The sequence below is a fragment of the Nicotiana tabacum genome, chromosome 8, assembly GCF_000715075.1.
Source record: "Nicotiana tabacum cultivar K326 chromosome 8, ASM71507v2, whole genome shotgun sequence".
NCBI classification, from domain to species: domain Eukaryota; kingdom Viridiplantae; phylum Streptophyta; class Magnoliopsida; order Solanales; family Solanaceae; genus Nicotiana; species Nicotiana tabacum.
In genome coordinates, this window is record NC_134087.1 from 187901187 (window position 1) to 187968908 (window position 67722).

The window sequence follows — 67722 nt, forward strand, 5'->3', positions numbered from 1 at the left end:
GTGGGATTTCGCGACCGCGGTAGAGGGCTTCGCGGACCGCGGTGGGTAAGGCCAAATTTTCGCGGCCGCGCCCAATATTTCGCGGACCGCGGTGAGGTTCGCGGCCGCACCCAGTATTTCGCAGCCTGCGTAATGGGGATCAGAGAGGACCATATAAACGGGACTTTTCATTCATTTTTCAATCTTTCAAAACCCTAATCCTTAAGAAGCGATTTTTCAAATACTTTTTCTTCCCCAAATCATAAGTAAGTGATTTTAAACTCAATTCTTTCACTCTTTAGATTTTTTTACAAGATTTCAATCTAGAATCTAGGGTTTTTATGGTGGAATTGGGAATTGTTGGATAGAACTTAGGAATTTTGAAATTTGGGGATTTAGACCTCAAATTGAGGTCGGATTCCAAAACCTATTGTATATCCGGGCTCGGGGGTGAATGGTAATCGGATTTTTGTCCGAACTTCGGGTTTGGACCAAGCAAGCCTAGGTGTTGACTTTTTCAAAAATGACCTAAATTGAATTCCTTGCTATCGTGGGTAGTTACTAAGGCTTAAATGGAATCGTTTGGTTGGTAATTTTCTAGATTCTATTGGTTCGGAAGCTTGTGTGAAAGGAAAAGCTGTGATTGAGCTTTGAGATCGGTTGTAGAATCGAGGTAAGTGTTGTGGCTAACTTTAGCTTGAGGGAGTAAGTATTGTTTCCTTATTTGCTACATGTTTAGTTGTTGAGTACGACGTATAGGTGAGGTGACGAGTATCTATACGCTCTTGTCGGGTCATAGCATGTGAGTGAGTCTTATACTTGTGACTGTTGTGTTTCTTTATACGTATTGTTCATGCTTAAACAGGTTATTCTTCATGTTACGCAAGTTTTATTATGTTTTCCTGGTATTGAATATTTGTTGAGTATTGACTCAAGTTGAGATTTATATTGTGAAGTTAAATGTTGAAACGAGGCTGTTTAATGATGATTCCCTTGTTGGGTTGCTATTGTTTCTATTGATTGGGTGAGGAAGAGATTAAAGCACGAAGGGTGATGTCATGCAACGTTTTGTGAGTGAGTAATAAAGCACGAAGGGTGATGCCTGCCGTATTCCGATATTGATAATGCCCGAAGGGTGATGCCGTGCCAAGTTATGAGAGAGTTAATCCACGAAGGGTGATGTCGTGCCGTTTATGTTATTTTTTATGGTAAGGACGAGAGTAAAAGCACAAAGGGTGATGCTGTGTACATGTTGCTATGTTATTATTTCCGTTGGTTCAAAGCATGATACTTACTGTGTTTCTGTACTGTACTATTTTCAGAATTTGTCATTCCCCTCAATATGTTTTCCCCCTTCCTGTTCTTATATGTTAAATTTCCGTTATTATTATTTTCTCGTATATAATTTAACTGCCCATGTTTATGTTATTTGTCGTGTCCTAGTCTCGTCACTATTTTACCGAGGATAGGCTTGGCACTTACCAGTACATGGGGTCGGCACTTACCAGTATATGGGGTCGGGTGTACTGATACTACAGTTTGTACTTTCCATGCAGATTTCGATGTCGGACCTTGTGATTAGAGTTGGGTTGCTGCTTTCAGTCCATCAGGAGACCCAAAGTAGATTTGTCTGCGTTCGCAGACCCTGGAGTCCCCTTCCCTCTATCTTAGTTTTCCTATTTTCTTTCATTTCGAAAGCAGATGTATTTATTTTAAACCTGTATTTGTAGCAAATTATTAGAAGTTCGTGAATTGTGACACTAGATCTTTTGGGTAGTCGTGTATTAGTGTTTTAAACTGCTATGAAATTTCCGCACTTCATATTTGATTAGTTTAAATTATTATTAATTATTGTTTTGGTTAATGATTAATGTGTTAGAACCGTATCTGTTGGCTTGCCTAGCATTTTAAGAATTAGGCACCATCACGATCCCGACGGTGGAAAATCCGGATCGTGACAAGTATATACCATAAATAATTATTTTGCTATAAAATATGAAAGGTAGTTGTAGAAAATAATATTCTAAAATAATATTGATTTATAATAAATAGGGTGTATATCTTTGCTATATGAGGTAAAATTTTCTTGGAATAAATGCCAGAAATTATTTAAGGCCCCAAAAATATAAAGTACTACTATATCATTATATAACATATGTAATTATATTTATACAATTATTGTTGATTTTTTTAAAAAAATTAGTAGAAGTAAGGATTGAATAAGTTAATAGGATAAAACGTTTCTCTCACTAAATTAAATAATATATTAACGTTCTCATCAATTCTATATTATTTTCTTTCTATAGTCTTTTTTCATAATTTTTCACTAGTTTACTTTCTAATTTCAACTCAAATTCTCTAAATTAGATAAAAATAATTTATCACATTTGATTGATGCACACATTAGAAAGCAAGTTCTTTTGTTTCTCATCTTTTTAAATAAGAAATCACTGAGACAAGTGTTGTAAGGTTCAAAACACGGTGAATAAGGCTCAATTCCCTTTTACCATTTTCACCTAATGTTATAATTTTATATAGGGGAGAGTTCAATACCATATGATGTACGCCTAACGCCACACATTATACGTTGCTCTCTCACCACTAGATCAAAGCCATCTAGACTTTTTTCTCTCTCAATATTATGTGAATTTTATGAAAGAAATTTCAGGGTTTCTTAATATATTTTAGTTTTAAGTCACCAGTTCTATTGAGCCGCCCTGATTAATAATCAACAATTATTTATAGATCACTCCTGCATGAACGTGTTGTTCAACTAATTTCATTCACATTGGTAACTAAATAACACATTCACTGATTTTTGTCTTATCTTAATTGAGACTCTATAAATTTTGATTGAGAATTTCAGAGGTGGACAGGTGGCTCAAGTAGGAGACTAGTAAAGCTTTGATTTTCAATAATGGATTTTATGATTTTATTTCAAGTTAGACAATATTAAAGTTTGTAAAAAAATGTAGAAAAACCCTTGGACAAAAGACAGAAAGAAAGATTGTCTACTCTTTAATACTAAAAATATATTAAAACTTTGAATTAAATTACTTAAATTTTCATATTAGTAAATATTTTTTTACAACAATATCAAAGGTAGCATATTGAAAATACATGTCTAACATCTTATTTATTTAAGTTACCTCTTACTAATATAAATAATAATATTAATATGTGAAGTTAAAGGCTTTATTATTTAAGAATGTTATACTTTAAATAAAAGGTATGAAAAAAATAGTAAAACTAACTTTTTTCTGCATGTGTTTATATATACTAGGTGAAAATTCATACCGTGTGTTGTATTTTGAAACCTTTACATGTACTATATTAGGTTTCAATATGAGAATACAACTGCTACTATCATCTACATGGAAACACTAGCTCTCTTCCATGGGGTAAAGCTTGCCTTGAAATTTTTTTTACTGCTATTAACTATCGAAACTGAATGCCAAGAACTGATCAACCTTCTCTAAACTCTAGAATCTTGAATTCTTTTTTATTAACTAACCAATTATGCAAAATTGGTTTAATTAGTCTAGAGATATAAAAACAAAGGTTTTGAGAACTTCCTTAGCAAAAGAGATATAACCTTCAATCGGCATGTTCCTGCAAATAAACATACGAATTTGTAAAATTAGGTACGTTAATTTGTAAAATATACAAGTAGCAACAGTGCATAATCACCTAAGATTGAGATTTGTTTGTCTGAGGTGTGAAAGTGTAGTGAAGGGTTTTGTGATTGATGATTGGTGTGAAAGGATTCAGTGATCGGTGCCCATAATAAAAAATATTGAGCCTGAATGTGGAGTTCGGAAGATTAAAATTTGATTGGTGCAGCTATGGGCCGACAAATATCAAAGGCACTTCGTAATTTTCATATTATACATATTCGTACTTATATAATTTAGGTTTTCCTTTCATATTTAGCCTGCGCCAGGTTTAATCTTTACTTTTTCTAGCAGAAAAAGTGTATAAAATTTATCTAATTTTTTTGTATAACATACAGAATGTCTATGTGACGACCCGGCCAGTCGTCTCATGAGTTACCACTCTGTTTCCCCATTTATGCTTCTTATTGCTTTGTTTATCGATTCTATGTGTGATCGGGTTGGTTGGCTCGGGTTCGGAAAAGTTTTGGTAAGGTTTGAGATATTTAGTCTCTTTTGAGGAAGCTCAAGTTGGAAAAAGTCAACTAGATATTGACTATAGGTTAGAGGGCTCGGATGTGAGTTCCGATGGTTCGAATAGCTTCGAGGGGTGATTTGGGTCTTAAAAGCGTGATCAGAATGTGTTGTCCGGAGTAGATTTAGGCTTGAATTGGCGAAATTGGAATTTTGGCGTTTTTCCGGTTGGTAGGTGAAATTTTGATATAGGGGTCGGAATGGAATTTCGGGAGTTGCAGTAGGACCGTTGTATCATTTGGGATGTGTGTGCGAAATTCCAGGTCATTCGAACGTGGTTGGTAGACTTTTTGATCAAAAGCAAAATTCGGAAGATTTTGGAACCTTAGGCTTGAATTCGATGTGTTTTGGTTGATTCGATGCTGTTTGAGGTGTTTTGAGGATTGGTACAAGTTTGCATAGTGGTATGTGACTTGTTTGTGCTTTTGGTTGAGGTCCCGGGGCCTCGAGCTGATTTTGGGTGGTTGACGGAAAGAATGGAAATTGAAAATGGTAGCTGGAGTTGTAGTCTGTTGTCATAACCGCACCTGCGGCTAATGCTGCACTGTGGGCCGGTCCCAAACCGGACCGTACTTGGCCCGCGGTCTTAACGGGCCTCACGGGCCTGGTGGGCCGGTCCTGGTGGTCTCTTAAAGCCCGAGGCGGGCTCGTCTTGTTTGGTAAGCCCATGAGCCCGGGACCGTTTAGCCCGGGACCGGCTGGCGGGCCTGGTCCGGGCCTAACGGCTATAATTTAAAAAAAAAAAAATTTAAAAACAGCCCAACGGCCATATTTAAATAGTAGCCATTTGGGGTTTTTTTTTACCGTTTGGTAGTTTAGAAAATGGTCATTTGGCCCCCAAACTTTATTTTAACCTCAAACTTTATATAATTACACTTTTCCCCATTTCTCAACTATAAATACTCCCTCATTCTTTCATTTTTATTCACCAATTCATCAATATCTTTCAATCTCTCTCAATCTCTCTACTACAATTACTTAATCTATTGTTGAAATTTCGTGAAAAATTGTGAAGTTGTTGAATTGAAGTTTTCAAGTGTTCAACGATTTTCAATTTTCAAGAAGTTGTTCGGCAATCCGGTAAACTCGTTTCAACTCTTACATTTTAAGAATATATTTTTGTGTGGTTTAGATTGCATAATAATTAATATGGCATTTTCTTTGAAAAAATATTTGGTAAAGGAAAAGATAAAACCGGTGAAAGTAGTGGCCAACCAACTACCCTTCCCCCGGCTCCCCGACCTAGAAAAGATAAGCAAGTTGAAAGTAGTCGCCAACCTAGACGTCCTCCTCCTTCTTTAATTCTTGATAGTGATCACCCTTTTTTTCAATTTACCGATAGTGAATTTTACCATAATGTTGCACCAGGTGAAAGATTAGATGATGAAATTATGAATGCTCTTTATCCTAATGAAACCATCTTAGAAAATAATGAGGAAAATGAGGATGATGATGAAACCCAAGCACCGGATTTAGATGATACACCTACTAGTCCTCTTAATAACCCAACTGATGCACCGGTCGACCCACCTGTAGAAACTCCTACTTTTAATAGAGAACCTGCTAAACGCCTAGAAACATCATTAGTTTGAAATTTTTTTACTCAAGTAAGAGAACAAAATAAGGCTAAGTGTAAAACTTGTGGAAAATTAATGTGGCATAAAGATACTGGAGACCGTAGCGGCACGAGTAGTTTGACTAGGCACATAAAAACACACCCTAGAGATAAGGCTAGATTTTTTCAAATGAAAGCGCAGCTAGAGGGGACAAGTGTAGATTCTGCGGTTAACCCTAGTACAGGTTCAAATCTAGTTCAACCAGGAATTAACACTGTCACCGGAGGTATTTTATATTACGATCCAAATAGAGATCGTGAAGAATTAGCAAAGATGATTACTGTTATGTGCTTACCTTATACTTTTGCTTCTAATCCTAATTGGGTTCATTATATTAGAAGAGTTTTTAATCCTACTTATAAAGGTTGGCCTCGCGCAACAGTTAAGAGTGATATTTATAAATTCAAACATGAATATGAACAATATTTGCGGTATTTATTTACTCATATACCTAATCGGATTTCTATTACTACTGATATTGGTAGAAGTGGTAATGATTGTGATTATCTAACTGTTACAAGTCATTGGATAAATGAGGAATGGATAATGCAAAAACGCATAATTGCATCTAGAATAATTAATTCGCGTCACACAGGTAAGTTTATAGCTAACACTGTTGCAGATATTTGTAGATATTTTTGCTTTAGCGATAAAATAATGGCAATTTCTATGGATAATGCTTCTAGTAACACTAGTGCTATAGGCATGCTTACAACAACACTAAATCCTGCATTTACTAATATTTTTCATGTTAGATGTATTTGTCATATTTATCATTTAATTGTCGGTGATGGTATGCGAATTTTAAACATAGAAATTGAAAAGGTTAGAATGGCTCTTAATTGGCTTTTTTATTCAAACCGTAGAAGTAGACTTAGAGAGTATTTTAAAAAATGTGATGAATATGGCCTTAGAGAAAGAAAGGTTCCTAAACCTTGCCCGACTAAATGGAATTGTATGTACGAAAGTTTAGTAGTTGCATATGAATATAGAAACCCAATTAATGCAACGTTTAATTCTCGGGTAGGTGGTGAGGATGATGATGAAATGCTTACTACTCAAGATTGGACGAATGTTAAAATTCTTTTAGATTTTTTAGAACATTTTCAAATTGCTACAAATGCATTTTCTGGGCAATATTATCCTTCTATTTCAAACTGTTTAGTTTATATTGCAGCACTATCTGATTTGTTTGTTGAATTTGGTGAGGGTGGGGACATTTATGAACTTGCTATAAATGAAATGAAACAAAAGTTTAAAAAATATTTTTTTCCTATCCCTCCTATTTATGGTCTTGCTGCAATGCTAAATCCTACAATGAAATTGGGAGGTCCTCATTTTTGGTATTCAAATATTTATAAGGCTTTAGATCTTTCAAATAAGGAAATTGCTACACTTGCAGATGCAAAAGCTTCAATTAAAATTAATGCTCAAACAGTTTATAATGATTATCAACTTGTCTTAGAGCATGCTAGGCCAACTATTTCAACCCCTACTTCGTCTAGCTCACAATCGTCTAAAAGAGTTGCGGGCTTAAAAGCTCTTAAATCTTGGACGGAGTTCAGGGGTTCTCAAGGTGATAATTATGATGAAACTTCACATCTAAATGAGCTTCAAGTTTATTTGTCTCAGGGACTTGAAAAGGAGAATCCAGACGGCTCTTTTGATCTTTTGGAATGGTGGAAGGAAAGGGAAAAACATTTTCCGGTTCTTGCAAGGATGGCTCGGGATATTTTATCAATTCAAGCTTCAATTGTTGCATCAGAGAGCGCTTTCAGTCAAGCAAGACTGCAAATAGGTGATCATAGAGCGTCTATGAGGGATAGCTTGGAAAAATCAGTACTGTTTAGAGATTGGATCCGCTCGGAAAGAAGAAACTTTGGAATTGCAGAAGCACAACCGGCGATAGATGAAGCTTATGAAGAAATGATAGCGGAACTTGCGGAGGATTCGGCTTTGCCCGGAAGTGGTGATGAACAAGCTTCTTTTCCACCACCACCAATGCAACCTCCTCCGAACCTTGAAGGATTTATGAGATTTGTTAGAGATAATACATAGACTAATATGTAACTTGTATTTTGGCACATCTTCCTTAGTTTTTTTCCTTCTAATGGTGGTATTAGTACCTTGTTGTGCTCATTCCATTGGGGGAAGGATGACTAAGAAAGATATGCCATTTTTGGTAATAAAATTTATTGCTTCTACCCTTGAATATCTTTTCGCAATATTTCTTTGTCTTTACTTAGAATTATTTATAAGCTACAATATATACATAAGATACAATATATATACTACAAGAAAATATATAAGAGAATATATATACATAAGATACAATATATATACTACAAGACAATATATTATGCGAATATATATACATAAGATACAATATATATACTACAAGAAAATATATAAGAGAATATATATACATAAGATACAATATATATACTACAAGAAAATATATAAGAGAATATATATACATAAGATACAATATATACTACAAGAAAATATATAAGAGAATATATATACATAAGATACAATATATATACTACAAGAAAATATATAAGAGAATATATATACATAAGATACAATATATATACTACAAGAAAATATATAAGAGAATATATATACATAAGATACAATATATATACTACAAGAAAATATATAAGAGAATATATATACATAAGATACAATATATATACTACAAGACAATATATTATGCGAATATATATACATAAGATACAATATATATACTACAAGACAATATATTATGCGAATATATATACATAAGATACAATATATATACTACAAGACAATATATTATGCGAATATATATACATAAGATACAATATATATACTACAAGAAAATATATAAGAGAATATATATACATAAGATACAATATATATACTACAAGAAAATATATAAGAGAATATATATACATAAGATACAATATATATACTACAAGACAATATATTATGCATGACAATTTAGTGTTTTACTATTGTTTTGTTATTTTTCTTTTTCGTCAAGCACTTTAATAATTAGATCTACATATATACTACATATATATTTTTAATATAGCCATGATACTACAAGAAATTGCCTTAAAAAAACCGCTAGGCCCGCGAAGCCCACGAGCCCGGCCCGTTAAGCCCATGACCATGTGGGCTTAGGCCCGTCACAGGCCGGTTCCACCCATTGAGCCCACGAAGCCCGGGACCGCCAGAGCCCAGGCCCATGAAGCCCGGCCCGTTTGGCCCACGAAGGCCCAGGCCCAGCCCAGAATACAGCACTACCTGCGGCTAGAGGACCGCAGGTGCGGGCTCGCAGAAGCGTAGAGACAGCCGCAGATGCGGCCAAGGAGAAGGTCATCAGGAACTGCAGAAGCGGTGAAGTGGGCACACCTGCAATAGTGCAGGTGCGAGGTTTTTAACCGCAGATACGGAAATGGTCATTTAAGTGAAGACCGCAGGTGAGGAGTCTCGTACCACAGAAGCGGACCGCAGAGGCGGTAGCTGGACCGCAGGTGCAAAAAGCCTAGGCCAGAAGGTATAAATTATTTCCTTCGCGAATTTTTGGGTTATTCCACCATTTCTAAGTCGGTTTTGGAGCTTTTTGGGAGATTTTGTAGAGGGAATCAAGGGATAACGTCTGGAGGCAAGATTGTTGAACCTAAAACTCGTCTCTATGGAATTTTTTCACGGATTAGGGCTGTAATTATGGAAATCAAGGGTTAAAAATTGGGAAACTAGGGCTTGGTATTGGAGACCTTGACTTGAGGATTTGAGAGGCCATTTGTGGTCAGATTTTGAGACTTTTGATATGTATGAACTCGTGGGGAGATAAGGAATCTGTTGATGTAAATTTTATCGAATTCCGAAACGTGGGCCCGAGGGTCGGATTTTGGTTAATTTCGGGATTTATGTTGTAAATTGATTATTTTCGCATGGGTTTCATTCCCTTAGCATATTTTGACGTTGTGATTATGATTTTGGATAGATTTGATGCGAGTTGAGGCCGATTCGAGGGGCAAAGGCCTCGCGGCTAGAGTTTGGACCGGATTGAGGTGAGTAATGATTTTAAATGTTATCCTGAGGGTATGAAACCCCGGATTACACATCGTTTTGCTATATTGAGGTGACGCGCACGCTAGATGACGAGCGTGGGGTCGTGCACCATTGGGGTTTGTGACTTACTCCGTCCCGAATGACTGTTTTACTGCGTATTTGGTTGAAAATTATTTGCTATCATCATGTTTTGGGCGGAATGCCATATTTGGGCCTCGTGCCAGCTATTTGGACCATTAGGGGATTTTTACTGATATTTCCTCACTGTTTTGATTTTATACTTGTACTCAATCATGCTATATTCTACCGAGGGGTGGATTTTTATGTGTTTATCTATTCTTGCTGCTTTTCTTTTAATTGTTTAACTGTTAAAAAGGTGTTTTAAAGAAGCTTATTCTAAACTAAGGTGTCTTTATATGTTTTCACTGTTTCATTGCTTTTACTAATTTTATACTACTTCTTTATAGCATGCTGATATGCTTTTACGTGATTTCTTATTTTTCATCCCTCATTTATTGTTATTACTCACTGAGTTGGAGTACTCACTTTACTCCCTTCACCCTGTGTGCAAATTCAGGCGCTTCAGATCCCGCTAGCGAGTGTTGATTCTTCCAGCTCAGGCGAATTCAGAGATTTCACTAGGTAGCTGCTCGACGTCCGCAGCCCAGTGCTTCTCCCTCTATCTTATTTTCTCTTTTTTTAGTTCTGTAATAGACTATGTAAACCCTTCATGTTTTTAATGGTGACACCGCGACGTCGGGTTATGTCTATTTCGCAAATTGTCTTATTCACCTTTACTTTGGGATTATTATTATGTTAAAGACTTAATTTGTATTATTTTAACTGCTTAAATGAATTGGGTGTGTGTCATCTGGCCTTGTTTTCACGATAGGCGCCATCACGACCGGGTCCGGGTTTAGGGTTGTGACAGTCTATACATACAAAAATATATATATAGACATTCCAGCTCGAGACTGGTTAGCTGATAAAACCGTCTTAGGTTCGACTTTTCAATTGAGCGGAGGCGAACTAATCAACTTTCTTTAGACTCTATAATCTTGAGTTCTTTTTTTTTACCTGATCAATTTCGAAAAATCGATTTAATTAATCTAGAAATATCAAAAGAAAAAAGATGGGTGTTTATTCTATCAGGAAAAAGGGGAAAGTGCATTTGCTTGAAATAATTTTCATTATAAAATTAACGTTATGTCTCCAATAACAAAAGGTCGCTTACTTTTTGGATACAATCACATATAGCACATGAATCTTATTGAGATAAAAGATAAATTATCTTAGCTTTTATATAGTTTCCATAACTTTAAATATCATTTTAAATGGTGTGCTAGCAACTACAACCACTTGAAACCTTCTTATCTACCACTTTGAAAATATAAAGTGTTTCAAAATCTGTACTATTTAAAAATTCACCAAAGTTTAGCTAGTCTTGAAAATGCTCTCAGGCACATTCTCCATGGATGCTCTCTTTCCTACTTCCTGGGATTGTAGAACTACTCTTTCCGGTGTACCTTCTCATCGAAATCCTCCTTTTCTTTCTTAAAACCTAGTGTTCACTTACTGTGATCACTGATTAAAAGTCATTTTGTTCTTTTTTTTTTAGTTAAAGTCATTTGCTCATCCATACTAACGTGAAAATCCTGCAATGAGGGAGAACAACATCATCTATTTTGCAGTGGGCTTCAAGTCATATGAAATTGTGAGATGCTCATCAAATGATGAAGAATGGTACGAATGGATAGAAAAAGGAAGGAACCTAATTAGAATGACTACATTCAGAGAGAAGATGATGGTGTGGTTGTGCAAAAATTTAAAGGAAGCATCGAAGATGAAGGGAAACTATGTGAAAAGATGGAAAACCAAGGATCATTACTCAGAAATATTCTGTGCGAAGAACTACAACAAATATGGTCGTTATATAACCATCATTAGGGTCCAAGGCAGGGGGAGATCAGTTATTATTGTTCCAGAGGTGGCATTCAATTCAAGATGGTTAGATATTGCAGCAAAAATTGAAAGGTTCATAAATAGCAGGGTAAGGAGGATTGTCATTAATGCTCCCAAAATAATTTAGGAAGGTCTTCTTTACTCAAACACAGGCAGAAATCATAAATGGGCAAGCAGAGAAATGAATAAAGCAGCGGTCCAACAAGAAGGAGACATCATGCGCATCTCTGGTGATTTAACACACAACAATTTGCTAGGCAGGTGCTTGGTGGGGTTCATCCCAAAAGAAAGTTTCAAAATTGCAACTTTATCGGAAATTCGTAGATAGGCATCTAATTCTTGAAAGCAAGCACATGGAACCAATATTTATGAGATGGATCATAATCAGTTTCTTTTCGAATTCTCTTCGAAATTAATCGCTAACCATGTATTGAGAGGCGACTGGTACTGGAAGAAACACAAAGTTAAGCTTCAATGGTAGAATCCGATGGTGGGGTCAGTTCCAAGATATAAGACGATGAACCATTCATGGATTAAGCTAGTAGGGCTTCCGTTACATATATAGTCCCAAAAAGTATTCAAAGAAGTTGGGGAATTTTGTGGTGGCTGGATTCAAACTGAGGAGGAGATGGAACTTAAAAATCACTTGAAATGGGCAAGAATAAAGGTTAGAGGAGATGGATCTGTTGTCCCAAAAGCAATGAAGATAGAATTTGAAGGGGTAGTCTTTGAGATCCAGATCTGTGTGAAGCTCCAGTGAGAACATACATCGGTGCAAATGGAGAAGACAACCATTTGAACCAACGGGTAATAGAGGACAAGCAGATATCAAGGGAGGGGCTCAATGTTATAAAGTTCTGATGGGATACGTGAGGAGTTCGAAACCAGTACAGCCTATCCCTAATAAGTCATGTGATCAGTCACGTGACTCTTTAGTCATATCTAACAAGGCCTCTCAGCAATATAACTTAAAGGAATTGGGCCTAGATTTTTTTGCGCAATTTATATCTAAAGAAAAGGCTTTTAAATTGCCCAATACAAAGCCTATGCCAGATCCTTTTAATGAAGAGGTAGCAGCTATACATTTTGAAAGTTCTGTGGGAAATCAAATAACCACTTACGCAGTGGAGCCCAGGGACAGTAGAAACAACGAAAATCCAGAATAAAAGGAAGAAAAGAGGGACAATGATGGAGATAAGGAAAATCAACAAGAATCTATTCTTGGGGATAATGCTATGTCGATTATTGCTGAGCACGAAGGGAAGGGAGATGATTCAGAGGACTACAACAACATGCACATGCAATCAAAAAAACATGATATATTTGTGGACTGAGCAATTGAAGAAGCAGTGCCTCTAAACCATCAAAGCTTAGAAGTAGAAGAAGATCTGGAATTTGAGGCATCGATTTGGGTGCATCAGAATATCATCAGATTGGGCAAAGAATTTGGGGTGGATTTTAACGGGTGCGAGAGAGAGGAACCAGAGCTTTTCATGAAAATTGACAATAGAAGGCAAGCAAACAAAGGGAGAGAAGTTACACAGGTGGTTCAGACTCCAAAGAAAAAAGGATTCAAAGAGCTTAAAGGTCTGGATATTAGAAGTAATTTCAAGAGTAATAGAACTAGAAGCAGGAGGGGATGCATTATCAGTCATGGCCAATGTTAGTGACCATTATATCATGGAATGTTAGGGGACTTAATAGAGTTAGAAAAAGGAGATTGATTAAAAGTTTGATACTTAGTTGGAAGGCAGAGATTTTTTGTTTCTAAGAATATAAAATATAAGGGGATATCAGGGAGATAGTAAAATAATTATGGGGTAATAGATGGGTGAAATTTGCACCAACTAGAAGCTAATGGGACTAGAGGTTGTATTGTAGTAATGTGGGATGGTAGAATATGAAAGGGGGATGGATGGTGCGTGGGAGCACATATAATTACCTATAAATTTTTAGGTAAGACTCAGGAATACACATGGTATCTTTCAGCCGTGTATGCTCCTAATGACACAAGAAAGAGGGAGGAAGTTTAGTGGGAACTGGTAGGTGCAAGAGGTCTTTTTAGTGGACCTTGGGTGGTATGTGGGGACTTCAATACTGTAAGGTTCCCATCAGAGAAGAAGAATTGCTCCAGAATCAAGAGCTATGACTGAGTTTTCAAATTTTATTGAAGACATTGAACTGGTAGACATCCAGCTATCAGGAAAGTACACATGGAGAAAAGGTGACAGGCATGTAATAGTAGCTAGACTGAATAGATTCTTGATTTCTGCTGACTGGAATGAAGACTTTAGAAACATAAAACAATTATTGCTTCATAGAGTTACTTCAGACCATTCCCCACTGATGATTCAATGTGGTACTTGGGATCCAGTCAAATCATACTTTAAGTTTGAGAACTGGTGGCTACAGATTGAAGGATTCAAAGATAGAATACAAGAATGGTGGAACTCTTTCACTTGTGAAGGAAGGCCTGATTTCATTCTAGCTTTTAAACTTAAAGCCTTGAAAGCAAAGCTTAAATAATGGAGCAAAACTCTCCAAGGCAACTTAGCATTACAGAAAGCAAGTATCCTCAGCCAACTTGCAGAGCTGGAAGAGTTACACGACCAAAGGAGCCTGACAGAGAAGGAAATATTCATAAAAACTTCATTGTCCATAGAGTTTGAGGAGATTGCAAACCATGAAGAAGTAGCATGGAGACAAAGATCCAGGGCCCTTTGGTTAAAAGAAACAGGAACACCAAGTTCTTCTATAGAACAGCTAATGCTCACAGGAGATATAACAATATTGATCAGTTGATAGTATAAAGGGAATCTTTGCAGAATCCTGAAGATATCAAGGGGGAAGGTATCAGATTTTACCAAAAGCTCTACACGAAAGAAGAGGAGTGGAGGCCACTAGGTACCATCAGAAATAACCAGATGATTACACCAAAAGATAACTTAATGCTACAAAGTCCATTTGGAGAACAAGAGATATGGGATAGTGTAAAGGCATGTGCTGGAGACAAAGCACCTGGCCCAGATGGATTCTCAATGGCCTTCTTCACTAACTGTTGGGATGTGGTTAAAAGGGAAGTGGTAGCTGTTGTTCAGAACTTTTATGACCAAGGAATATTTGAAAAGAGCCTTAATGCTACTTTTGTGGCTTTGATTCCTAAGAAGGTGGGGGCCAAAGAGCTGAGAGACTTCAGGCCTATCGGTTTGATAGGCAGTATATACAAGATTATTTTCAAGTTATTGACTAAGAGGCTCAAGAAGGTGGTCAACAAACTGGTGGATTCTCAACATATGGCATTCACAAGAGGCGGACAAATCATGGATGATATCCTAATAGCTAATGAATGTGTTAATACAAGGAAAACAAGCAAGGAACCTGGGATACTATGCAAGCTGGATATAGAGAAAGCATATGATCATCTGAACTGAAATTTTCTCCTTCAAACCCTCAGGAAAATGGGCTTTGGTGGAAGATGGATTAATTGGATAAAATTCTGCATCTCTACTATGAGCTTTTCAGTACTCATTAATGGAGCACCAACTGGGTTTTTTCGTTCTCAGAGGGGTCTGAGACAAGGGGATCCCCTTTCTTATTCATTATTGTCATGGAAGGATTGAATGATATGCTGAAAAGAGCTCAGACAAACAATTGTATCAGGGGCTTCAAGGTAAATTGTAGGGCTGATAGCAACATGATGATTTCCCACTTGCAGTATGTTGATAACACATTGGTGTTTTGTGAAGCTGATAGAGAACAACTGAAAGTACTAAGGGTGATCTTCATTCTTTTTGAAGCCACCTCTGGGCTATACATAAATTGGTACAAAAGCTTCATTTATCCAGTCAATGAGGTAATAGAGCCACAAAGTCTTGCTGATATTCTTGGTGGGAATGTAGGTGACTTGCCTACTGTATATTTGGGAATGTCATTGGGAGCCAAGAGCAAATCAAAAGGAATTTGAAATGGAGTGCTGGTGAAGTGTGAAAAGAAGCTAGCAAACTGGAAGAATCAATATCTATCTATGGGGGTAGACTAACCTTGATTAACTCTGTATTTGATGTCATGCCTACTTATATGATGTCTCCATTTCCAATTCCAGTCAATGTAGTGAAGAGAATTGATGCATTAAGAAGAAATTTCTTATGGGAAGGAAACAGTGAGAAGAAGAAGTTCCATCTGGTTAAATGGAACTATCTAACTACTAGCAAGAAGACATGGGGATTGGGAATCAAAAACCTGAGAGTTCAGAATCAGAGTTTGATGATGAAGTGGCTATGAAAATTTGCGGGCATATGAGCAATCATTGTGGAGAGAGGTAGTTAGGGAGAAGTATGGAATGGAAGGAAAATGGACCACCAAACCAGTGAGAAGTCTATATGGTGTCTGTTTGTGGAAGTCAATTAGGAATTTGTGGCCAAAAGTGATTAACAAATTCAAGTTCAAAGTAGGAAATGGTATGAAGATTTCCTTGTGGGGTGACAATTGGTTAGGCCAAGGACCTTTGAAGCTACTCTTTCCTGACATATATACGTTGAATCAACAACAACAAGCAACATTAGATGAGGCATGGACTAATCAAGGTTGGAATCTTACCTTCAGAAGACTTCTAAATGATCGGGAGATTGACAGAGTAATTGAGTTTTGCAATACTTTGGAGCTATTCAGTGGAATCAAATCTAATCAATATCTCATCATATGGTAAGGGAATAGGCACGGGAAGTTTTCTGTTAAGTTTGCTTATAAGAAATTCCTTACAAGGTTGCTTGCTTTACATGGTTACTAGCAAAAGAAGCGGTTCTAACACAAGATAATCTAATTAAAAGAGGATTTCACTTGTGCTCTAGATGTTGCTTATGTAGAGAGGAGGCAGAGACAATTAGTCATCTCTTTTTGCATTGCAAATTCACTATACAGATATGGAGAATTTTTATCAGCTTAAGGAGAATTTAATAGGCAATGCCTGGAAGAATTGTTGATGTTCTAGCTGCTGGAATAAAGAGGGCAACCTTTCTAGTTATAAAGAAAGATGGAGAATTGTCTCAGCCTGCATATGGTGGACAATCTGGGAAGAGAGAAACCAGAGATGTTTTGAATACAAGTCGAGTAACATCCAGAAGACAAAGATGAAATTTTAGCTCTTTTCTGTTTTTGGTGTAAAAGAAAGTTTTTGGAGGATCATGAATCCATTTTTGATGTTCTAGATTCCTTGTGAGAAGACCAAGGATTATAAGTATTTTTATTTTCTTTTTAGGCACTCCTTTTGTAATTATGGGTGATTTCACAAATTTAGTGAAGGCTATATATTAATATAAACATATGTTACCTTCTCCAAAAAAAATCGTACTATTTTGAGTTGAATAATATAATATGAAAACACTTTTTGTAGTTCCACTCTATTTCAAATAATTAGTGAAGTTAGAGATATTTTATTATCTAACTAAAATTATTAGAATTTAGCCAACTTTTAAATTGAACTGATAAATTAATTATTTTGCAGTGTAAAGAGAAAATTTGGATAAAATACTCTAACCAAAAATACAGAATCACTCCAACAATCGAAGCTAGACCTCGATACTTTTATATGTAAAACTTCATCATACTATACTAGAATTCGCAAATTTCTCTACAGGTGAAAATTAAAAATTTTGTGTTGTACTTCAAAATTTTTACATGTACTATATTGGATTTCAATATGGGAATATAACATGCTACTAACATCTACATGGAAACACTAGCTCTCTTCTATGGGGTAAAGTTTGCCTTGGAAAACAAAACTTAGTGCCATTAACTATCGAAACTGACTTTCAAGAACTAATCAGTTTATTATCTAACGATAATTGTCTCTACGAAAATTTGATTGATGATTGCAAGTCCCTATTATATGATGCGGGTAATCCAACCCTAAAGCACGTGTATAGAGAAGCTAATGGAGTGGCGGACTAATTAGCAAAAAATACATGTAGCTTGGACGTTTTTGAAAATCTTTTGTTGTACCCGACTCCCCCTCCCCTATCTTTCATGCTTTTGTTAGAGATAGTATGGGCATTATGTTACCTAGACTAGTCTCATTATGCAATGAACCTTAAAGTAGTTTTTATTTCGAATAAAAGTCTTTTATTACCAAATATAAATGCTAAATATCCTTGGATATTTTGCTGATGTCACAGTGAATGATGATTTACCATTAACATCTTAATATCAAGTTTGAGTAAGCATTAGAAAAAAATTATCAACTTTTGAGTATTTGTCCTTTGAGTTTTTATGCAATAGTGGGGTTGGGAGTTTACTTAGATGGTATCAGAGCCATTCTTGTGTCAACCTTGTTGATGGTGGGTCAGAGTTCAACTGACTTTAGGCAAATCCCGGTTAGGCGGGGCAAACCTCAGTAAGCGAATCTCATGCAGTGGGGCAAATCTTACCGAGGGCCCTAAGTCTATAAGAAGGGGTGTATGTAACATCCCAGACTTTAAACAGAGTTTCACGTCGGCAAAACACAAGAGGGATACTGGGTATATAAGTTAACATATTTTAGACACTAGTGACGTGTTTTAAACCCGTGAGGGCTTAGGCCCATAGCAGACAATATCACTAGCGGGCTGGGCTGTTACATGCAGCCTATACAGCTCTAGTCTATGCAATATGGAGAGTCAGGAATGAAGCGGTATGGAATGATCGGGTAACAAGAACTCAAGTAATTTGCAAGCAAATAAAAGAGAAATGTAGATACAAAACCCTTAGTTTAGAAAATAGAAGCAAAAGACAGATGGAACGGATTCAAAACTTGTACAGAAAGATAGATTTAGACACAAAGAAATAGATAGATGAACTGATTACTATTCATTACTAATCAGTTACAGTTAGTATAGGACTTTTGTAATTGGGGCTGTTTTAGTAGGTGATTAATAAGATTTCTTTCTTTTAACCAAAAAATAAAATAAAAATGCAACTCCTTAGTTATTTGGTCAAGCAATCTGTTGCTTATGTTTTCGGTCAATTACTGGTTTGAAGCCTTTTACTTTTGTCCTTTTTCTTTTTCCAAAATTTGCCATAGATGACACTGAAACGACTGGAGAAAAAAAAAGGAAAAGTAGAAGCCACTGTCGCAAGTATGCAAAAACAAATGCAGAGCCCTGGTTGATCACAAATGCGGTGTTGCAGTTTTTACCTGCCTCAGTTAGTTGAACCACTTAAAAAGTTGAAAGCCAACTCTCTTGCAACGAAAGACGAGAATTCAGAGGATAATCAGAGTAATTAGGCAAAAGAACGTATTATTAATTAAAAAGAAATGCTAAAAGTGCGCCAGAATCAGTGGCCTTTTGTACAGACCCCATGCCATGCACATTTATCCTTCAAAGCCTTGTTATTTCCGCTGCTCTTTTCCTTAAGCTGCTTCCATGTGTTTGTGTGTGTGTGTGAGACAGAGAGAGAGAGAGAGAGAGAGAGAGAGGCAGTTTGAAAACCTCTTTGGGATGACCAGCAACATGCAATATGTGACATTCTCTGTTGGCATATAGGAAGAGCTGAGAGAGAGATTGAGGCCATTCTTGTTCTCCATTCCTATACATTTCTTGAGAGAGAGAGAGAGAGAGAGAGTGTGTGTGTGTGAGAGAGAGAGAGAGATGGCAAAGGGGGGAAGCATGAAGGGGCACATGCAGAGTCAGAACAATGGGAGTAGAGGAAGAACATATGCAGTGCTGGTGCTTCTGGCATTTGGGGCTGCTATTTTTGGAGTTATGATTCTCCACAAGCTCAGGGAGAGGCGTATCTTCAACCTCCTTGTCAAGGATAAAGAAAGTGAACTCAACGACCTTAAATTCCTATTGCAGGTACTTCTCTCACTCTGTTGTTAGTGTGTGTGTGTTGTGTTGTGGGGGGGTTGTGTGTGTGTGTAGACAATAACAATTGTCCTGAACCAACATCAAGTTCCATGTAACAATGCTACATCACTCTATTGTTTTCTTTTTGCAAATAAAATGAAACTAATACAGGAAATCCGAACAAGGACATCTTATTCTTTCTGTTAATAGAGGAAAAACACACAAACAAGGACATCTTTTAATAAATGCAGTCCTCTAATTTTATGCAACTATTATAGTTAAGCATGATACCAGCTGAAACGTATGATGTGTATAGCAAAGATGAACCTTAGGAAACAAAACAATATGAACTATCAAGACACAAATTGCAAGATCTGTATCTTCTACCACATTTTTGTGTATTTGCAAGTTCATTATGTTACACAAGCTAATGTTAGTTGTCACCTGTGGGACAGAAAGAAAGAGAACATACACAAGAAGCTAAAAGGAAAACAGAGGAAATGAGATCCAAAATACACTCACTTCGTACTCAGAAAAGGGATCTCGACAGCAGGATCTTGGAGATGAAATCAACAATCTCTTCCCTTAAAGATGAACAAAGAATAATTGAAGCGGCTCTCAAGGAAAAGCAGGATGAAATCAAGATGCTTAGAGAAAAACATATGGAAACAAACCCAGATAATTCCCATGTTAAGCTTCTTTCTGAATCATTGCGACAGAAGGAAGCTGAAGTTGAGGATTTAAAACACCGTCTTGAATTACCTGTAAAGGTCTGGTCAGTGAGTGCAGATGATCCATCAAATCCACCTATAAACTTCACCACCAAGGCTACTGAAAGAAAAGAAGCAAGTGAAGGAGAAACAGAAGAATCACATCAATCCTTTAGGAGAGATGACCAGAAGAATTCAACAGAAAATATACAGAGAACTGCTGATGAATCTGCCCTCAGTCGAAATGAAGGTACAAGGCAAGGTGAAGACAGAGGACAAGCACAAGATGGAGAGACATCTGCTGACAGGAAGAGCAATATTGGAGAACAGGAGTCTCAGGAGTTGAGAACTGATCAAGAAGATGTTCCAGGCAACAGAAGCACCAGTTTTCAGAATTTGGATGGCCAAAGAGAGGCTGCTGACAGTTCCAAAGCTGGGGAAAACTTCCTAGAAGAGAAAAGGTACAATAGCAGAAATGCAACTGTGGAATCTATCAATCATAGTGGTCTAGTGCAAAAGCAAATCAATGAAGTTGGTGTAGTAGATGCCCCAGACTGGAAAGAACATGGAAGAGCACTGGAAGATGATCAAGGAAATTTTGCGGATTCTCAAGGTAATAACCAGCAGTCTGGACGGAAGGACAATCCCAAGAGTAGAGATAGATCAAGAGTGAACCAGGAGAACATAAGAAAGACAAAAGGGAAGAGCCGACGAATAATTGCAGAGAGCAAGGTCACTGAAAGTGGAGGGCTTCCTGAAAAGAGAAGCATTGTAAGCATGAGAAACAGAAAGTTCTTTGAAGAAATGCATGGAAGTGAAACAAATGAGAGAATGGGAGGCAGTAAACAGGAGAAACAGGAACATCAGCAAGATCAAAATATGGACCTAAACAGGAATAACGGATCTGCTCCAGAAAATCAAAGGATTGACATGACCGATAAAAATCAGCAATTTAAAGATTTGGAGGAAACTTTTGGAAACCAAATCAGGTCAGAACAAGAACAGAGACCAGAAATGGGCAGACAGCAAATGCAAGATGATAGCTCAAACCTCGATGAAGCTCCACCACGTAACGCATTACTTAACCCTGAGAAATCTGCAGGTGCCAAAGAAAGTAGCCAAGGCAGGAAAGCTAACACAAATGAGAAAATTGAGAAAGGGCAAGAAAGAGAAGTCAAAGACGCAGAATCTGAGATAGCCCAGAGCTCTCAGGAAGTGCATGCGAAGATAGCTGTTTCTGAGGTCAACAGAGTTCCAAAAGAGGTCAGAAATAGAAAACCAGATGAAACTGCACAATCACAAGGCGCAACAGGCATCAATAGAAAACGTCAAGACCAAAAACAGGCTGTCAATCTTCACAATTCTCCAGAACATGCAAATATTGCTGAAAGAGACGTCAAAGCAGATGACCTTCAGTTTGAGAATAATCAAGAAACAGAAGGACAGCTAGACCAGTCTAAAGGAATTTCACAAGAGACCAGAGATCAAAAACCCAATAGAAATGCACAATCAGAAGAGAAAAACACCACTGTCCTTAAAGATACAGAGCAAAGGCTGGCCAGCAGCCTTCACAGTTCTTCCGCACATGCGAGAAATGCTGTAAGGGCTGTAAAAGATGGCAACCTTGACCCGGAGAATGATAAGGAAACAGAAGATGCAGACCATTCTGCCAATTTGGAAGAGGGGGAAGAAGACAAGGACCAAACAGCTGAGCCTGAATTTTAGGTATATAGTTGCCTGACAGAATGCCAAATGCTTTGTTTCATTTCAATGTTAGATCATCATGTTTTTAGTTTAGTATATTGTAAAGAAGATACTTGCGTCTTCTTAATTTCTCCAGCAGTTGAGTATGCTTATGAATGTTCAATCACTGTGATTTAGTTAAATTACTCTATTGTTTGACATTTTCACTAACCAACTACCAGTGAGAATAATTTGCATACTCCACTAGAAATACGTTAAGATTAGTGAATCTCCAAAGCTTTTAAGTAGATAGGATCTTCCAATTAATGCGTACACAATTTCCAGACTAACATGATTAAGATGACAATGAAGAAAGAAAAGCAAATGGAGAAAAACCAGTTCCACTTATCATAGCATAAGAAAGAAAGAAAGAAAGAACTGTACTACAGTGCTGATGCGACCAACTTTAGCCCACCATTTAGTAGCTCAGAAGCTATCTGGTGCTTTGTATAAAAAGAAGAAAGTTCATACAATGAGAGTTGAAGTTATCAGTGTCATGTCCAATAAATTGGATTATTAGAGAGAACTTCTCAATTTAGGACATGAAATATCCCAACCATAGCATGATACGACGTAAATTCCCACCTTATTGTGATGCTTGCACCAAATTCTGCACAAATAAAAAATAAAATAGGATATCATTCCTCTTTAACAGAGAAAAACTCACCCTTGTTTGCAGGGCAGGTAAAGGACACCCAAAAAGAAGCGATTATCATATCAGAAAATAATTCCTAATCTGCTATTATTTCAACTGACACAACTTCACTACACCAAATTTTAAAATTCGCATAGAATCTAATTCTATCTGGCATCGCACAGCTGGAAATTCTTGTTCTATTCAGGTATCAAAAATTGAGTTTTAATTAATTGCAGTGTTGTCAAAGGCTCATTTAAGGCGCGATTAAGCCCTGAAGCTCAAAAAAGCTCAGGGAGGGCACTCCGCCTCGCTTAAGTTGCGGTTTAGCATAGTCAAAGCACTAAGGCTGCCTGATTCCGCATGGGTTCTATCTTGATTGGAGCGGTCTTAATAACAAATAGAATTGGCATATAAATGTATTAGTTGTTAAAGAAAACATTATGAATGAATTTGTTACTTTTTTTTCTTGAATAACATATACTCCCTCCGTTCCAGTTTATGTGAACCTATTTCTTTTTTGGTCCATTCCAAAAATAATGACCCCTTTCTAAAAAAAAAATTCTGATAAGGTAAAGGTTTCCCCTTTCTAAATTTGGAAACAATCTAGCGTAAACTTCCAATTCTACCTTTAATGAAAAGCTTTTATAACCACACAAATAGTCTGGACCCTTTCTGACATGTTTAGGAGCACAAATTCCAAAAGTCTTCATTTTTTCTTAAACTCCGTGCCCAGTCAAATAGGTTCACATAAATTGGAACTGAGGGAGTATAATTACTTTAAATGCGCTTTGCAACTAAAGCCCCAATAGACCTGGAGCGTTTTTAGAGCTTTTCGCCTTTGACAACACTAATTATTTGCTTGCTTATATGAACTATCATCAATATGAGAATTCACTTAAATGTAAACCTTGCAGGACTTTTTTCTTCTTTCGAGATTAGGGTACACACTAAGTAAATATATTAGTATTTGTTTCTGAAGAAAGGTTTTATCAACAGTATACTCGAACCTCTTTCTTTCTTCTAATTGAAGAAATCCCTACCTAACCAAGTTTGTTCGAATTTCCATTTCTCACATTTCTTATGACCGTAAAGAATCTGTAGCAATGTTATTAAACAAGAAAAGCTTCTTCAAAAAGTACTAGGGAAATGTGTTGGATATTTTCAACAAAGAAAATGCATTTGGATTATTTAACCTATTTCTTGAGCAAATGAAACAGCAATAAGTATCATCTATTATTCAGAATAGGTGAACCCATAGAACTGCATATGGAAAGGAGGCATGTTTGTAACTTTAAAATACCAAATGGCCACATGACTCCAATATGATATAACTAACTGCTTGAATAAAAAAACTTTGGCGCTTGACACCTCTATAAATCCCCCAAAACGCCACCTCCAGTCTTTCTTCACTTCTCCCTCCTTGCACTTAAAATAGACAAAATTTACCAAACACAATGGAAGCTTAAGAATTGTTCTTGTTCTCACTATGTCTAGCCCTTCTAATCATATATCTAAGGTGATACACTCTCTATCTTCCCTCACTGATACGGGAACTTACATTTTCAATCATTCAACTGTGCCTCAATTTCAAATTAGTTAGGCCTGACTATATGAAACATTTGCATCCAATTGACTTTATTCGAGTCACTCAATATTCAAATTTCATCAAATTTAAACCATTTTTAGCAGGCCATCAAGCTTTTGTGATCCTCCTAATTTATCCGAATTTGAAACCGGCAACGCTTTGCGAAGCTCAAGCAAAGTTAGGTAAAACCTATTCTTTGATGCATGAAAATTGTGTGCCAAGAAAATTGCATGAAAACTGATAGACTACACTTGTTAGCAATGACCAATCATATGCCCTATTACATAATTAATTATACACTTGGCCAGGAAAAGTTTAGCCGAAAACTATTTGAGCATGATGTTGTAATAGTGTTATTTCTCTTTGCACCAGCGACCATCAGGAAGAGGGCAGTTATGGAGCGAAATACAAATTAAGTGCCCTTTTTGCAAGTTTCACGTTCACTATTTTTAATAAAGAACGCCACAAAGCATCTCTTTAGGAACTTATAGAGACACGGACTGCTGGTACATGGTTTTTAACAAAGAAGACATTGAAGTTTCCTGATTCAAGCTTGGTTCCCAAACAGCAATTCAATGCTTTTTCGTTAGATGTTCCAGATAGCCTTTTAATGTTTTAAACAGGCTATTGAATTTACTCGACACTCTCTTCTCAGTCTCATCCTAGGTTCATTGATATTCTAACTAGATTGAGCAATCTATTGAAAAACATTACTTATAGCAGATATGATTGACTCTGTTTCCTCAATCAATTTATCTCAATTTATATGATTGAGCAATCTATGTGCACTTTCAACAGAACAGACAAGTACCTCTTCTTTGTTCTTCTTGCCTCCAGTGAAGAGTTTGTACCCACCATAGAAAAGCAAGCCCCAACCGGACAAAGACACAATCACAAACTGCAAAGACCAAGAGAAATATTATTGCAAGTTTTTGCATTTACATTCCAAAAAACATCAACAGATAACCTTTGCATTTACATTCCAAAAAACATCAAAAGATAACCTTTCCATTTACTTTCCAAAAAGCATCAAAAGGCAACCTTACTAAGGTTAAGAATGTGAATTTCCAAATACAGATTTAATAGGAATAAGGTTGATCCTATTTTAGGACTCTAGTTTAGCCAAATAGGATCAAATTGGGTCCAAAAATGGGCTAAACCTATATTAGTTTTACACCAAAAAGAATTGAAACAAAAGTAGTCGGGGTTTAGTTTGGTCAAGGAAAACAAGCACCAGCTCTCCTAACACATTTCTCTATTTTGTTTCTTTTCAATTTTTTCAAATTACTCTTTAGTTATTTGGAAAAAGCACACTTTCTCGTATCATATATGAGATATGTCATACAAACTTTATATAAATAAGCGTAATTTACTAGGTTTTTCAAAGTAAGATCGAACAAGATCATGATCACTAACAGTGATAAATTGGATATGTACAGTTGCACTAAAAATTCCATTTTGCATTTATTTATTTCGATAAAACTATACTTATGTCAAAAAACAAAGCCTCAACATTGCTTAAACTCAATACTGAGCTATATGTACTTCTATTATCCTGTTTTCTCTTTATGACTACTGTAAGTGAGATTAAGGGTTCTAGAAAACTTTTCTAGTAGTTACTGATTCTGTTCCCATGGACTCTTTTAGTACCTATTCATCCTTGATATGGATGTGTCTAGGCACATTCAAGTTGCTCCGCTGATATTATCTTCTTCTTCTTTTCTTTTCTTTTTTAATTAAAAGTGATATGTCTTTCCTACCTTGACTATCCATCAAGTACTCGCTATCCCCACCGACATAGCTACCAGGTAACACCTACTCTGTTGGTAGTGCCTTAACAAAGTCTTTGATACAAAGACATTTTGAATGCATAGTGTACAGATTGTTCAAATCTAAATTACCTATTTACATATACTATCATACCTAGTCTTTCCACAGTTAAAAAACCAGCTTCATTGTCTTCAATACTCCGTCCTGGTTCATGTAACACCTTGTTATTTTAGAAATCCCACAATAAGTTATACTCTTCAAATTGAATTTAAGTTATATACACTGAGTAATGCATTCTTTACATTATCAGTATAATTTAATTTGTTATTCCAACTTACCATTTATATTACATTACCAATCAGCGTTATTAAATAGCCTTTTAAACATGATTGTGTAAAAAAAATTGTAAATATTTTTTGAATCGTCAGTAATTGAACTCTTTCAAGTTACAAGTTTGATTTTGCATGATTATTACAAGAAGAACTGAATATATAATTTTGTATAGCATTTTTTCCGAGAATATGTGGCATCATACAATAATATTTTTTTGGAAATTTTGAATCCTATGATATTCCGAGTCGCAATTGCCAAACTAGCACAAGCATTAATTCGGTAAATCTCCAAAAACAAATTACTCCTTTTGAACAAACAATCAAGAAAATGGTAAAAACTACACCCGCATACAGTGTTTACACCAAATCAATAAAATGCCACACATGTGTCTTTCATACACACATTTACGAATTAATCATTGTTTAGTGATATGTATTATTACTTTAATGTTTGTTGGCTGAGGTTAAATTGCTTGATTTGGTGTAAACAGAGCGTGCGTATAAGTTTATACCAACGAAAATTAATCTATTACATTTATAAAAAAAAATATGGAAAAAGAAAAAAACAATTAAACTATCACAAAACAAAGTTTCATCCATAACGTGGATTTTATAGTAAGAGAACTAACATGTTCTTCCTTCCATTGGGCAGGATTCATCGGCTCTGACCAGCAATTGACCTTAGGAGGCCCGTGATGATCTGTTAGAATTTTTCACATTTCAATACCATCAATGAATCAAAAAAATAGAGCTACAAGAATAAATCAAATGATTGTATATTCCTGGATCAACAATTAATGGAAATGAATCGGTCCAGAGATGTTACGCATCTGATTAAATCGATCAAAAAAATTGAGAAACAGAGAATAAGAGAACATTATTACCAGCTGCGCCGGCAAGGCCACGGCGCTGAACGAGAGAAGAAGTGGTTGAGGAGGGGAAGCGAGTGAAGGCCGCCGCTCGACGAGCCGCCGTTGTCAACGAAGTAGCCATGGCTTTGTTTGTTCTGGGATCGAAGAGAGAAAGAAAATAAAATTAGCTCGGGATGTAGGCTTCAACTGGACAAGGGCTTAGAGTGGGAATTAAGGTCTATGAAACGACGTAGCTTACAGTTTTGTTGCTTTTTTTTGTTCCATTTTCCTCCCTGCTACATTTTATATACGGGACAAAGGCCAAATATAACACTGTACCATTACGATGGTTTGAATTTAAATATGCCTTGTCATTATATTATTGGTTCAAATATAATTTTTTTTGATTAAGTTTATCTAAAGTCGATATGCAATCCTATGTGACACTAATGTTTGATGAATGGATGTCACGTTGGCTTGCTACCTTAGCGCTCCTAACCTATGTTACCGCTCCCTTTTATTTTTTTTCCATCACTAAAATTTACTTCCAGTCCATCACTATTACCAGTACCATAAAAAATATAGTATTTCAAATTTTAATCTTTTATATATGGATTAGGGCCGCTGAGGTGGCATGCCACGTAAGATTGGATGTCTACCTTGAACAAACTTAACAGAAAATTTGAACCAATAATATTACGGCAAGAATATATTTAAACCCAAAATATAACAAAATATATATTTAAACCTTTTCTCACAGTAGATAGATAGATTTGGCCCTTTGCCATTTTATATACACATGGTTAACTGGGCATTAGATGTAAAAGAAAAGATTGAGTTTTGAGGCGTACTAAAATTAGTTTACCGTTTGTGGTCTTAAACATGATAATTTTTTATTATAATATATATTATTAAAAGTTAAAAAAATTAACAAGAAATGTTTCATCTTCTGAACCAGTCTAAAAAAAAGTTATTGACGTTCAATTTTTTTGGTTAAAAGTAGCATACAATTTATATATCTATACCTATACTATATTAAAAGCACGAAATCCCTTAGCGAAATGTCGTTCACCTCTTTTACCCTTTTAAAATAGTCTTCACAATAGACAAAATTGTAATTTAGTTTTTATTTTCCTAATACTTAGACTTTGAAATCAATTAAAAATCTTTATTATTCTTAACTACTTATTGCCTTAATTATATTTGAACTACTATCCTTTTGTGTATGAACTACGTATTATATAACACTTTTTCGTTTCCTTATAGTTTCTTACGGCAATTTCCATATAAATATGTTTTAGGTATTCATTCTTCTGACAGGGAACTTATTCTTATAAGGGGAAACTTCTATAAATTGTAACTATTAAAAGTAAGAGGCATGTACTTAATAAAAAATAATAATTATTGAATGTAATTTTGAAATATTATTCAAAAATTAATTAAGAGAAAAATTATGATCGAGTTAAAAAATTATCTATATTTTCTATGTTATTTTGACAGCACAACGCCCCAATACAAAAACAAAACAAAAAAAATCTTTAAATTAACTAAGTAGATAAAGAATCTAATTCAATTCTTTTTCAAAATCTTCATAAGTAAAATTATTTTTTAAGTTGATAAAACTTCTAAGTTACATAAATTTATTTTCACAAGAAGAGCACTAGCAGTAAAAGAAATTAGAAATAGCAAAATTAGCTATATTATGGTATTATTTGTTACTTGCTTGACTAATTAATTTGAAAGACACTTTTGAACAGTACTTTTAAGTATTATTCTCAAAAGTAATTTTCATAAAAATGCTTTTAAAAAAAAACTATTTTCTGCTTCTCAAAAACTATTTTTTCCTTTCTAAAAACTTGGCCGAATATTTTAACTTTAGAAAAAAACACTTTTAATAATAAAAAACTTGGCCAGACAAGGATATAGACTGCAAGCAAAAAAAATACCATAGTCAATATTAATGTTTCTAATTTATGTAACACAGATATAAAACACCACCAAATATCATAAAGTAAAGCATGTTTCGTAAAATTTGTATCGAGAAGCTACAAGTCTGAAATTATAAACCATTGCAGAGAAGCCATGGGAGTTGGGACCCTAAATTTTATTAAAATTCCACCTGGGCAGAAGTTGTAAACTTGTCTTTGAATGGGTATGTCTTCTCTTCTTCCTATCGGCCAAAATGTGTGTGTTTTCTTATTTTAAGCGGGTATGTTCTTATTTCTAGTTTGGAGTTTCTGCACACATTTTATTCTGGTTTTATTACATTATCTATGGGTTTGGTCAGCATTATTCGGTCTTCATTCACTCCTTTTTTTTTTTTTACCTTGGATGTCTGATTTGTGGATTTCTTTTGCTATAAATTTTGAAATAAGGCGCAAAATATGCTCTTTGGAACAGTTATTGTTGACCTACTGTGGGCATATTGTTTAACCAAAAAATGAAATTTTAGTCAAAGCTAGAATTTAGAAGAACATGGGTAACTGATAATCAAAAGAGTGTATAAAAGGAAGTAATTTAGGTAGCAAGAGAGTAATCAAGAGAAAAACAAGTAAACCAAAGTTTATATGAATAGTATTTTTTTTGTCCTTACAATTGATTAGATATCTCCCTTTTATAGATATCTTGGAGATATACGTTTTGCCCAAATCATAATGAGGCTATTATGAGTAATTAAAGACATTGAATGCTACGTTACATAATCATTACATTTAATATAAATTCTCTAACGTATTCCACATTTAATGTCTATTAAATGCCGTATCTGCACTCTTTTCTATTGTCAGATTCATTCCTTTTGATTCTTAGACATAAATGACTTAGATAGGTGCGGGCGATGGGTTATTTGTATACCTTCTCGTGCCTCTTCCTCTGCCATTTGCTCGTATCTGTTGCAACTCGTGCCTCTTGGCTAGTTTTAATTCTTTGATCATTTGACCAGTCTACGTGTTTCGACACGTCACCTTTATATTTAAATACAATTTTTTCCAATACATATAGTACCTCCACTTTTCATTTATTCATCAGTTGAATATTTGGGAAGTGGATTTCATTAAAAGAGAATTTTTGTCACCATTAATGCTTTGACAAAATTGACGCTTCAATTGTCGCTTCCATTTAATGCTCCGTACACGTGTCATTTTTCCATTGGTTCTGCAATTTTGCAGCCTTTTCAAGGCTTTTTACGGCTCCACTATTCACGAAGTGCCAGTTATCATTATTATGGTCCTTCCATCACTGCACTTTTACCTTTGGCGGTGGCTTATTAATATAAATATAACTTCTTTCCTTGTCTTTTACCACATAAAGCTTATTGAACACTTAATTCCTCAAATCTCAGTTCACTTCTTCCTCACATTATTCTTCTTCGCCATGTCTTCACCAAATCCTAACCCTAGGAGAGTTCACATTGTTGATACCTTCCCTAATGCCCCATTATACATAGAAAGGGAGGTAGGCTTCGTAGCTTAGGGTCTACTCGTGGTGGTGGTTCGTCTATACATTCTCCTAGTTCTGGTCCTTCTTATAGAACCAGAGGTTCCCTTTCTCACAAATCTTCTTCTAGGGATAAAGAACCTTCTAAACAATTACGTAAGCCTTTAGTAGAGGAGATAGTCCCTACAAAACTATCTTTTTACCATGATAGGGAATCTTTTAGAAACCAGGTTTCCGCTTTAGATCGTGTTGACGCTTGCCCCACTCAAATTACAGAAGTTTTGACTCATGTAGTTCGCAAAGACTGCCATTGGAGTAATGATTTTTCCATTATTATCCCTAATCCAAATCAGAGTTACTTCTTACTTGACTGAGTTCTCTTTTGTTTATACATACCCTTTCACTTTAGGGTTCAAACCAGCTATTGACCCAGTCATTCTTGAATTTTGCCGTTTTTTTAATGTCTGTTTGGGTCAAATTGGCCCAATCATATGGAGGGTTGTTGCCTGTTTGAGGCATTTAACTAATATGGCTGACGTTTCCTTTACTTTCCCTCACCTGATTCATCTTTACTTCCCTAGACTTTTCTGTAATAGTGTTTTTACCCTAGTGGCCAGGAGTAAGAGGGTTTTAGTGAGCCTTGAAGATGATAAGGACCGTGGCTGGTACGCCCGAGTTGCTACCCCCATTGTTGGTTTAGTGGGTGAGAATAACGTTCCCTTCCCTGAGAAGTGAAATTTTGCACGTAAGTTTTTTATCCATCTCGTGCCTTTTTCCTTCAAGTTTATCAACTTCTCTAATTTTGCTTTTTTTAGCAACCATGGGAGTGGTGGAGGATATTCCCAATTTTCGTGGTTGGGTAGATAAATTGCTGAAGACCGTACCAATAGATGGTAGGTCTTGGAAAACACTTTCTAACCATTACGGTTGGAAAGTAAAGACTCATGGTAAGAGTTTTTATTTCATCTTTCACGCATATATATATATATTTCTTTATTTAAGAGTTTATATTTTGTTCTTTCATGCCTATATTTTCCTTTATTGTTCTAACTTCCATCATTCTTTTTATCAGGATTTGCTATTCGAGGAGTTACTGCTGAAGCAGTTGCGGCCTCTCGTGTCTCTTCAATAACCCGTATCTCTTTAGAACGAGCCCGAGAAATAGTCTTGGGTTCTTCTTCTGGTTCTTCTTCTGCGAAAAGGAAAACTGTTGAAGAAGAAGACTCTGAAGAAGAGGAAGATGGGGGTTCCCTGGTGACGAGGCCACGAGCTAGGAGACGCATCGTCTCTGATGACGAAGCTGAAGTTTCCCCTCGTCTTTCTGTTTCTCTTACCGAACCTGTTGAAACCCCAGTAATAATTCCTGACGATGACGTCACTCCTCATGATACTCATGAGTCTATTGATCAACTTTTCTTCAGCGGTTTTGGTAGTGGAAGCTTAGGGCTTGTTTTAGATGAAATACCCTTATCTTCTTTTTTAACTCTCGTGCTTGTGATTCCTTCCTTACCAACCCGAGCTATTTCTATTCCTTCTTCTACTGTTTTCACTTCCTCTACCATTGTTCTTTCGACAATTCCCCCTCCTATCGTTCACCATACGGAAATAGGCACTTCAAGTAGAAGTGCCGCTATGAGGAGGGTAACCATTGAAGTTCCTGCTGATAGCAGCCTTTTGAGGAAGTCACGTCAAGCATATGTATGGCTGGAACCTTTAATTGGTCCAATTGAAAAATCAAAGCTGGAGAGACATAGTTCCTTAACTCTAATGAATGATATCATGCATGCCACTTTGAAGGTATTTTCCTTCTCTCCCTTCTTTACTTTGTAAAAAAAAAAATTTATCTTTGGGATTCTTATATTCTTATTTCCCTTCCTTTTTTTAGGCCAATCTTATCGGCATAGAAATGATGAACAGGATCCCTCTCTTGGAGAAGGTAGCACGTGATTCTCAGTTGGAGGCGATCAATTGGAAGGAACAATTTGAGAGTGCACAAATTGATATGGAAGATTTACAAGAAAGCAAAAGTACCTTAGAGCAGCAGGTGCAGGCTTTAACTTCAGAGTTAGCGGTTGTAAAAGCTTCCTCAAGCCAAGCAGAAAAAGACAAAGAACGTCTCGAATCTTCCTTCTCAGAGCAATTATCTAAGGCCAGCGACGAGACTCTATAGAGTTGAAGGCTCTTTTGAGTCAAAAAGAAGTTTACCCTGGGGAGCTCGTGCAAAGCTTAACTCAAGCACAAGAAGACCTTCGAGTCTCGGCTGATAAGGTTCGTGCTTTAGAGAGCTCTCATGCCTCTCTTCAAGCTTCTTACAACTCCGCCTTGGTTGAAAATGAAGAGCTAAAGAATGAGATTGCTGATTGGGAAAAGGATTATGAGACCCTTGAAGAAAAATCTGTTGTTGAGGTAAGTTGGGCATTTTTGAATTCACGTCGTGATACCCTAATTGAAGCTGGCCAAGAAAAATTCAACCTGGAGTCGGAGTTAGCTAAGATCAATGAAACTATTGAAAAAGCTCAGCAAACTCAGGATTTCCCTTCTCCCGTGGTTGAAGCTCCCGTGAATGTTGAAGCTGATACGGGTATCCCAACTCTTTCAAGCCCAATCGAGCATGTTGCTGCAAGCCAAGTTGAAACTGCATCTGTTGATGCACCTGCCCAAATTGAGCCCGCTGTTATTGATGTTCCTACTTCAGTTTCACAAACTTCTCAGTGACCAGTTTTAATCATTTGAATGATTTTGTTTTTGTTTTTATTTTGAAAAATTGTAATCAAACCCTTTGCTTCATTTGAGGGTTCATTTTGGAAACGCAAGTCCCCAAGTCTTTTATGGGGCAATCTGTATAAACAATTTTATAGTTTTATGACTAAGTTCGAACTTAGTCTTAGATTTTTTATATATTAAGAAGTTTTTCATGTTATTATCTTAAACTTTTGTTTGTTTTATTCTTGACTTTATTTTTAAAGACTTACAGAATAATTTGCATTTTTATTTTTCGAAAATGCTTCTGTTAACCTCATGACTAATTAATTTAAACATGAGTTTTATAAAACAGGGCCCTTTTATATTTTGACACTTAATGAAGAAGACGTCTCAACTTTATAAAGGTGTTGTCATACGATAAAAGAAATAGGAACACACATGTTTCTTTGAAATAACTTTGACAAGTTTTGAATAATACTTTACATGTATTTGAATTACATCTATAACTTTCTCGTAACTGTTTTTCTTGTAACAGATTTTTTTCAAAAGAAGAATAATAGACACGGGGTTTTTCATTATAACCCGTTTTAGTACATAGCCTTTACCCTAACTATAGTGAGGTTTTTCTTTGGCCTTAGCTCGTAGCTCCATCTCGTGACTTTTACTCTACACTTGACTCTTTTAGGCTTGATTTTTCCTTAATCTTATTTGCCTTCTTTATACACATATCTGTGTATATTATGTAGTCCCCCAAGTGTTTGAGTGTTGAAGTATGAAGCCTCGAGCACTTGATAGTTTATTTCATTTGGTCCTATTCCTAAAAAGGAAAAACATACGGGACTCGGAGATGCGATTATAGATGAAGATTGTTTAACTCGTTTAAATTTCTATCAGAATAACTATAACCCTAGGTCAGGAATTTTAGGTTATTCCGTGTGCCTTACAGGTCGTGACTCATCATTTAGTACAGGTTAGCTTTTTTTTTCTATCATCTAAAATCGTTAGTAAAATTTTAACAATTAAAAAATTAAATTTAAAATGGTGATACCTGACCGTGGGTATTCCTTAGAAATAGTATCTCTTCAAATGAACAGCAGTCCAATGTGAAGGTGGTATCTTGCCATCCATTGTCTCCAGCTCATATGCTCCCTTTCCTGTAATATCACGAACTCTATAGGGTCATTCCCATGTTGGACTTAATTTACCCGCGTTAGCTGCCTTTGTAGATTGAAAAACCTTTTTAATCACGAAGTCCCCCACTTTGAAGAATCTGAGGCGTGCTTTTCGGTTGTAATATCGTTCTATGACTTGCTTTTGTGCTGCCATTCTTATTAATGCAGCTTCTCTTCTCCCCTCGAGTAAATCTAGATTGATCCGCATCTCCTCGTCATTAGATTCTTGTGTCACCTGTGTGAACCGTGTACTTGGTTCCCCTATCTCAACTGGAATTAAAGCCTCAGCTCCATAAACCAATGAAAACGGAGTTTCTCCTGTACTTGTTTTTGCAGTTGTGCGATATGCCCACAAAACTCCAGGTAACACTTCAGGCCAGTTACCTTTTGATTCCTCTAATCGTTTCTTTAAATTATTGATAATAACCTTGTTTGTTGATTCTGCTTGCCCATTACCCACCGGATGATAAGGTGTTGACGTAATCCTTTTAATTTGCCAACTTTGAAAGAATTCTGTGATTTGAGCTCCAATAAATTGAGGGCCATTATCACACACGATCTCCTTTGGTACACCGAATCGGCATATGATATTACGCCAAATAAAATCTTTGACTTTCTTTTCTCGCACCTGTTTAAATGTTCTTGCGGCCACCCATTTAGTAAAATAATCAGTGAGTATGGGCAGAAACTTTACATGTCCTTTTGCTTGTGGTAATGGACCCACGATATCTATTCCCCATTTCATAAATGGCCATGGCGCAATGACCGGGTGTAATAACTCCGCAAGTCTATGCATATTGTTACCGTACCTTTGACATTTATCACATTTGGCCACGAAACTTTCTACTTCTTCTTCCATTTTAAGCCAGTAATAACCTGCCCTAATTAAGGTTCTTACCAATGACCTTCCTCCTGCATGATTCCCGCAATGTCCCTCGTGTATTTCTTTCATTATATACTCCGTTTGCGAAGGTCCGAGGCATCTTGCTAAGGGACCACCGAACATTTTACGATATAAATTGCCTTGCTTTAAGCAGTACCGAGCAGCCTTCTTTCGCAGCGCATGAGCTTTCTTCTTATCATCAGGGACGATACCATACTACAAAAAAACAACAATCTCATTCCTCCAATCCCAAGTTAAATTATTAGAATTTACCTCATTCTTATCAGGATCGAGAACTGAATGAAATAAATGTATAACTGAGGCGTTTGCATCGCTTGCCACATCAGCTGCAGATGCGAGATTAGCTAGGGCGTCTGCTTCAAAATTTTCATCCCTTGGTATTTGTATAACTTTCCAGGTTTGAAATTGCATTATCAATTCCCGTACCTTTTCTAAGTATTGTTGCATCCTTGCTTCCCTAGCTGTATAAGTCCCCAGCATTTGATTAACCACGAGTTGCGAATCACTCTTAATTATAATCTGATTTATGCCAAGATCTCGTGCCAATTCTAGACCTGCAATCATAGCCTCATACTCCGCTTCATTGTTAGTTATGGAGTGACATTTAATAGCTTGTCGAATGGTCTCACCCATAGGTGGTACCAAGGCAATCCCTAAACCTGCACATTTACATTAGATGAGCCATCAGTGAATAAAGTCCAAGTTTCTGGGTTGGCTCCATTGAATACCTGCAATTCTTTTTCTGCTTCTAATTGCATCCCTTGGCTAAAATCAGCCACGAAATCAGCTAACACTTATGATTTTATAGCAGTTCTAGGTTGGTATGTGATTTCTATTCACTTAACTCTATTGCCCACTTAGCTAACCTACCTAATAACTCATGCTTATGTAATATATTACATAAAGGGTAGGCAGTTACTACAGCGATATGATGATATTGAAAGTAAGGTCTTAACTTTTTAGATGCCATGATTAATGCAAGTGCAAGTTTTTCTAACTGAGGATACCGTGTCTCTGCATCTAACAAAGATTTACTAACATAGTAGATAGGGGATTATTTACCTTGTTCTTCTCGGACCAAAATAGCGCTTACCGCAACTTCCGAAACAGCAAGGTAAATGAGTAGTCTTTCCCCAGCCTTTGATTTTGCCAGCAAAGGTGGATTTGATAAGTACATTTTCAAATTCCTGAGTGCCTGTTGACATTCCTCATTCCATTCAAAATGATCTTGCTTCTTAAGGGCTGAGAAGAATTTAAAACACTTCTCTGATGATTTAGAAATGAATCTTCCCAAGGCTGCAATTCTCCCTGTTAATCTTTGAACTTCTTTTTTGTTTGAAAGTATATCAGGGATTTCCTCAATAGCCTTAATCTGTGCAGGATTTATTTCAATACCACGGTTAGAAACAAGAAAACCCAAAAACTTGCCTGATGCAACGCCAAATGCACATTTTTCGGGATTTAACTTCATATTAAATTTGCGCAAAATTGAAAATGTGTCAGATAAGTGTGATATGTGATCTTTTGAATAATGAGTTTTAACAAGCATATCATCTATATATACCTCCATAGTCTTTCCTAAATGCTCTTGAAACAATTTGGTAACTAACCTCTGATACGTTGCACCTGCATTCTTTAGACCAAAGGGCATTACTTTATAACAGTAAGTCCCCTGTCTGTTATGAATGAAGTTTTTTCTTCATCTCCTAGATCCATTTTAATCTGATTATAACCTGAATATGCATCTAAAAAACTTAATAGTTCGTGACCTACAGTTGCATCAATCAATTGATCTATGTGTGGTAATGGAAAAGAATCTTTAGGGCAGGCTTTATTAAGATCTGTGTAATATACACAAACCCGCCACTTACCGTTCTTCTTTGGAACTACAACAGTGTTAGCTAACCAGTTAGGATACTTTACCTCACGAATGGAACCATTTTTTAGCAATTTTTGGACTTCTTCTTGAATCACCTGATTCTGAAAGTTCCTTGCTTTCTTTTCTTTTGCTTGACAGGAGGGTATGATGGATCTTCATTTAGTTTATAAGTCATCACCTCCGGTGGTATTCCTATCATATCAGAATGGGACCAAGCAAAGCAGTCCACGTTAGTTTTCAAAAATTCAATTAACTTACCGATCATACCTTGGCTAAGATTGGCTCAAACATAGACTTTTTTATCAGGCCATTGAGCAAATAACACGACAGGCTCTAATTCCTCTATTGTTGTTTTGATATTTTCATTCTCTTCTGGTTCTTGAATGGTATCAGGCCTTGAATCTACATCTGTTTGCCCTTGTTCAGTTGAGGTTTGTGTTGTGGTGACCTCAACTGCCTTCTGTGATTGCTATTTACCTTCATTTCTCGTGCTTGTATCTGCAACAGAGTTGATAGCCCTGGCTGTATGTTGATCTCCACGAATTTGACAGATTCCCCATGGCGATGGAAATTTAATAACTTGATGCAAGGTTGAAGGAACAACATCCATTTCGTGGATCCATGGTCTCCCAAGAATCATGTTGTAAGCCATCTCCATATCTACCACCTGGAACTTTGTATCTTTAACGACTCCTTCAGCGAATGTGGTGAGTGTTACCTCTCCTTTCGTGAGGACACTAGAAATATCAAATCCAGATAGAGTATGCGCCTTTGGTATCACTTTATCTTCTGTTTGCATCTCACGTAATACTCTTAGTAAAATAATGTTCACGAAACTACCTGGATCAATCAAAACTCATTTCACATTAGTATCATGTGCAATTAAAGATATTACCAGTGCGTCGTTATGAGAGGTTAATACGCCATCTACATCTGCGTCATTGAATGTAATGTTGTCTTCCTCTAAAACATGCCGCACCCGTTTCCCTTGGGTAATTGTTACTTAAGAAATTTTGTTAGCTGCAGTATATGATATACCATTGACGTTTTCACCCCCACTTATAACGTTGACAGTTCTTTTGGGAGAAGGTGGTTTTGGAGGCTCCTGTCTGTTCTTCATGTAAGCTTGCTTGCCTTTCTCACTGAACAACTCAGTAAGATATACTTGTTTTAATAAATGATCAACTTCACTTTGTAAAAATCTGCAATCTGCTATTTTATGTCCGTGGTCATTATGAAACTCGCACCAATGGTCAGGGTTGCGCCTGTTTGGATTCGATCTTATTTCCTTTGGCCATCGAACCTTATATCTCATGCTTCTCAAAACAGCTACGAGCTCGGAGGTGCTGACGTTGAAGTTGTAACCACCGAATCTCACTTTTAAATATCTATCATCATCTCGTGACTCATAGTTGTTTCGCTCGTTCCTGAATCTTGATGAAGAACCCGATTCTCTGTTTCTTGATCTGTGATCGTACCTTTGATTATCCTGCTTTGACCGTGAGTCCTTTCCCGCAGGTCCCATGTAAGGCTCGTACTTATTTTTACCGGATCTTTTTTCGGTCTCCGCACGTCTCGAACTTACCTTTTCTTCTTTTTGAAATCGTGGAATAGTATCTTCCTCAATCCTCAACTTCATGCTATACCTCTTATAAACATCATTCCATGTTGTAGCCGGGAATTCTCAAAGGCTTTCCTTGAGTCTCCTCGTAGCTTCCGAACGTTTTTCATTCAAATTGTTTGTGAAAGCTATAGCTGCCCAATTGTCAGGTACACGTGGCAATGTCATTCTTTCACGTTAAAATCTGTCCACGAATTCTCTAAGCAGTTCTGAGTCCCCTTGATTAATTTTGAAAATATCCTCCATTCTTTTCTCTACTTTTTTAGATCCCGAGTGTGCTTTGATGAAAGAATCTGCAAGCTCAGCAAAAGAATTTATAAAATTTTCGGGTAAAAGAGAATACCATGTTAGCGCTCCTTTGGTGAGAGTTTCACCAATTTTTTTGACTAATACTGATTCAATATCTTGCTTAGTCAAATCGTTGCCTTTTACGCCCGTTGTGAATGCAGTCACGTGATCTCGTGAGTCTGTTGTTCCATCATATTTTGGAATATCAGGCATTTTGAACTTTTTGGAATTGGGAGTGGAGCAGCACTTGGCTTCCAGGGTTGTTGCGAATATCTATCCATATCTACCCCTTTGATTATGGGCGGCACCCCGGGTATCTGCTCTATGCGCTCACTTTGCTCCTTGAGCTGTTTCTACAAGGTTAGTACTAAATTTTGTAAATTTGAATTTAACTAAATTACCTGGTTCTCCATCTTGCGATTCACTGAGGGTTCCACCGCTGCCTGAATTAACAAGCCCGGAACGAGGGTTCTCCAGAGTGTTGTTATTTGGAGTAGGTGTGGGTGGTGCAGCAGGTAACTGGCTAACCAAGGCCTGAATGGCTTTATTGACCTGTGCGGTAATAAGTTTTTGCAAAGCCTCATCCATAGCTTCAACATTTTCGAATTGAGCCTGTCCATCTGTATGAGATATCTCAGGAGTGCCTTCACGAGATCGCCGAGGAGAGCCTTGTGGAAAAATAATCAGTGCGTTATTATCCTGAGGGTCTCTCTGAAGTTGTTGGTTTATTTGGGTTTCTTGGTTTCCTTGAATGTTATCATTGTTTTTCGATATAGTTGAAGCAACAAGGAAAGTTAAGCGAAAAGAAAATAGATTATCAGATTCCCGGTAACGGAACCAATTTGTTTAACCAAAAAATAAAATTTTAGTCAAAGCTAGAATTTAGAAGAACACGGGTTACTGATAATCAAAAGAGTGTATAAAAGGAAGTAATTTAGGTAGCAAGAGAGTAATCAAGAGAAAAACAAGTAAACCAAAGTTTATATCAATAGTATTTTTTTTGTCCTTACAATTGATCAGATATCTCTCTTTTATAGATATCTTGGAGATATACGTTTTGCCCAAATCATAATGAGGCTATTATGAGTAATTAAAGACATTGAATGCTACGTTACATAATCATTACATTCAATACAAATTCTCTAACATATTCCACATTTAATGCCTATTAAATGCCGTAGCTGCACTCTTTTCTATTGTCAGATTCATTCCTTTTGATTCTCGGACATAAATGACTTAGATAGGTATGGGTGTTGGGTTATTTGTATACCTTCTCGTGCCTCTTCCTCTGCCATTTGCTCGTATCTGTTACAACTCGTGCCTCTTGGCTAGTTGTAATTCTTTGATCATTTGACTAGTCTACGTGTTTCGACACGTCATCTTTATATTTAAATACAATTTTTCCCAATACACATATATATATAAATATATATTTTATTATGTGTGTGAGATTACTTCACAACATGGGATAATACTAAGTATGTTGTTGTTGTGCGTGGGATAAACTTCCTTGCTTACTGTAAAGCTTAAATCATATATCTGTCTCTTTGGCTTTTTTCCAAGAGACTGAAGAGTTATGCTTGAAGTATTATATCTGTCACCAGTGTCAGTAGCCACATACCGGGAATGATGGTCAGTTGAACACCCCGGCCTTATTCGAAAATTATACTGTGTAAATAAAAAATTGTATTACGTATATATGTCAAAAGTTTTTCTTGTACACATATATTAAACATTGAACACCCTTAGCGACATTTCTAGTTTCGCCACTGTCTGTAGCTAATGCTTCTTCAAATGCCCCAACAAAATTCAATCTTGATGCTTCCAAGTTCACTCCCTATTACGCAAAAAATCAGAAAAGGACACTAACAAAAGACCCTTATAGCAGATAGAATCATTCTCACTTTTGGTTCCAGAGAAGTTGCTGAATGTGAACATATTACAACTAGTAGTCAGGTTCTTTCTCCATCTGCTTTGTCATTTTGGTCTTTTTTCTGGTTGACGTCTCTTCTATCTTGTTATGTATGCTGCTTTTACATGGTTTCTTGGTGATGTTATTATTGTGGTACCTATGCTTTCCTAAGCTGAGGGTCTATTAGAAACAGCCTCTCTACCTCTACAAGGTAAGGGTAAGGTCTGCGTACACACTACCCTCCTCAGACCTTGCTATATGGGATTATACTAGGTATGTTGTTGTTGTTGTTTTCTGGTTGATATCTGGGAAAGTGGCATCAGCGAGTGAAGGTGTGAGAGTAAACATGGTTTATGAGGTCAGAAATTTGTTTGAATTGGGAATCCAGCGTATGTAACTACCTGCTTTTACTACTAGCATTGCTTGTGGTTGGAAGCCTCTTTGTGATTAGGCAAGTCTTTGTCTGCAGAGAGTTTGATCTTCTGCCGAAGAATTGCAAGAGCAAGTTATAACTGGTGGTTCTAGCTAGTCCGACAAAGCTTTTCGAACTTGGACCTGTGATATTGAGACAAAATTTCTACCAAGCTGCTGCCGAGCATCTGCTTCAGGCAGGGACAGAACTAGGGGTCCAACCCTTCGCCGGAAAGTTAATATACTGTATATACAAGGTCAAAATTATATTATATTATATATATATTAGATATTGTATCTCTTTGGCTTCTTCAGAAGTTTTACTTCTTAATATTTTCAGTCTCCATAGTGAAAATTATGGCCCGCCACTGACTTTAGGTGGTAGAAAAGTGGGATGGAGATAATCAGGACCTTGAGCAAGTTTACAATGCCCTTGGTGTCAGTTATCTAGTTGATAGGAAAATTGACAAGGGAATTGCTCAGTGTGAGAATGCTGTAATGCTCTCAAAGCATTTGAAGAGGTCCTTTTTTATCCAAATACCAAAATAGCTCGTCCTAGGCGCGGCACATTGAAGGATAAAGTGAAGATGTGCAAAGGAGTACCTGTCAAATATAAGAAGAGTTCATACATGAGGCTTGTTAGTGTTTTTACACACAGGGCCGGCTCTAACATAGTATAAGGTAAGGCAAGTGCCTCATTTTACGAATAAGGAGTATATTTTATAGGTTTATAGGTATTTCTTTTTAAAAAAAATTATATGTATATAATATTTTTGTACTTTCCATATAAAAAGAAAGAAAAACTTTAAGATATATTAATAAATTAAAGTTTAAAATAGTAGGTAAATAGTTGTCACTTTGATTTGATTTGACAACTTTACTTTTTATTCTTCCAAGTAATCCCTAATCAACGTTTCAATTCTATTTCTAGTATTCATTCATTCTTCATATTCCAGAAGACATGTCTTCTTCTTTCCTCTTTATTTATGATTCATGCTCATCTTTTTAATTCTTTCTATTGGATCTCTTTCTTTCTCCAAGACTCCAACAAGCCAACAACTAAATATTTTGGAATCAAAGTCTTCAAACTTCTTGAATCAGTCAGTCATTGGGTAATATCATCTAACTTTCTAGTATTTTTTTTATTTGTTATTTATTATTTAATTAATTTTACTCTGTACATATTGTTTAATTTTTTTTAGAATATAAATATGTCAACAAGAAAATATGCATCTGGTTAGTCAAAAAAAACAAAAGAAAAGAATACTTGAAAATTTAATAAAATCTCAAAAAGGAGCTCCTGACAAATTTTTGACAAACAATGAAAAATAATGCCCTATGTTAAACTTTCGCCTTAGGCCCCATATATGCTTGAGCCGCCCTTGTTTATACACTTGTGCTCATTATTATTTTTTGGCGAGTTTTTTTTTTGTCCCTCCCCTTTTTTTCTCGCGGTCTTTCTTCTAAACGAGTGGAGCTTGGTCCTCTTGTGGCTATGTTGAATTTTGGGATGTTCCATAAAAGAGGGAAAGCAGTTTCTGAATTCTTCATCCCTCTGTCTTTGGGGTAAATGAAATAGACAGTGTCTATTCTACTTTATTTGCATAAAATCAGAACCGTTGAAGCAAAAAACATCGATAATTGAATAGGAGCAAAAGACATATGGGGGAGGAAACTGGTATGGAATGCTAAAGGAGTAATTCTTGTGACCGTATAGCTGTCTGTAAGCCATGCTTATTTTACTGTGGATGTATAGCCATGCTTAGTTTATTGTTTTATTGTGTAATGAGGAAAATTTTCAATTTCTCATGTGTTATAGATGACATAAACATGTTACATACACTCCATTTGTGTTATAATAAGTAGATATGTATAAACAGATTACATGACCGAAAAGAACAGGGGAAAGACTAAAAAGTTGATCGATCACTACAATGACTAATTACAAAAAGATAATAGTAACAATAATACAATTGACTATGTAAGATAATTAATTCGGAGTCATAACAGAGATTAAGACACAATCATACATATATTAAATTATACTCTTGCGTTAGAGTCTAAGGAAGCGTATCGTTAAACTCCATCGATTCAGCAGTGACAGCAAACAACGATTAAGCCTGAGACCAATTTTCACGATCCATTAGCTACGCGCTCTCACAGCCCGGAGAACTTGGCTGATGGAACGTCTACCGTTACCACGTATTCAAGAGGTAGAATACACTAGGGTTTTCTAATAGCTAGGAAAAGGGGAGTTGGCCTCTATTTATAAAGTGTGTCTACCCATCACATGCCAATAGTTATTGCGCCTCACTTATCCACACACACAATATTTAATATTAGGCATTTTATTTATCCACCACTTGGGCCACGCTACTATCCTTTCAGGCTATAACCAATTAACGTAAGTCCAAATTCCAACATTCTCCCACTTAGACGCCAACGTTAATTGAGGACAAGAAAACAATTTTAAATATTTGTGTTTTTAAGAAAATCATTTTGAAAAAGGATTTTAGACTCTACGGTGGCCACACTACTCACATAACCAAGGATAGAATGACCCATATAACAATCCATTCAGTCTCAATAGAAAAGACTAACAATGAATCGCAGTAGGCATCGCACCATTTTAAGGTATGAATTCTATCTACGACCAAATATGCTAGAATTTCCATCAACATGGATCAAACATGTGTGTTAAACATTTTATCTTTCTAATCAAGGTGAATAGATTCACACCTCTTAGAAAGAAATAATCCTCCAAGTTATATTATAACTATATCACCTCAGGAGTCTCCAAGTGACACAAAATCATATCACCTCAGGAGGATTTCCTTGTGCCTTACCCGGGATAATCAAGGCAACAAGCTGCAAGACTCAAAGATATCATGAGTTTATGCAATGTCCAATTGGAAATAAAAATAAATAAATTATCATGTTAGTCATAAGCATAACGAATATCAAATAACACAAGTTTGCATAAAAATAGAATTTATCAAAAGCAATATCTCAGTCAGCAATTACAAAGTAACTCCCACTGACTAAAACACATCAAAAGACTCTAAAATACCCATATTTTTAGCATGTCCATTAAACACTACAAGCCTAAGACCTTTAGTCAAAGGATTAGCCAACATAGATTTTGTGCTAATATGCTTAATACATATATCACCTTCTTTTACCATGTCTCTAACCTTAAGAAACTTAAGGCTAACATGCTTAGAGCCTCTTGTTCTCTTGTTATTCTTGGAGAAGAACATAGCTGCACTATTGTCACAGAAAATAGTCACTGGCTTAGATATAAAATCCATAATTTGCAATTTAGTAAGAAAATTCTTCATCCAGACAGTATGTGAAGCAGTCTCAAAACAAGCAATAAACTCAGCTTCCATTGTAAATGTAGCAGTGATACTTTGCTTCTCACTTTTCTAAGAAATATCACCTCCACCCAACATAAAAGTATACCCAGAAGTTGATTTCATAGTGTCTTGACAACCTGCAAAATCAGAGTCTGAATATACTAGAAGATCCAGATCATCAATCTTTTTGTATACAATCATGAAGTCTTTGGTGCGTTGTAGATATCTTATCACTTTCTTTGCAGCCACCCAATGTGCCCACCCAGGATTAGAAGAAAATCTTCCCAATATGTTAACAACAAATGCAATATCAGCCCTTGTACAAACCTGTATGTACATCAAATAACCAACAACACTTGCATATGGCACATCTTTCATAGTTCTCATTTCAACTCCATTTTTCGGACATTGATCCTTGCTAAGTTTGTCTCCTTTTACAATAGGTTCAATATCAGGTCTACAGTCTTACATATTGAAAGTTTTAAGAACACTCTCAATATAGGAACGCTGTGATAAACCCAATAAACCACGTGACCTATCTCTTTTAATTTCTATCCCAAGAACAAAAGAGGCTTCACCAAGATCTTTCATATCAAAAGAACTAGACAAAAATTACTTGGTCTCATTCATCAAGTGCAAATCATTTGTGGCAAGCAAAATGTCATCAACATAGAGAACCATAATAATAAAATTTCCATTAGCTATTTTGAGATAAACACATTCATCAAGTTTATTTTCCACAAATCCAAATTTTGTAATAATTTCATCAAATTTTAAGTACCATTGCCTGGAGGCTTGTTTAAGCCCATATATGGATTTGTTAAGCTTGCACACTAGATGTTCTTTACCAGCTTCTTTAAACCCTTCAGGTTGAACTATGTAAACTTCTTCAAGTAGACTCCCATTCAGGAAAGTAGTTTTAACATTAATCTGATGCAATTCTAAATCAAAATGAGCCACAAGAGCCATCGCAATTCTAAATGCATCTTTGGATGAAACAGGAGAAAATGTTTCTTTATAATCAATACCTTCTTTCTGAGTGTAACCCTTAGCAACCAACATTGCTTTATAACGCTTTATGTTTCCCTTAGAGTCTCTTTTAGTTTTAAACACCCATTTGCAACCAATAGGTCTAAAACCTTCAGGCAATTCAACTAACTCCCACACTCCATTGTGTTCCATGGAGCGCATTTCATCTTTCATTGCCTCACGCCATTTATCAACAAATGGAGAGGAAATAGCTTGAGCATATGATAAAGGATCAGTCAGCTCTCCAGTATCACTAAGATTTTCAGTCACATACACGATAAAATCATCAGAGATGGCAGGCCTTCTTTCTCTTTGTGACCTGCGGAGTGGTTCATTGTGTACATTTTGTTCAGGAACTATGGGATCTATGTTGTTGTTCCCTTGATTCTCCCCTCATGAATAGGTTGGTTTACCATCTTTTCATGTATAATAGATATAGGGACAATGACTTCCTTCTCTTCAATACAATTTCCTTACCACATGAACAATCACAATCACAAACATCATGCTCAAGAAATTTTGCATTAATAGACTCAACGATTTTAGTGCCACGCCCAGGACAGAAAAACCTAAAACCTTTAGAATGATCAGGATAGCCTATAAAGAAACAACTGGTAATTTTAGGATCAGTTTTCTTTTCTGTGGGTGAATAAATACGAACTTTAGCTGGACATCCCCAAATGTGAAAATGGTTCAAGCTAGGTTTTCGGGTTGTCCATAGTTCAAATGGAGTTTTCAAGAAAGGTTTTGTAGGAACTCTATTTAGGATATAACTAGCTGTTTTTAAGGCTTCACCCCAAAGAGACTCAGGTAGGCTAGTCCTTGACATCATAATTCTCACCATTTCCATGAGAGTACGATTTTGTCTTTCAGCCACACCATTCTGCTCAGGAGTACCTGGCATGGTATATTGTGCTACTATCCTACATTCTTGCAAAAATAAAGCAAAAGGCCTCATACATTGACCAGACTCATTATATTTTCCATAGTACTCACCACCACGGTCAGACCTCACTATCTTAATGGACTTTCCAAGCTGTTTTCAACTTTAGTCTTGTAAATTTTAAACTTATCAAGTGCTTCGGATTTTTCCTTTAAAAGATATATATAAGAGTACCTTGAAAAGTCATTAATAAAAGTAATAAAATACTTATGATTGGTCAAAATAGGTACATAAGATCCACTAATATCAGTATGAATTATTTTTAAGAGTTCAAAGCTCCTAGTGGAACCCTTTCTCTTAACCTTGGTCATTTTACCCCTAACACAATCCACACAAGTTTCAAAATCTTTTGGATCAAGAACAGGTAAAATATTTTCCTTTATCAATCGTTCAATTCTTTCTTTATAAATATGACAAAGATGCCTATTCCATAATAGGTAAGATGTTTTACTCATAGCAGACCTTTTATGGGCAATATTTTCAATATGCATTGCAGAAAAAGTTTCATTCAATATATTAAAGCGTGTGGACCATCACTTAAAAAAGCATCAGCAACAACATGTGAATCATAGGAAATTTTAATAATACCATTATTTTGTTGAAATGAATAACCAGCTTTGTCCAAAAGGGAAACCGAAACTAATTTATGTCTTATAGACGGTACAAAAACAATATTTTTTAAACGAATACTAGAATTATTCTTAAAAGGTAAAATAGATATCCCTATAAACTCTACTTTTGCTTTGAGTCCATTGCCCAAAACAACACTGGCTTCATCCTCTTTTGGCTTCCGTCTGCTTACTAGGTCCTGCAAGTCATTGGTTACATGAACAGTTGCACCACTATCCAACCACCAGGAATTTAAAGGAACATGAACAAGACTAGTTTCAAAGCAGACAAAAGCCAAAGGATTACTTGATTTCTTTTTCAGAGAACAACCAGCTTTCTTATGAACTACTTGTTTGCAATCCCAGCACTTGATTTCTTTCTTAATTATAGCTTGAGGACCAAGAGAATTATGAGACTGACCTTGATTAACACCAGGCTTATTAGTATGACCACTATTACCACCTGGATGATGAGAATGACCATGTTTCTTTTTGTGAAATTTGGGTCCACCTTTTCTTTTATAAGAGGGATAATCAGCTGATCTAACGAACTAACAAAGTTCACCACACCCTCAACTTTCTCCTTTTGGATCCTCCCTTCCTCTACCACACAAATAGTAATAAGCTCATCAACACTCCACTTATCCTTTTGTGCATTATAGGTTGTCTTAAGTTGGTTAAAATGCTCAGGAAGGGACCTTACAGATTGGTGAATAAGAAAATCATCGGTAATGGTTATACCTAAACTGTTCAATTTGGTAGCAATGTTAACCAATTTCATAATGTGATCACGAACACTACCTGCAAAGTCATACTTTATGGTAGACAAGGAATCAATTAGGCAATCTATCTCAGCTTTATCAGATTCTAGGAATTTCTGTCTAATGACACTCAAGAAATCTTTTGCATTTCCATTATCCTTAATTGCACCTTTTATGTGATCAGAAATGGATCTCTTCATGATCATAAGACTCAATTTGTTAGCCTTCATCCATTTTTCATACTTAGCCTTTTCATCAGCGGTGCTAGTAGTTGTAGGTTCAGCAGGTTTCTGTTCAGTCAAGCAAAGTCCAGGTCCATCAGACCTAACACTATTTCAGCATCCCGTTTCCATTTCTTGCAGTTGTTACTGGTCAAAGTTTCAATGGAATTCAACTGAGTAGTCATATTGCTAACAGCTGTATAAGCAAACAATACAAAATTAGATAAAATTATGGGAAGGAATATATAAATCAAAAGAGTCAAAGACATCTATTACACCCTCATTTGGGTAGAAGATGCAATTGTCTCCCCTTTTTTTAAAAAAAATAAATAAGGAGTCCAAGGCATTCATTGCATCCTTACCTTTAGGCAAGAGATACAAAACCTTCCCTTTATTGTCCAAGAGTACAAGGCATACATTGTGTCATTCCTTTAGGTAAGAGACACAAAACCTCCTCTTACAACAACTTATCCTTAGCATTAATTTAGGGTCATTAGAATCAAAAGAAAAATCTCCAACACTAGTGTACACTTGTAAAGGATAATTTGGACATGGTACATTGAGAATATTTTAATGACTCAAATAAACAGACCACGTTGGTGGAAACTATCTATTAATCATAACTCTCAATCCATGTATTAAATGATCTCACATGTATGTAGTATTAAGAACTTTTCAGTGACTCAAAATAAATAGACCACTTTGGTGACACTATTTATTAATCACAGTTTCTTAATTATGCACATCAATACATGTGATAAAATAACACCCATATAATTTAAGCCTTTCTATCTAGTTATTAATTCCATTCTCCGACTAAAATTATCATAAAGGTTTCCAGCAATAACTTAAGTACTACTTTTGCAGTAGGCTAAAAAGGCATAAACAAATTCGTAATTATCAAATACAACCAAGGTTTTTTTGATCAACTAATGAATAAAAAATTGATAAACATAAATCAGGACACAAATCCAACAGTGACGCTTCAACCAAGGTACTCAATCAATTCTGAGTAGCCACTTTAATTATTTATGTTTGATATATCGCCATAACATAGAAATTTTAACTTAAAAAATAACCATATAGATTTATGAGCCACAAACGTTAATATCATAACTAATGGAAGTACATCTCTTTAAAACTTAACAAAAATGTAGCAGCCAGAAACCTTTTTTTTACAGATGCCGCCGCCAACAGCAAATATCAAGGTTTTACAAAAATTTGTTATTATATTTTATATATAAAAGTCAATCACAACTTCCAGCATATTCAATCAAACACAGCCGCTAAATACAGATGAATTAATTGTTTTGGCGAGAAACAGTGTCGAACCGTTGTCGTCTAAAATTTTTACGATAGTTCTTTTCGTTTTAAAACTCAAGATTATATCTTGATCTTAATCTCGAAATTATGATGGCTCTGATACCAACTGTAAGATAATTAATTCGCAGCCATCGCAGAGATTAAGACACAATCATACATATATTAAATTATAATCTTGCGTTAGAGTCTAAGGAAGCGTACCGGTAAACTCCATCGATTCAGCAGCAATAGCAAACAACGATTAAGCCTGAGACCAACTTTCACGATCCACTAGCTACGCGCTCTCACAGCCCGGAGAACTTGACTGATGAGACGTCTACCGTTACCACGTATTCAAGAGGCAGAATACGCTAGGGTTTTCTAATAGCTAGGGAAAGGGGGTTGAGCTCTATTTATAAAGAGTGTCTACCCATCACAGGCCAATAGTTATTGGGTCTCACTTATCCACACACAATATTTAATATTCGGCCCTTTATTTATCCACCACTTAGGCCACGTCACTATCCTTTCAAGCTATAACGAATTAACGTAAGTCCAAATTCCAACGGACTGTTGCCATTGAATTCACAAGATTAAGAATGTAACTAGCTAGTCATGTGTGGGCAAAACCTCAGCTCTAAAAAACGGACATGCATTCTTTTGCTGCAGCCACTTGTTGACGCAGCCAACATGAAACTCATGGCCACATTGAAGTTTGCCAATAGTGTCTTCATCTTGATACTCACATAAACATATCGCACATGTTTCTTGTTCCTCGTCGTCATCTATATCCATTACAGAAGCATAATAAGTTCTTGTTTCAATCTCGAACTTCTCCTCTTCTTCTTCTTCTACTATTTCTTCATCCTCGAACTCCTCCTCCTCCTCCTCCTCCTCCTCTTCTTCTTCTTCTTCTTCTTCGTGTGCGGGCAAAACTTCAGCATTGCAAAACGGACAATCACTCCTCCTTCTCCTTAGTCGCTCATCGAAGCAATCTAAATGAAACACATCTCCACATGGAAGTGTCAATAATGAATCTCCATTCTGAATTTCAAAAGCAGCAGATGAAACAAGCAGCTTGTTCCTCGCCATCATCTATATCCATATCAGGATCATAGTAAGTTGTTATTTTCCAATATTCAAACATGTTGGTATCATTAGATATATTCCACTTGTTTGATCATGTGGAACATCAGATTGTTGTTATTTCATTCCTTTGCAAGTGAAAAACACCATTTGGGAATGTACGAGTAGCAAAGTAGGGACGTCAGTGATGATCTTGAGACATATTTCTTGGAAAAATAATTCTAAAGTTTTGTTAGGTTTGAGAAAAAATACAAGGAATTTTAGAAAGTTGGAATGTAATGATAGTATCTATCGTATTTATAGGACAAAGGAAGTTTTAGCGAATTTGATAGGGAATAGGATTCGGGAACTTTTGTTTCGTAAAATTCTTGTTTCTTAAAAATTTTGTTTCCTTTCTAGCTTTCGCCCCGCGTTTCCTTTCCCTAACATGCTAGGAGTAGGATTTAGTTAAACGAAATTGATAAAATGATTCAAAATTTACCACTAAATATTACTATTAAGCTTTTCATTAATTTAATTAAAATATAAAAAATCACAAAACACATAATTTTTCTTAATCAATATTAATATAGGTAAGTGAGAGCACGTTTTCAATGTATTATAATTTCTTATATCAAGTATCTTCTATTTCTTTTTTTGAAATAATTAATCTCATTTTCTCTGTTTTGGAATATATATATATATATAACTTTATTATAATTGTAGTTAAATGGTTTTGTGGCTAATTACAATTTTTTCTTTAGTTTTAACTTCTATGACTGTATCTCTATTTTTTATTTACACATGGGAGATTTACTTTTATACATAAGAAATTTATCTTTTACACATAAGAGATCTATCTTTTATAAATAAGAGATCTAAAAATAATAATTTCTTAATTTTAAAAAAAAGCCATGAAGGCCCATTTCATGTATTTTATTAAAGAGTGTAAGCATAAAACTCAGCTTGAATATGATGGAGATGGAGCTAAAAGGTAAATGTGCCGTTATGTTCTTTTGGTTAAATTGGAAGTGACTGAAAAGCGATGTGAGAAAAATTCTTGGATTTACTACTAATTAGTTTCTTCTGGGAAGATTGTGAAGGAAATGTATTACAAGCAGCCAAGCAGGCAATGTACGTATTATGTTCTTTTTTCCTCAATTTTCAGTTTTATTGCTCACTACAAGAAAGTAAGGATACGACGACATTTATTTAGTGACATTTAAAATAAATATCGGAAAAAAATAAATTTCTCGACATTTATGACAAAATATCGTTAAAGTAACAACATTTTGACAAAATATAATAAAAATAACGATATTTGTAACAAAATATAGTAAAAATAACGATATTTGAATCAAAGTGTTGTAAAAATAATGATATTTGATACAAAATGTCGTAAAAACAATGATATTTTGTATCAAATGTCATTAAAACAATAACATTTGATACAAAATATCAAAAAGATTGTGACGTTTATTTTAGATGTCATATTATTAGTCGTTAAATTGCCAACGTTTACATTAATGTTGGGAATTTTCCTATATTTTCTAGTGGTAAATCATTCTTTGTCTAACAGCAAAAAGTTATTATTTTTATTTTAATACTATATTTTTTAATATTGTGATTAGTACGCATAGAATAGATGAGTTCTCTTATTGTTAATCAATATTTTAAAAGGCTTTTCAGGACTCGCCGGCCTTTGGGCGTGTCACTTGTAAAATGGCATGAGGTTCATGTGTATAATTTAGTTTTGTGAGGCTTACGTTCCAAGTGCCTAATTGTGCACTATTGTTCAATGCTTGGATGACCAAATAATTCCTATGCAAATTATGCGTTAAATTTCTTAATTATTAATATTATTGACGCTCAAGTATACTTTGACAAATGAATGATAAAGGTCTATTGATATTTTTTAACAAGATGAAGATTGAGATTAACTCAAATAACAAAGTCATGAGTATTCCATATTTTCTAAGTGAGAACATCATAGTGAATATTATTTGAACATTTCTTCTGAAAATAGACATATATACGAAATATATATCTTCACTTATAATTGGTATCCATTTCATAGTTTTGTGTCTCTAAAAATATTAGACTTTTATTATTTTATAATTTGAAAGTAATTATGTATTTATTTATGAAGGAGTAAAATTTTAAATTACTATAATTTAATTTATTGATTATTATTTACTTTTAGAAAGGTAATTGTGTATAGTTGATAATATTCTTAAAATATTTATTATTTATTTAAAATTTAAGATATTATATTTGATTTGTATCTCACAATAATTTTAACACCATTGCATTATTTATACTTGCAAAAACATGTTAGATATTTTATTTTTTATGAGTTTTTTTAATCTTTTTAAACTTTTAATGTACTTTCTATTGTTATAATTATTATACTATTTTGTAAATTAAAAAAAAATGTTACATTTAGTCAATAATATTACTAGTACTTGTTAAAAGTTGAATTTAAAAATAAAGTAAACAAAATTAAAACAATCTATAAAAGGAGACCAAAAGTCAGCGAATTGGTAAGACCCTATGATAAACCAAAAGGTCATCACTTATTTTAGAAATATATTCTGTGTTCTGAGGCCTTAAAACTTCCTTTTTGCCTCACCTCGATTTTCGTACGCAGTCCGGGCGTGTATCCTGAAAGCCATTATGTGAAAATCTGTGAAAAATGGTGAATTTTGTTTTTAAAATGAATTTAAATTGACTTCGGTCAATATTTTAGGTAAACGGACCCGGACCCGTGATTTGACGGTCCAGGAGGATCCGTAGGAAAATATGGGACTTGGGCGTATGCCCAGAATCGAATTCCGAAGTCCCAAGCCCGAGAAATAAATTTTTAAAGAAAATTATTTTCTGGAATATATATGAGTTTTTGGAAATGAAATATGTTTGAATTTGATGGTATCGGGCCCGTACTTTGATTCCGGAGCCCGGTACAGGTCTTATATGTGATTTAAGTTGAGCCTGTGAAATTTGGTAAGAAACGGAGGTCATATGACGTGATTCAGAACCTTAGTTGTAAAATTTGAAACTTTGAAAGTTCTTGAGATTTTCTTTAATTTTGATACTAAATTCATAGTTGTTGATGTTATTTTGATGATTTGATTGTACGAGCAAGTCCGTATGATATTTTTAGGCTAGTGTGCATGTTTGGTTTGGAGCTCCGAGGGATCGGGTGAGTTTTGGATAGACCACGGAGTGAAATTTGGACTTAGAAAATTGCTGGTATGTTGCAGGTCTGCAGGCTTCGAAAATGCGAAGCCTGGCTCGCAAATGCGAAGATGACCTGAGCTGCCTTAGGTCGCAAATGCGAAAGGTCCCTCGCAAATGCGAAGTGGACCGGATTCCTTCAGTGTCACAAATGGGACAAAATCTTCGCATTTGCGATGTTAGCAGGTTTTGAAGGGTTCGCAATTGCGAACCCTGGTCGCAATTGCGATATCTACGACCTGCAAATTCATAACTTAGCCGAAAATCTTTCATTTTTCAAACCTTTTCAAAACCTAAACACCCTTGGGCGATTTTTCGAAGACAAGTACTCTTCCAAATCGATTTTAAGTCACTTCTAACTCGTTTTCATTAATTTTTAACATCTTTTCAAATGATTTCAACTCAAATCAAGGGTTTTCATGGGGGAAATTGGGTGTTTTGGGTAGAACCTAGATTTTTCAAATTTGGGAGATTTGGACCTCAATTTGAAGTTTGATTTCAAAACAAATTATATATTTGGGTTCGTGGGTGACTGGGTAATCGGGTTTTGATTCGAACCTCGGGTTTTGACCACGTGGGCCCGGGGTCGATTTTTGACTTTTTGGGAAAAACTTTAGAAAACCTATTTTCATGCATTAGAATTGATTCATTTAACATTTATTGATATTGTTAAGTAACTTGTGGCTAGATACAAGCGAATTGGTGGTGGAATCAAGTGGTAAAGCGGTGGTTGAGGCTTAAATTGTGTTCGTGACATCGAGGTAAGTGTTTGGTCTAACCTTAGCTTGAGGGATTAGGAGTTATGTCCTATTTGCTATGTGTTGGTTGTTGAGTACGACGTATAGGCATGGTGACGAGTATCTATACATTGGTGTCAAGCATGCCCATGAGTCTTATACTATGATTAATGTGACTTCGTTTGTATTGCTCATGTCTTATGTGATGATTTCTATTGTTGAACAAGGCATGTGGAAGTAATATTGGTATTTGAACATTGAAGAGCATTGGCTCAAGTTGTAAAATGATTTGTGAAAGTATAATTGGCAATTGAACCTTTTAGAGCATTGGCTCAAATTGTGAATTGAGTTGTGAAGTAAATGTGAAAAAGAAAAAAGGATTATGATATTGTCTCCCTTTCCAGGATATTGTTGTTTAATGTTGTCTCCCTTGCCGGAATGTTATTGTTTGATATTTTTTCCCTTTCCAGAATATGATTATTGTACTATTGTTCCCTTGCCGGGAATTAATTGTGAATTTGTTGATTCCCTTGCCCTTATTGCTTGTGATTGTTGTTTGGGTGATGAAGAGTGTTAAAGCACGAAGGGTGATGCCGTGCATTATTTTGGCAAGAGAGTGTTAAAGCGCGAAGGGTGATACCGTGTATGATATTTGTGAGAGAGTGTTAATGCACGAAGGGTGATGTCGTGCCGCATGATGTACCATTCCGTGCCTTTATATGAGTGATAATGCACGAAGGATCATTCCGTGTCATAATTATGTGAGGTAAAAGCACGAAGGGTGATGCAATGTCATTTATATTGATTTTATGGTGAGGACGAGAGTAAAAGCATGAAAGGTGATGCTGTGCACTTGTCTTTGATTTCCTGACTTTTATTGATAATTGGGTTATGGTGTTCTTTACATTTAACTGTTGTTTTCAATTGTTACTGGTTATTTCCTCGCAGTATGATTTCCCCTTCCTATCTTTAATTGTAAGGTTTTGCTTTTATTTTCCGCTGTATATGATTTAACTACACATGTTTATTTGGTAGTCTGGTCCTAGCCTCGTCACTACTTTGCCGAGGTTAGGCTAGGCACTTACAGCACATGGGATCGGTTGTGCTGATACTACACTCTGCACTGTTTGCAGATCCAAGTACTGGAGCATACTGATCGTAGCTTTGGGTTGCTGCCTTCAGTCCATTTAGAGATCCGAGGTAGTCCTGCAGGCATCTGTAGGCCTTGGCGTCTCCTTCTATCCTTTCATTCTATTTCTTTTATGTATTTTAGAGACAGTGTTGTAATAAATCTTTCGGACCTTATTTGTAGAACTCCTAGATAGTCTGTGAAATTGTGACACCAATCTTGGGTAGTTTATGTATGGATTGGTACTGGCATCTTTATTAAAATATTACATTGCAGTCTTCCGCTTATTAAATCTCGATGTTTATATAACGTTGGTTTTTAATTATTAAAGGATTAAAATTGGGAAAAAGGTAAATAATTCAAATAATTGGCTTGCCTAACTTTCACTAGTAGGCGCCATCACGACCCCCGAGGGTGGAAAATCCGGGTCGTGATAGACCCCAAACGGCCAAAGACCTAAGATGTTGGGGATTCTCAAAGGCTCAATATTTTAGCAAACCCATTCTAATTTTAGTCAAATTTGATTTCTACCTAGGCAATATATTCCTCCTCTACAAATTGTGGTTCCGAAGAAAGCTATGTATGGAGAGTATGAGAGATTTAGAAAGAAAAGATTTTGGCGGTAATAATTTTTGACTTCCCTCTTCCTAATTCTAAAATTACATTTTCCTTTATTAGTCAGAATTCTCAGACAACCTAATTTTGCATTACGCTTTGGCAATTTAATTGGAGATTTAAGAAAACGGGGAAAGAGAGGCAAGCTATTGGAAGAACATTGATATAGGGTTCAACTCTTGGTAAGGCTTTTGCAGGTTTGTATCTGTCTTCTATTTAATTTAATACTATGAAAATCTTATTCTTTGTACTGTGATAGTTAAAAGAAAATATTTTTGTGTTTTGAAGTGCTTACTAGATTTTCTACTTTTCTAGTTATTTAGGCTCTTTTAAGTTTATTTGCGGAGTATATTTGAAGTTTTAAGTTTATTTGCAGAGTATATTTGAAGCTCTTTTAAGTATATTGCAGACTCTTTACACTGTCGTAAATATTATCTGAAGTTCTAAAGTGTATCTACAGATGGTGTAAAACATATTCACACTAGATTAAGCTCAAGGAGAATTACTGAACTTGATTCTTTGTTGCTATATGTGTAGGCTATATTCTTAATGGATAAGAGTTGGATAAACATATTGAATAGGAACGATTCTTTATATGAGATCGGAGTCAAAGAGTTTATTAAGTTTGCGTCATTGGATAGGCCTAATGCATCTGAAATCTTGTGTCCATGTCGAAAGTGTTGTAATATGAAAATTTATCTCAAAAGATTTGATTGTCGAACATATAGTAGTTGATGGGTTTCTAACTAGTTACACTACTTGGATTTTTCATGGTGAGATATCATATTCATCAATGTCTACTAATCAATCGGATAAAGGTTATGAAATACACGCCTTAGTACATGATGCTTTTGGAGTTCCTCCTACTAGTGACTTTGTTGATATGGACACTAGTGGTGATGGATTTGGTGGGTCAAATCAACATAGGAAAGGGTTTGATAAGAAGACTGAAATATTTTTTAACTTACTAAAAGAAGCTGAGTGTGAATTATACCCTGGAAGCAAATATTCACTAATTTTTTTTCTTGTTCATCTATTGCATCTAAAATGTCTCAATGGGTGGAGTAACAATTCATTTTCCATGTTGCTTGAGTTGCTAAAAGATGTGTTTCCTGAAGATGAAGTATTACCCAAGTCCTTTAATGATGCCAAGAAAATTATAAAAGATTTAGGACTTAGAATATACAAAAATACATGCATGTCCAAATGATTGTATGACCTACTGGAAATGAGATAAAAGATAGAATGGATTGTAAGTTTTACAAAACTCCAAGGTATAAACAGTTTAAAGGTGAATCAAGTAGTAGTATGGAAACCTCAAAAATTCCAGCAAAGATATTTAGATACTTTCCATTGATATTAAGGCTTCAAAGGTTATTCATGTCATCTAAAACATCTACTCAAATGAGATGGCACGCTGAAGGTCGCACACGAGATAGAGTAATGCGGCACCCTGCTGATAGTATTACTTGAAATTTTTTTGATAAATTGCATCCAAGTTTTTCTCAAGATCCTAGGAATGTTAGACTTGGCCCGACTTCAGATGGCTTTAATCCTTTCAAGTCAATGTCTATCTCACATAACACATGCCAGTTGTCTTGGTTCTATATAACTTGCCACCATGGTTATGCATGAAGCAACCATATATGATATTGTCAATAATTATTGATGGTCCTCCTGCACCTGGCAATGATATTGATGTCTATCTTCGACCCTTAATTGATGAGTTAAAAGAATTGTGGGTTGGTGTTGACACTTATGATGTATCAAACAACCATATGTTTCAAATGTGTGCTTCATTGCTTTGGACAATCAGTGATTTTCCAGCACTAGGTAACTTATCAGGATATGGTGTAAAAACTAGATATGCTTGTCCATGTTGTCCGATGAAAACTAAATTTTTGAGATTGAGAAATGGGTGAAGATATTGACTCACAAACTATGGGTTAGGGAAGGAGTGCCAGGAACAGAAATTGGCCCACAAACTATGGAAAGTACTGACGCATTTGACGAAGATTACGATATATCTTAGTTCTTAATATTATCATAGTATTATTACTATTTTAGTACAGATGGTTATTGAACAGAGAACAAATTAATATTTCTTATTATGCAATTCAGTCATTTAAATCTCTTGTGCTTACATGTCTTATTGTTTGACTTGGTAGTTAGATATTATTTTATGCTTTTGGATAGTACAAATTAATTTTCAATCTGATAGGAATCTAATTTTTGAGCAACTTCAGTGAGATGGCAAGAAAAAAGCAAAGAAACTCTAGTCAAGGTGGGCTTTTATCCAGTTCTTCAGAGCAACAAGAACAACAAATGGACAACACATCGATGCCTGAACCACCTCAAAACTGGCCACAAAATGAAAGACAAGCTATCCGATCTGGTAACTTGTCAATAAATGATTCACATGATATAGAAAATTTCTCAGGTACTAAAGTTATACCTTATCTTCATTTGATGTTATTTGAAAACTGCTGCAGAGAAGAATATTCGATGTTATTTGAAAACTTTTCCATAAGCAGCACATAATATTTTTGCTGTATTAGTAATGCCATGCATTATTGTTTGCAAGATTTTAGTGACTACATAAAGCAATGGACATCTATTGCCCCTGATAAAACACAAGCAGAAGTAGAGAAAGCAGAAGTTAATGTTCAATAAATACAGCCTGCCTCAGAGGTTCAAAACCAAAATACTAAATCACCTTTTATCCTCAAAGACTACAAACCTAACCCTTCTTTCCTCCCCCTTTGTCATTTGGTTTGCATTTCTTTGAACTAAATTTAATACACTACACATAAAACACAACATACAAAAACGATGGGTTATACCATCTCAAATTATTAATCTGACTCCAAATTTATCATGCCATAATCCAAAATTGCTGATTTTTACTAGTATGAATGCACCTCCCTTTTATCTTTGATTATTTATAGGTTCCAATGAGAGTGAAGAACAATCTAAGCGACTAAGGGGCCCCACTATGATGCACTCAGGATGGAAAAATGATGGTGGCAGTTTACATGTTGAGTTGAATGAATATGGCCAACCAATTGGACCAGAAACATCTAGATTGAGTTCTAAACTTGGTGTCATAGCACGAAATGGTATCCTAGCACCATTGAATTATAAAGATTGGAGGCTTGTGCCAAAGATGTTCAAGGACATAATATGGGCTCATATTAAGGTGCTTAGTACTAAATCAAAAATTACATACTAAAAGATTTTTATTTTTATATTATTCTATATAAATAAGTTATGCTAAATATGTCTGTAGGAAAATACTGATACAACTGATGATATGAGACGCATGTTGATGATACCGGTTGGATCTAAATGGAAAGAATGGAAGCATGAAGCTAAAAGTTGTGGTTATGAATCGTATGGTACTAATATTGAGCGCTTTGCTCATCGTCCAAATAGGATGGAAGAAGATCGGTGGCGTTCATTAGTTCATTATTGGAGCTCAAATGTTGTAAAGGTGTTCCAGAATATCAAGCATTTTCTTCTGTTGCACCTTAGGCCTATAGCATTCTTGTCACTAGATCTCTGTTTTTTTTAAACTTATCTTTTTATTGTTTATTAATTTTTTGCGGTGAATTGTGTCTATTCTCTAATATAATATTGTATTTAACTTTTTTAGGAAAAGAGCAAGAAGAACAAAGAAAGCCGAAAGAAGTTGACTATGTCACACACATCAGGAAGAAAAAGTCATTCTCAAATTATAGATAATGTATGACATAATCGTTATCTACTATCTTCAGCTTATATACTAGTTTTTATTTTCTTGAATACTTTACTACAATTTTTTACTATTAAATACAGATGACAAAGAAGAATGGCATAAAACCAACTCGTATTGAGGTATTTAAAGAAACACATTCAAGAAAGAATGATCAACCAGTAAATGAGATAGCTGGTGAAGTTATGGTAAATTCTCATTCTTTATAAATAAAAAGATATTGTCATTTGCTTACAAAATTTTGTTAACTTATTTTTGCTTTCCGTTCTTTCAAAAAGAAACAAATAGATGAACCTGCTGAGGTATATCCTGAGTTAAATGTCCCTGGAAGTGCTCCTAATGATGTGTATGCACAAATTATGGGACCAAACACTCATGGGATTGTTCGAACTCTAGGAAAAGGAGCAGCCCCAAGTTTTGTTTATGCCCCAGTATAAAAACGATCCAAAGCTGAGCAAAGAGATTTTGATGCAAGGGTTGAGATAGAAGTTCAAAAAGCTACCACAGCTATCCAAGCTGATATGGAGAAAAAATTGGCAGAAGCAAAAGAAGATATGAAAGCAACAATAGATGATAAAGTAAAGGCAGGGGTCCGAGCATATCTAGAGAGTATGGGTATTACAATTGGCTCAATAGTAAATCAATCAGTAATGAGCAGGTAAATAACTATATGCTCATTCACAAACTTTGTTCACTTAAAGTTAGTATTGCTATATATTTCTCTTTTAATTATAATAACCTCCCTCTTTGTGATAGGTTTTTGATAACTCACTTGAAGATCGCCAACAATCATTATCACCAGTTTCAATTGTTCACAAAAATAAATTGAGTTTTAGATCAAAGTTGCGAGTTAATTGTCCAGGTGTTATGATCTCGTTTTTTGAGAAAAATATGTGGGAGTGTCTTGATCAAAGTGATGAAAATAGGAGCTAGAAAGTCTGTTGGCAGAGCATATGGTGGTGACCTTATATTTTTTCAGATATAAGTAGGATAATTTTTGGTCTAGCTTACAAATATGAGAGTTATAAGTAGGATAATTTTGGATGGCTTATTTCTTTATGAATTTTGCCTCTTCTCCTATGGTATGGCTTGGTGAAAATTCTGTCACTATATGGTTGAAGTTGCTTAATCATAGCTACTTTATTTTAATTGATATTCACTTGTCAGTTAGTATTTTAGAATTGATGGGTCTATGCTGGATGATATCTTTGTGATTTGTGAATAGTAGAGCTTACAATTTTAAAGAACTTTTACAATGCTGTTAGAGAAGGAAGTTTAGTATAAAAGTGCTATCATATGTTTCCAGTGTTGTCTCTAGACTTTTGCTTGTAATTCAAAGTTCTTATGTTATTTTTGTAGAAGTTGCTGCATTTTAGGGATACATAAGCTTTGTCTTGTTTATTGTATCTTGTACTCTACACTCAATTTTCAATTCTATAAACTATCAAAGTAACCTTTCTAATATTTTTTTCTCATGTTGAAAAAATTAAGAAGACTGAAACTAATAAACTTGGGACCCAAAAAAAGAAGTGGGTAAGTTTGGAAAATATGCAAGCCACTTCAATTTTTTCAGTTTTTTTTACATAGTTGTAATTCTATTTTATGTGATTCTTTTGCAGAGCTTCTGAAGAAAATAAGATCAATTATTGGAAAGGAATGCTTGACTAGTGGAAAGATGGATCCATAATGTAACGACTCGACTGGTTGTTTTGAGCTCTAGCGCGTCGTTTAGCAGTCTGAGGCCATGAGCAACTTCATTTCAGGTATTATGACTTGTACGCATGGTCGGAATTGAATTTCGGGAAGTCCGGAGTTGATTTGGAGAGAGAAGTCTCATTTCGGAAGCTTTAAGTTGGAAGAATTAACTAAGATTGGATTTCAGAGTAAACGACCTCGAAATCGGGATCTAAAGGTTCCAACAGGTTCGTATGATGATTTCGGACTTGGGCGTATGCCCGGATCGGGTTTTGGATGACCCGGGAGCGTTTTGGTGCAAATTGTGGAAGTTAGTAATTTGGAAGAAATTTCATAAGTTTGGCTTGAAGTGCATTTCAGCGTTATTAATGTCCGTTTGGGATTCAGAGTCTGGGAGTAGCTCCGTATAGTGATTCTAGAGTTGGGGGCGCGATCGGAAATGAATTTGGAGGTCCGTAGGTCATTTTGAAGTCATTTTGCTAAAGATAGAAATTTGAAGGTTTTTGGGAAGTTTGACCGGAAGTGGACCTTTTGATGAGGTCGGAATCCGATTCCGGAAGTTGGAGTAGGTCCGTAATGCCAAATGTGACTTGTATGCAAAATTTGGGGTCAATCAGACGTGATTTGATAGGTTTAAACATCGAGAGTAGAAGTTTGAAATTCTAAAGTTCATAAAGCTTGGATTAGAGGTCGATTCGTGGTTTTAGCGTTGTTTGGTATGATTTGAGGCCTCGAGCGAGCCCGTAATGTGTTTTGGGACTAGTCGGTATGATTGGTTGGGGTCCGGGGGGCCTCGGGTGAATTCCGGGTGGTTAACGAATCAAAAATAAAAATTTTGGAAGGCTGAAGTTGCTGGTTGCTGTCATAACCGCATCTGCGAGAAATGGGCCGCAGGTGCGGAGCCGCAGAAGCGGCCAGAAGAGGCGCATATGCGATATTGGTGGAGGAGAGTTGGGACCGTAGATGCAGTCATTTTGCCGCAGATGCGGGACTGCACCTGCGGTGAAGAAGACGCAGAAGCGGAAAAGGGTAGCCTGGTGAGGGACCGCATAAGCGGTATTCGAACCGCACCTGCAGAACTGCAGAAGCGGTCAAGAGACCGCAGGTGCGGAAAGTACTGAAGGCAATAGGTTGTTTTAAAGTTGGGTTTTGGCCATTTCCTCTCATATTTTCTTGGCTTGGGCGATTTTTGGAGGGTTTCAAGAGAGGATTGTCATCATCAATGATAAAGTAAGATATTCCCTACCTATCTTGAGTTAAATATATGATTATATACGGATTTGGGCATGGAAGTTTGTAGAAAACTTAGGGTTTGAGGGAAAACCTAGAAAATTGATATTCTTGGAATTTGACCACGATTTTGGGTATGGAATTAAGAGAAAATCATATATTTAAGTTCGTGAGTTCATGGGTAAACTTTATTTTCGAGAAATTTCGGAATCCGGGCACGTGGGCCAGAGGGCATTTTTGTTAACTTTTTGATCGGGGTTGGAATTGTTATAAATTGGATTATAATGAGTACCTTAGCATATATTAATGAGTTTACATAATTGTTTGCTAGTTTTGGTGCATTGGAGCATCGGTTTGGGTCGTCGGAAGGGCTTGGAAGCCGGTTTGGAGCTTCGGAGCGAGGTGAGTCTCCTTTCTAACCTTGTAAGAGGGAATTGTCCCCATAAGTGAAATAATTGGTTATGTGCTCCTATTTGTGGGGGGATACGTACGCACGAGGTGACGAGAGTCCGTGTACTATTATGCTATTGTCCGGGTAGTCTAGGACACAAAAACATGCTATACTTGGAATATTTGTAACCTTATTGACAGTTGATTGCTTAAATCCCATCGAATTGGTAAATGGATTTCTAAAAAGAATTAAACTTCATTTTTTTCTAAATTGTTAAAAGAGAATTGGTTTCCTTTGGGTAATTGTTTCCTAATGACTTCTTGATTGATTGTCTGTGCGTGTTTAAATTCTGGAACGGGCCGAACACCTAGGCAGATTAAATAGATGTATCTATGGTTCGTGTCGTTCGACCCTCGGCAGTGCACAGTTTAAATATTGTTGGATTGGGTCGTACGACCTCGGCAGAATTGCGCATGCTTGTATTGCTTGCCTTGAGATTTGGTGATATTGATATTTGCCTTCCCTGGCTTGAGATAATTGAAAATGAATAGATTATGAATCAGGAGATTTTTAGTATAAAAAGGAAACTTTTACTTGTTCGTGACTTATCTGAAATTTCTGTCATTCTTAATAAATCCATGATTACTCGCATCAATAATATATTATCATTGGACCTCTAGTAAGTATCGAAGTCGACCTCTCGTCTCTACTTCTTCGAGATTAGACGAGATACTCATTGGGTACACGTTGTTTTCGTACTCATACTACACTTGCTGTGTATTTTTATTGCACAGGCACATGCATCTCTAGTAGCCTAGTGGGCGTAGCAGCATGGCTGATACGGAGACTTAGGTGAGCTGCACTTCTCGAGCCGACCCGCAGCCAGCAGAGTCTCTTTCAAATTACTGTACTTACTTTCTGTCCAATTTGTATTTCAGACATCTGTTGTATTATATTATTTCCTAGAGATAGCTCATGCACTTGTGACACCGGGTTCTGGGATGGTTTTTGGATTATTCAATATTAAGTTTGTTAAAGACTTCATGGTTATTTCGGTAAATTTCATTATTTATTATTTGATGTATAAAGAAAATAATTTCAACAAATGCTAAAAATTGGAACTTAATTGAGTATTTATGGTTGGTTTGCCTGACAGCGGTGTCCGGCGCCATCATGACCCTTAGTGGATTTTGGGTCCTGACAACATGGTATCAGAACACTAGGTTCCCTTAGGTCTCACGAGTCATGAATGAGTCTAGTAGAGTCTCGTGGATCGATACGAAGACGTCTATACTTATCTTTGGGAGGCTACGGGGCTGTTAGGAGTACTTCCCTTCTTGATTCTTCATCATGCGATTTGATTCCTTTGAGGCTTATGCCTTTGTTTCTTTCCTACTCAATCTTATGCGGTGCAAAACGCTTGTTATAAATCGAGAATTGAAGAATCGTAACGGTACTACTGAGGTGGTGCGGGATGTTTCTCCCGGTATAGTTGATTGGATTATTATCATCACCTTGTGAAGGGATATTCTATTGTTTCAGCCCAGTAGCGGTACTTCTGAGGGCTCTGAGGCTAGGCACAAGTTACCATGATGCTTATGACCGATTGTTCCGCAGTATTGATATGATGGTAGGATGTTTGCCTACTTGTCGGGGCAATAAATGACTTGAAGAGAGGTTTACTCAGTGCATGATCTAGAGATTTGGTATTTTATTCCTGGCAGGGGAAAGGAGATCGGGCTAAGAATGTTCAGATTTGGGTTGATGGGGTAACAAGACTTGGTAATTGCGAGCGTGGCGGAGTTTTCTTCTATGATGAGGTGTCGTTGTCCTTATTGAATGTACTAAGTTCGCCTGTGTTATGAACTTCTACAATTCGCCTCTGGAGCAGGATATTGTGGGTCAGTATTCAAGAAATGACTGTTAGATATCGCGGGGTGCGGTGGTGTAGGACTGGATCGGTGTTCCTAATGTTGACGGCTCGAGAAAGATGATCTTCGGAAAGGTTTAAGGTTAGTAGTGATTCATGGGTTCAAGTGCTACAAGATTGATTTATTTAAGGCAACAACTGAGCAGCAAAGGATGAGGAAGGACATGTGGGCAGTGTCAGGCAGTGGTTAAAATTTCTAGAAGGCCAGGTATAGGGAGCAAAGGTCGGGTAGTCGATTCAAGGGATGAGTTCTGCCAAAGTGGGAGAGCGGCGGAGTTGCATATGGGCATTGTAATAGGATGGCTATGCACCCCAAGGATAGCTTGGAATGACTTGGGAATTTTAGTGATTGGTGATTGGGGTCTACGGATTTAATTTGAGGTATGGGCCATTATGTGGCAGGAGATTTGATATAGCAGGAAGGAGCTGCTTGAAATAAAGAAGGATACACCATAACTTTGAATTGGAAGAATGTTGCCACACATTTAATTGATGTTCACGGGGTGGGGGGGGGTGAATGAACTTGTGCAGTTGGAGAGTGGGCTCAGACTCAGGATGGGTTATTAATGACGTAGTGATTGTACCCCGTGCAACAGTATTGGAAGATGTCGGGAAGTGATTTCCGTAGGTGGGTTGTTCCCTGTGAGCAGGTGAGCGATCGCGTGGTTGGAGACACTTTTGTAAAGAGTCCTATTGGTTGTACAACAAAGAGATCGGTCAGTGAATATGGTTGGTGATTCAGAGTATAAAAAGGGGTTTTATAATAAGATTCCAAGAATTTTGGTGGTTGATTGCGCAAGGCTGTGCCAATAAGAGATAAAGAATCCTGGTGAATTCCAGAGTTGTATAATAGTGGCTTCGATCTAAGTGAGAGAGTCCCACATCCTATGATTGGGTTGCATCGTTAACTACTTGCGAGGTTTCTGGTCATTAGCATATTGATGGGTTATTTCAGCTACGGGAAAATGACATAAGTGGTAATTTGAGAAAAGGAATTGTTAAAGGTATTCTATGGTTGGCCTTATTGTTTCATGTTCAGACTTGGGGAAGGATTTAGGATTTATGCCTTGTATAGATGCGAGTTTCAAGGGAGGTGATTCTGTCGGGTGCTTCGCCGAGAGGATATTCATGTGCTAGGAGATTCATGGAGGTTGATTATATTCGGGGCCAAGTTAGAGCGGGTGGCTCTCAACAACGGTCCTAGTGGATTCAAAGGGTAAAGTATGGTGCCTAATAATTTCGAGCATGTAGGTACGGTTAAGAATCAAGCTTTTGTAGCAGCCTGTGAAAAGAGGCCCAGAATGTTCTATGATGTTTTGACCTACGACGTAGCATGTGGGAGGTATGAAATGGATTTGAGACAGCATGATCTCGTGATTCAAGGTTACTTAGGGAGAGAGTGCGGATGGAGTGTGTTATGTGTGGAATGGAGTTATTATCATTTCTAAGGCATTCAGGGTAAATTGAAAGAGGACAGATTGGTTAGCCATAGTTGAATTGGCCTATTGCTAGTAGTGATCAGTTCCTTCAGCGTGATCAAGTTATGCAAGTGATTTGTGGCGATACGTGTGAGGCTTGTCGGCCGTCGTAATTGATGTTATTCAGAAGTATTCTACTGTTATGGCCTGTTGTGTGTAGGCGGATCTTGGAAGGGGCTATGGTGGCTTAGTCCACTACTTAGAGATTTGTATATTTTAGAGTTATGGGAATTCACCTGTGTGTTGATGGTTCTCCTGAAGTGAGTTGATTGAAAAGTTTTTATATGACGAAGTGTTAATCTATTAGTGGTCCCGGAGATTATGATGAAAAATGTGTTCTATCGTATATTGGCATGTTGGGTGCAGTGAGTAGTATGGAATTCGAAGTGAAGATCAAGGTTGCAGTTCGGTGTTGGTAAGGATGTCACGAGCTCGGATGAGTAGGAAAGGAGTTTCGATGTTTAAGGTAAGTTAGTATTGTCTTCAGCGTCACTTGAGATCGGTGTTTTGTGAAAAAGGATTTGCATCCTGGTTAAGGATTCTTGATTGCTTTGCAGCATTAGTGCGGCCAATGGTTTGGGTGTACAGACCTATTATCCGTTACGGAAAGTTATGTGAGCGTGCCCCATGAGAAGGTGGTATAAGTGTGGCATGTA

General features: G+C 36.1%; 3 protein-coding genes and 1 pseudogene across 4 annotated transcripts; 3 read left to right on the forward strand and 1 right to left on the reverse strand.

Moving 5' to 3' along the window:
• The first annotated feature begins 15416 nt into the window (after window positions 1–15416).
• Window positions 15417–15773, forward strand: LOC142163452 (uncharacterized). The gene has a single exon (XM_075220739.1). The coding sequence runs from the start codon at window positions 15417–15419 to the stop codon at window positions 15771–15773; it is 357 nt and encodes a 118-aa protein (XP_075076840.1).
• Window positions 15774–19128: 3355 nt separating this feature from the next.
• On the forward strand, window positions 19129–22696 carry LOC107765111 (uncharacterized). The gene is made up of 2 exons (XM_016583717.2): window positions 19129–19638; window positions 20085–22696. The coding sequence occupies exons 1-2, from the start codon at window positions 19432–19434 to the stop codon at window positions 22062–22064; spliced, it is 2187 nt and encodes a 728-aa protein (XP_016439203.2). The 5' UTR covers window positions 19129–19431; the 3' UTR covers window positions 22065–22696.
• Window positions 22408–27515, reverse strand: LOC107765110 (uncharacterized). 2 transcript variants are annotated; one of them, XM_075219944.1, is made up of 5 exons: window positions 27291–27515; window positions 27036–27106; window positions 26228–26294; window positions 25116–25202; window positions 22408–22692 (listed from the first exon to the last, which is right to left on the reverse strand). In XM_075219944.1, the coding sequence occupies exons 1-5, from the start codon at window positions 27397–27399 to the stop codon at window positions 22613–22615; spliced, it is 414 nt and encodes a 137-aa protein (XP_075076045.1). In that variant the 5' UTR covers window positions 27400–27515; the 3' UTR covers window positions 22408–22612. The 2 variants fall into 2 exon arrangements, with proteins under 2 accessions (XP_075076045.1, XP_016439202.1); XM_016583716.2 differs by lacking the exon at window positions 26228–26294 and having other exon boundaries at window positions 27291–27488.
• A 13370-nt stretch (window positions 27516–40885) lies between these two features.
• Window positions 40886–42262, forward strand: LOC107765112 (tetratricopeptide repeat domain-containing protein PYG7, chloroplastic-like; annotated as a pseudogene).
• Window positions 42263–67722: the final 25460 nt, after the last annotated feature.

What these genes read in the sequence shown, in the direction of transcription:
- LOC142163452 (XM_075220739.1), top strand. Translation starts at nt 15,417, where the DNA reads ATGGAAGGATTGAATGATATGCTGAAAAGAGCTCAGACAAACAATTGT.
- LOC107765111 (XM_016583717.2), top strand. Translation starts at nt 19,432, where the DNA reads ATGGCAAAGGGGGGAAGCATGAAGGGGCACATGCAGAGTCAGAACAAT. An exon ending in ACCTTAAATTCCTATTGCAG is followed by an intron (nt 19,639 to 20,084) that starts GTACTTCTCTCA and finishes CCTGTGGGACAG; the next exon opens with AAAGAAAGAGAACATACACA.
- LOC107765110 (XM_075219944.1), bottom strand. Translation starts at nt 27,399, where the DNA reads ATGGCTACTTCGTTGACAACGGCGGCTCGTCGAGCGGCGGCCTTCACT. An exon ending in TGGCCTTGCCGGCGCAGCTG is followed by an intron (nt 27,107 to 27,290) that starts GTAATAATGTTC and finishes AAATTCTAACAG; the next exon opens with ATCATCACGGGCCTCCTAAG. An exon ending in TTTAACTGTGGAAAGACTAG is followed by an intron (nt 25,203 to 26,227) that starts GTATGATAGTAT and finishes TGGTCTTTGCAG; the next exon opens with TTTGTGATTGTGTCTTTGTC.